The following is a 60,948-nucleotide window of genomic DNA, read 5'->3' on the forward strand; positions in this document are numbered from 1 at the left end:
TAATGTAAGTCCATCATCATGCGTTAAGTGAATGCACATTCTCCTACATTTAGATGTTGACTTCATCGTCCAGTTGTGCAACTGAAGTTGATTTGGCTGATAAGGTGAGAGATGGAAAGGATGATAAAATCATGGCTGTGTTGTTTCTACTTGGCGATAATTGGATTGCTTTACGCCATGTCTATTTGAAAGTCGAATATGGAAGTGCATCACGTATTCAGGAGGAGAGAACGTAGATGGCAGGGGTTTCCCCGTAGGGGCCCGCCGCGCAAATTGGTTAAACCAGTTACTTTTTGGTATGAACCTGTCACTCTCTTTTTAAATTTTTAAAAGATAAGGGAGGCATAAGCCGATCGAATTTATTTGAGAGTGGAAATGGATGTGTACCTATTTGCAATATGAAGTGGGAAAGTGAAAAGATGTCACATTTTAAACTTTATGGCCTACGCTTAATGGTCATACGTGCTATAGCAAGCCTGGGGATGGGGAAAAGTGATAGAGAGAGAGCATACAGTATTTAACATCCATGTGTGCTATGATCCTTAATCAGAAGAAAATGTCCATAGAATATACTTACCGTAACATTGAGGTGGCTCCATATTAGCACCAATCGTAAGGTTGACAGAGGTTTCGAGCTCCAATTGGGAAGCATGTTTCGTTGATGTTGCTGATTGATAACGCCAAGTTTTCAGCCTCTAGAGTTTGAAGGTTGGTCCCATGAATTTTTCCCCGAATATTTTGGGGTATGTTTGGATATTTCTATAGGTCAAGCTTGTTGACCTATCTAGCTCTCATCTTCTAAGGGCTTGCCCGAAATTTAGATCAAATCAAGCCTTTGAATTGCGAAAAGAAAAAAAAAATTAGAATTTATTTGGATATTCCTATAAGCTTAAACTAAAAATTTTATAGAAATCGGACATGCTGGCTCATCTAACTTGTACTTTTTAAAAGCGTATCCGAACTTAGCCCACATTCTAGTCTTTTTTTTCTTTCTTTCTTTCTTTCTTTCTATAGGATTTGGCTGGGTGGAGTTTGGTTCATTTAAGATCATGCTTAAATGAACAGTTAGAATTTTTAGTTCAATTCTGTAAAAATAGTCAAATAGGCTTTCAAAGATCTTGTTTTCTTTTCACAAGATTTGAGCTTAGAGATATTTCACTCATAGAGCTATGTTTAAATGGGCAGCCTAATTCACAAATTTTACGAGATTTTGATCCAATCCTATAAAGATATCCAAACAAGCCTTTATTTGAATACATTAATATAGTTGTAGATCATAACTAAATGCAGTATTTGATTCATTCGCGCAATAGTAAATATCTCGTTGACTTTGAGTCCATGAATAGATGGCATAAGATTCACCCTGATATATTCCAAGAACGGATTAATATTCAAAATGTTTATGTTAAAAAAAACCAATCATTCGATAGTGAATTATATTATCAGGTTCTTTTTGAGAAAATTCAATGTTTTAGATGCTAGTACTAATTTTTTTCCTATAAAAATGTCACATGGGTCTATAGTCAATCCTTTGATAACATATCCAACTATTATGGTGTATTAGAGCCAATCCCCATGATGACTCCAAAAGGGCATCATTGCCTTTTTAGGGCATGCTTTGGGAGGCCAAAAATTACATAAAAATCTGTATGTACTTGGATAAATATTATCTAAGCAATATTTAGATAATAAAATAATTTATTCATATTTTTTATGCAGAAAAATCATTCTAGAATTTGTTATTACTGTAAGGGCCGGTCCATCCCAAAATACTTGCATAGGCTCAAAGTCTATTTTTTCTGACACGACTCTTAAAGCAAGGGGAATATAACACCCCACGTGCGTGGCACGTGAGATGGAAGAGGCGGACTCCTTCCAGGAGTCCGACTTCTTCCCTGACGCCGATGAGCACAAGGAGTCCACGGCTCGCCGGAGCCCTAGATTCATCTTTTAAAAGAGCTTCCCATCTCCTCTCTAACTTCTCACCCAAACCCCCGTCGATGGCGGATGAAATCCGTGGGATTTCCTTGATTTTCCAACAACTGTACCGGTGAGTCACCGTTCGTTCTCGTCGGGAAAAGGAGCAGATACCTCGCCGGAGCTGAGGTATGGCCTATAGATCTCTTCTCTTCCTCTTCCCCCGGTCTTCTAGTCGCCATCGCCGCCTTATTCGGACCCGGCGGGTCGCTGGATTTCAAGAAATCGGGCTCCCATGTTTTTCTTTTCTCCTCCTTCCCGTCCGACCGACCACCGCCACCGAGGGTCGTGGCCGTTCCTGCCTCCGGGGGGTCGGGGCTGTTGCCGTACGTCGCCGCCATTGGAGGTCGCCGGCCATGTCTCTCTCTCGCCGTCTCGCGCCCTCTTGTTTCTCTCTTGCCTTCTTTCTCTCTCTCACTCGCTCACTCCCTCCCTCACTCCGCCTTGTTTCTTTATCACGCTCACTCTAGACATTTTATGAGGGTAAACAAATCGGGTTGATTAGGTGGACCTAGGAGGGTCTCGGGTTGGCATTGTATTCCCAAGGTGGCCGGCAACGTTGAAATTTAATATTATTTTTTTCATATTTTCATACCATTGATTATAGTTGTTGTGGTATTGATACACCTGGCCACGGTTCGGTTCTAATCGAAGAACCGGACCAGAATCGAATCGGAAAGAATAGGACCAAAACAAGAACCGTGTCTCACGGTTCTTAGCCGAACCGGAACCTTGAGAAATACGATTCGGTTAAGGTTCTAGGTTTGATGGAATCGAACCGAAACCGGAACCGAAGCCTATTTTTTTCTTTTTTTCCATTTATAATAAAATAAATTAGTTCCAAATTTATTTAATGTAACTTATGATTTTTTTATAATGTTATCTAGTTGTATTATTAAAATTTACTTTGATAGTTAATAATAAAATGAGGTACAAATTATCATTTTGTATTAATTACACAATCTATTTGTATTTATAATTTTTTTCAAATTAATTACATAATCTATTTTTTTTCAAAATTTTATAATTTATATTGAAAATCGGAACCGGAACCGTCTAGAACCGGAACCGGAATTGGCGGTTCTAGAACCGGAACCGAACCGACTATTTTCGGTTACGGTTAAGGTTCTAAATTTTTGTGGAACCAGAACTGGCGGTTCCAGAACCGTGGTCAGGTCTAGGTATTAAGCATGATTTTATAGTGGGACAATCATATGAACAAGAAGGTGTCCGGTAGACTACTTTACCTCCAAATTCATAGATCGAGGAGAGAATTAGTATACCTAATGTTTAAGTCCATCATCGGTAGAGGTAAAAGTTTTGAACACAATCACCTATATGGATAATACATATTTTGTAACATGTGTCGATGATTTAGAATTTGCACCGTTTGCCATATAATTATTGATTTATTTTTGATATAGTTATATAAATATATATTTCTTTATTATATAGATATATCAAATATTGATGATTATGTTTGCTTGGATTATAGTTTTGGTTGTTAGGATATGATGGTGATTATTTTAGAATTTGATCTTAAAATATAATATAAAATTATATTTTCTAGTTTGAATAAAATTGAATGATTTGATTGATAAATAAAAAAGGATCGTGACACATTGGTTTGCCACCATAGGTTAAAGCGCGAATATCTTGGTTTGCCACTATGGGTCAAAGTGCAATTATCTTGATTTACCACCGCGAGCCGAAACACGCATATTTTGGTTTACCATTATAGGCCGAAGCGCAGTTATTTTGGTTTGCCACCACAGGCCGAAGTGCGGATATTTTGGTTTGCCATCACGAACTGAAACGTGGAATAATGGTTTGCCAGTCGTGGGTCGAAGCGTAACCATGAATAGTATACATTAGAAAAATAATAATTGATCGAAAATCTAGATAAAAATGAAAGATTAAAATATAAACCATAATATCTTACATATTTTTTTGGAATGGGTTGAATATCTAATAGCATACATTTATAGATGCATATTTACATAGATTTTATCGAGCTATGTTGGAAAATTGGCATAAAATTTTATGATTTTTGCCTATATTTTGATGTAGTTTATAGTTAATCTTTATTTTAAAATTATTATATCTATATTGATATGAGTGTGTGGAATTCTTATTAGGCTATAAAGCTCACATCATCTCTTTTATTCTTCTTTTAGAGATCTAGAATGTGTGGTTTCGGATGGGTTGGGTGTGAAAGTTCGAGCGTCGGATTCATAAGTTAGTTAGTTAGTTTATTTTTCTGATACTGATGAACATTTGAAGATCTTGTAACTGTATTAGTAGGATTATTTGAATATGATGAATTTATTTATTTGGATTATTCGGCTATTCACTATTGAGTTATTAGATATTTGTTCATCTTAGGCCTTTCATGATCTCTAGAGCATCGCTCTAGGGCTCATGCGGTTGTGTCACGTAGCCAACCTAGGTGATAGGTTTGGAGTGTGACAACTATATTTCTATATAAGTTGCTAGTATGTATCCATATTTTCTATGATACATTTTATCTATTTATCTGTTTATCTACACACACACAAAAAAAATATAACATATCATAATAATATATATTATAATCTATTATATAGCATTATAATATATTTATTATTTAATATAAATATAATATTAGGGTTAGGATATATTTTAGAAGTAAAATAAAAAATGTTATTGTGCCGAGAAAATGACTTACCCATCTTTCATGTGTGCAAGATTTTTTTTCTTATTTTATGAATAAAAAGATTTTTTTTCTTATTTTAGTGTACTGGTGATCAATTATCCCTAAATATTATCCATAAAAAAATAACTTACCCATCTAAAAAAATTAAACAAACATTCTACCATTAATTTTTTTCGCTTTTGTTCCTGTGGAAGTACCCTGCATCACAATCTTAGCAGTTAAAAGCAACATTATTGAAACATGCTGTTTGCGGAATTCATCCTCGGGCATGTGTTTTGATAATAGCCACTGCAACAATCCGGGGCATCTGATTAAGGATCATCATATTAGCACGAACAAATTGTTAAATGATGAGATTAAGGTGGGCTCCATATTAGCACCAACTCTTCCTTTGGACAAACTTTGGGTCTTGATCCTGGATCTCTTCATGAATTCACCGACAATATATAGTTTCCCATGCGAATCTTCGTCTGCATGAATTGTATATGGACCTGATCGAGATATATCTTTCTCCTTTGGCTAGTATCCTAACTAAAGTTAGGTATGGATTGATTTCGCTCCTCTTAAACAATGAGGAACCTCCTTCAAGCCACGTCGGCAATCCACATCGTAACGTGGCTGGAGTGCAAAGATCATGCGACATGAACGGGATGGCCCACACTGCATCACTAAAGTACGAAAAAAGTTTTTGCTGTTGGAGATGAGACAACTTAGCATGGCTGCACCAAAAGGTTAAGCCAATTTTTAATGTTAAGCTTGATGATAATCATCTATTATCTTACTAAATAACCTGGCCGAACGCAAGGCGATGACTCCTCCCGACGAACCTATGGGCAAGCTCTAGGGTTGCAAATTTTTTTTTTTTTCTGAAATGAATGGTTCATACAACTTTAATATGGACACATTAAAAAAAAAAAAAGAAACAATACATTCCGGAGTGCTATATGCAGCTCTTTTTCCTCTGTATACACACCAGTCCATCCAATCTGCGGCTTATTGGCTTCTCTATATACGTGTTTAGCATGCTAGGGTTGCAACTCTTCGCTGCAATATTAAAAATTACTGATAAATTTTTGAAGCTGAGTTTAGTTCTGGAGTTTTTTTTTTTGTGTTTTCTTGCGATGAAATTAAGGAAAAAGAAGCTAGTTTAAACACTTTGGCACATAATTTTTTTGCCTCGACTTCATCTCGAGAGGGGCCCAAGACGACCGACCACAGGAGCTCGCACAAAACTTTCGGCGGAAGGCCCACCATCGATTAGGCCTAGGTCCATGATCACACGGTAGACCACCTTTTGGACGGTCCTTGTCCGTGGCCTTGCTGCCCAGATCCGTCGTACACAGCAAGATGGGTCCGGATAAGAACAGTTAGAACTGACCGTGCGATAGCGATCGAACGACCCTGATTATTATCCGGCTGCCCGCATATAAGTCCCCTGCGACGCTCGGTTTGCGCGAATGCAGGCAAGAGATGCACTGGTTTATCCCAGCGGTGAGCCCCCACGAGTGGGGCTATCTTCACCGTCCATTTCACTCTATCCGGATCCAACCGTACAAACTCCAGGAGCACGTCCGAGGTCCGGAAACGGATGACCGGAAAACCTTTCGGTGGCGTGGTGTCCTTTTCTCCGCATCAGAAAACCGCAGGAAAAATGGACGGCAGCGATCTTCTCCAAAACTATTTTTTATGCTTTCTCGTGGATCCCACTTCTGCAGCCAGGTTCTTCTCGATTTAAAAATATATGACATGCATCCCAAACTTATAATTGGTAAACGCCACCCAATCGTGCACCCTCTCACCGAAGCTTGGCCCCACAACAGGTTCTTTCGTAGGTGTGGAAAACGTTGCCTGTAATAAATAGCACTCGCTTTCTCGGAACACCCGACGATCAACCCAACTTGGTGCCGTTAATCAAGAATGGGTGGTCTTGGCTGCGGGTTCCGTAGCGGGGATTCTCGTTGTTGGTGCGTGAAATTCCAACTGATTTATATAGCAGTCGCGCGCAATACGATTCCGCTGGGCAACGGCCGAGCTGGAGAACCCTCGCACGCTCCATAAATACCCCAGCGGAGCTCCGAGAACTTTTCTGTTCTCTTTTCCTGCTCCCAGTAGCCTTCCTCAGTGGGTTTTGGAGGTCGGGCGTCGAGAGAGAGGGAGAGAGGAGGAGAGGGCGGGAAGCTGGGATTGGCGTTTCTGGTTATGGGATTTGAGCGATGGCGGCGGGGATGCCATCGGTGGAGCTGTGCAGGGGCATCAATGGCCTCGACAAGGTCGTGCTGAGGGAGGCCAAGGGGTGTTCGGCCGAGGTCTGGTTTCTTCCACTCCCCTCTCTCGAATCTTTCTTCGATTTCTTGTGTTTCTTTGACTGAGTTTATTTTCTTTCTTGGGTTCGAGTTGGGAGATCTCTCTTGGATAAAGAACTTGGATTCTTGATCGTTTCTTGTGGTTTTTTGGTGGTAGAATTTGATCTGTTCTGTTCTTGCTGGATCTTATGTTGTTGTAACCATTTTGATAGATTAATTTGTTGATTCTTCTGATTGTTTGATGAATCCATGGAATTCTGCGGTAATTTAAGTGTCTTCTTGCTGCCAGTGGTTGGTTAGCGCATGTTAAGAAACCCCTCTGATTAGGTAATTTGATTCCATTTTCTTGATAGGTAATTTGATTCCTTTTCTTGATCTTGTGGTGAAACAGTTTCTGGAGAATGCTCTGCAGGCGTCGGATTCCTATAAGTTTGCAAAAAAGAAAATGTTCTTGATGAAATTGCCCTATTGGGTTTTGGACTCTTTAGTATGTGGTGAACCTTAAGGTGATTTTAAGACATCAGTTAATGATGAAATTAATCGGTCACTTGAATGCCTATAAAGTGGAGGGGAGTTTGTACATAACTGCGTCAAGCTGTCTTTATTGAAATCCTCTTCTCCGAGTTATTTCTAGATCTTCTAGTTTTCTTCTTCTTCTTCTTGTTCTTCTTATCTGGTAGCTCGCAACTATTCTGGTTGCAGCTGGTGCTTCTGTGTTTTGATGTGATGGTTCTTCGGATAGCTGCTGCTGTTTTGAAGTGGACAATTTATTCACCTTTACTGAATTAGAATCCAGCCCAGAGACCATCAGTGTTTTCTAACATGCAGATTTCTCTCCGACTAGATGCTGCTTTTCTTTTCTTGTGGTATATTGATTGAGATTTGTGGGACATCAATTTATGGTATATTGTTTGCAAGAATTCCTTATTATAGCAACAGGGAAAAGTTATAGCAGGATCGCTTAAGGTTTGTGGGACATCAGACTTAACATGTCACACATCTTGTGCGCCAACTTTCTCTTACATTAAGAAAAAATGATTAGTGTGTTGCTCACATTGGTGTTGTTTCTCTTGTTTTTTCTGGTTGTCTTAGATTGGAGATAGCTCTATGAGCTCTTCTTTAAGCACATCTCTCTTGCATTTCATGATAAGGTAGAAAGAAATGCAATATTTAGCTTATGATTCTTGTTTCTGGTGAATCAGTCTGGTTTTGGCACATCTTGTGCGCTCACTTTCTCTTACATTAAGAAAAAAAGATTAGTGCGTCGCTCACATTGGTGTTGTTTCTCTTGTTTTTTCAAGTTGTCTTAGATTGGAGATAGCTCTATGAGCTCTTCTTTAAGAACATCTCTCTTGCATTTCATGATAAGATAGAAAGAAATGCAAGATTTAGCTTATGCTTCTTGTTTCTGGTGAATCAGTCCAGTTTTCACTAATTTTGGTCACCATATTCCGTAAACACACATGCTTTGGCATAGGAATTAGCTAAGCATTTAGTTCAGTGAAGGTGCACTGCTACATTGCAGTACTTAACCCCTTGAGATGCTTTAGTCTGAAAGTCTTATCAAGCCTGACATTTGACTATGGCATTATTTTTTTTTCTATAATTATGTTATTAGCCATATGGACTTAAGCTTGATTACTTGTGAGGCATCTAGTTCAGTTGTCATGACCTATATCTTTTATTTTGCTTTTATATTTTTTTTTTTCAAAATTGCCACAACTTTTATGAGTGCCTAGATCATCATCTTGAGAGTAGTACTAGTTTTCTTTCAGTAATTTCCTCCACATATAGACTTCCTTTAGATTTTTTTTTGGCTATTTGCTTTTTTGTGCTATATGTATATGTCCTAAAATCTTTATGGAATAGATTCTTATGACATAGGAAAGTCATGTAGGACCTGAAATATTGTTTTTATCATAGCTTGTAGACTGAGAACTTTATATCCAGATAATATTTCAATATTGATGAAAACATATAATATTTCTGAGATAACTTGTTGTTGTTGTCGAATTTTCATCATTATTTTTAGTTTTGAAACAGGGTTGCTTTTTGATAAAGAGCTTTGAATCAGGGATCATAGATTTGGCAAATGTTGGTACAGGAGGAATCTTCAGAACTTCAAAGGGTTGTAAGGTTTCATGATTAGGAATTGATGCATTTGCTGTAGAAACGTAACTGGTTTTGACGGGCTCGAGGATACCATCTTAAGAGTTTATCAGAAAATTCTGAGAGATGGTAAAAGAGGGAAGGTTAGGGATGTTTGCATAGGTTAAATATGTTCTTAATGGTTCTATGTTGTTCCAAGCAGTTTTGGTGCTTCAGCTAGTCACATCATTAGACAATTTGGAAGATTATTTTCTTCCTTTTTAAAGGGCATTCCTTGTCTTTGCATTTTTATTTTGGTAGATTAGTGGTTTAGAATGTAGATGATCTTTAGAAACTATAGATAAATTATTCTATGGAACTTCAATGACAATTTTTTTATTTTTGTGATTTGAAAATTTTCTCATTGAAATGTCGAAGAGGATGCTATATTTTGATAGTAGGTTGCATCCAAGCTAGCACATGACAGATTGGCTAGTCAAAGCACTACTATTTGTTATAATTATGCCTGCAGTTTATGGTTGAAAAATTTTTACTTGAAAGGTCAGAGCAATCTATTGTCTACGATGTGGTTGAATCTGAGCGATCATAGTCCACACAGATAATGTCGATCATGTAAACGGTATATGTGTTCATTGTTCAACAGACTTTTTAGTTCAATTTTCACTGAGCTGTGGCCTAATACTATGTTCCACACAAGAAATCACTCTTCCTTGTTATATTCAATCCACATAAAAGTACTCTCATGTGTTTAGAATGTCTAAGATCTGTATCATCCTTGATTTTAAGTTCTCCAAATTTTCATAATTTAAATCCAAAAATGATGTTATTCGGTTATAGATTATTACTATAACAAGTACCTTTAACTATCTTCCGTAGTTTTGTTTTACTATAGATTGGAAAAATTGGATATGTGCAAAAGAAGGGCCCTTGCTACTTACGTCATTTTTGCTGCTAGATCTCTAAACAATTGTGTTATATTTGCCATGAGAATATTGGATGATTCACCTTGCAACCATCCCTGCTACCTAAGTGTATCCCATTTTATTTTCTCGCTTCAAGTTTACTTTATTGTTTCTGTTGGGATTAATGGGCACAAAACTCACTGTATCCGGCTTACCAATTAACAATTGGTCTCATTCAGGCATTCCATCAAACACATCACAGGCATGAACAGATAAGCACAAAGACACCAAATTTACGTGGTTCGGCAGCAAGTGCCTACATCCACGGGAAGGAGGAACAATCCACTATATCAATCTTCCCAATAGGGTACAAGCATAGATACATAAGAGCCCAAAATATGGACTGCCAAATGATCACAATAGGAGGCAATATAAAACCAAATATAAAGCAAGAAACAACCTGATCGGATCACCCTTCTGCAGCCACAATGATAGATCAAAAGTGTAGTATGCAAATCAACCTTTCTACGGCTCCAATGGTAGATCAAATGAGTATCAAAACCATACCTTCCCTTGTTGCAATTTCTGTGAACAGCAAAGAAGAAAGGGGCTCACGGAAACAGGGAAGTCACAGGAAGAAGCCACGGCTGAAGAAGGGAAGAAGGAAGAACGCCTCCAGCGAATGAAGACAGAAGGGAACCCAAGTCAGATGTTGCCAAGAGACCGAGAGCGCACGGGAGGAAGAAGATGGGAGCGGCGGCGGCTGAAAAAACCCTTTCAACCTAAAACCAAAACAAAACCCTTCATCCCACGGGAAAAGAGGTAACATGTACCTTTTATATAATGAAATGTCATTTTGCAAATAGGTCCCTCTCAAAGCCACTATTTGGAGCAAAGTCCAAAATAGTCAACAATCCTCCTCCTTGCGACAAATTATGTACCTATCATCAAATATGGATTGATAAAATAACCTCCTCCTCACCACAAGCCCGGAAGGGCATTAACAAGTGCTCACACCAATCAAGTTCAGGAAAGTCCTGAACTTAACTGCTGTGATTGGTTTAGTGAACATATCAGCCGGATTATGAGCAGTGTAGATTTTCTGAATCCGGACATCACCATTCTCCACCAAATCTCTGATGAAGTGATACCTGACATCTATATGCTTAGTGCGTTCGTGATACATCTGATCTCTGGCAAGATGCAAAGCACTTTGACTGTCACAATTAATATCCAAACGGTCCTGCTCGAGACCCAAATCCTGTACTAGTCCTCTTAACCAAATAGCTTCCTTTGCTGCCTCTGTCAACGCCATATACTCTGCTTCTATAGTAGACAAAGCAACTGTAGGCTGCAAAGTAGCCTTCCAACTGACTGCACAACCAGAGAGAGTAAATACATATCCGGTTAACGACCTCCTCCTGTCCAAATCACTAGCATAATCTGAATCAGAAAATCCTGTAATAGTGCAATTACTCTGTGCGGAGAATACCAATCCCAAATTGGAAGTGCCTTTTAGATATCTAAGTATCCATTTCACAGCTGACCAGTGAGCCTTTCCAGGCTTATCCATGTATCTGCTTACTACGCTTACTGCCTGTGAAATATCAGATCAAGTGCAGACCATTGCATACATGATGCTACCTACTGCACTTGCATATGGCACTCTGGACATATATCTCTCCTCATCCTCAGTCTGGGGACAGAGTGTGGCAGATAATTTGAAATGACTGGCAAAAGGAGTAGTGACTGGCTTGACTGTGGACATACCAAATCTATCCAAGACTTTCTTAATATATCCATGCTGAGTAAGAAAAAGTCTACCCAACTGCCTGTCACGACTGATCTCCATCCCAAGTATTTTCTTTGCCGGTCCAAGATCCTTCATCTCAAATGCAGTACTGAGCTCAGCTTTCAGATTTTGGATGATTGATATATCCTTGGCTGCTATCATCATATCATCCACATACAGTAATAAGTAACAAAAGGATCCATCTGAAAACCGCTGGTGATATACGCAACTGTCATATGGAGATCTGTTGTATCCATGGTCGACTATAAACTTATCAAATTTGCGATACCACTGTCTTGGAGACTGCTTGAGACCATATAATGATCTCTTGAGCAAACATACATGATCTTCCTTGTCTGGAACCTCAAAACCAGGTGGTTGTTGCATATAAATCTGTTCCTCTAAATCACCGTGAAGAAAAGCTGTTTTAACATCTAGCTGTTCCAGCTCTAAATTCTGAGAAACAACTAAGGCAAGCAACACACGAATAGAAGAGTGTTTAACTACAGGAGAAAATATTTCCTTATAGTCAATTCCCTCCCGTTGACAATAGCCCTTAGCTACTAACCTGGCCTTATATCTTAAATCCTGATGACTGGCTCCCTCTTTATTCTTGAAGATCCATTTGCAGCCTATTGCCTTCTTGCCCTCTGGTAATCTGACTAATTTCCAAGTCTGATTCTTCTCTAAAGATTGTAATTCTTCAACCATAGCCATGGTCCATTGTTCAGCCTGCGGACAACTAATAGCCTCCTGATATGTGGTCGGCTCATCACCAATAGTGTCTGCAATGCTCAGAGCATAATAAACTAACCCAGCACAAGCTGAATCCTCAAAACCATACCTTTGTGGTGTTCTGATCTGACGCCTGGGTCTACGAGTGGCAATGCTATCAATCTGATCCTGACCTTCCATGGTAACCTCCTCCTGAGTCTGTATCTCTGCATTTGTCTGCTGTTGCTGCTCATTCAGAATTAAAGTATCTTCATTTGCCTGCTGCTGTGATCTGATAGTCTGATCAATATTCATAACAGTCCTATTTATCTGATCCTGACCCTGATCTCTCTCAGAAGAACTTGGCTGTAGCTGCCTTAAAGGAGTAGCTATCTCATGAAATGTCACATCCCTACTGACTAAAAAACCTTGGGATCCAGGCTCTGTGCACCATAATCTGTAGCCTTTTACCCCAGATGCGTATCCTAGAAATACGCACTTCTTAGCCCTAGGGTCCAACTTTCCATCTCTTACATGTGCATAAGCTGGACACCCAAAGACTCTGAGTACTGAATAGTCTGCAGGTTTTCCTGTCCACATTTCTTCCGGAGTTTTCATGCCCAATGCTAATGCTGGAGATCGGTTTATAATGTAGCAGGCTGTGTGAGAGGCCTCTGCCCAAAAATCTCTAGTTAATCCAGAACTAGATAGCATAGATCTGACTCTCTCAATTAGTGTGCGATTCATGCGTTCTGCCACACCATTCTGTTGAGGTGTACCCACTGTGGTTCTATGTCTGACAATACCCTCTAATTTGCAAAAGTCATTAAACTCAGTAGAACAGAATTCTAATCCATTGTCAGTTCGGAAGGTTTTCAACTTCCTATCAGTATGCCTCTCGACCATAGCCTTCCACTTCTTAAATGTGTCAAATACATCACTCTTATTTCTGATAGTGTATATCCAGACTTTGCGGGAGTAGTCATCAATAAAAGTGAGTAAATACCTAGATCCACCCTTGGATGTAATTGGGGCTGGTCCCCATAGGTCAGAATGAATATAATCTAATATACCAGCTGTCCTGTGCACGCCTGTAGAAAAGCTGACCCTGTGTTGTTTTTCGAACACACAATGCTCACAGAATCCAAGTGCACCAACCTTCTGACCACTTAGCAAACCACGTTTGCTCAGCTCCTGTAAACCTTTATCTGAGATGTGGCCCAATCTCTGATGCCACAGGTGTGTCAACTGCTCAGTAGAAGACTGCACTGCTGAAGCCTGTCCAACTATTGTACTACCATCCAAATAGTAAAGGGTCCCACACAATTTTCCTTTCAATAAAGTCAATACTCCTTTATTGATAGTTATTGATCCTCTACCCCATCTGCCCTCGAAACCTGCACTATCGAAAACATGTACTGAGAGAAGGTTTCTCTTTAGTTGAGGAACATATCTGACATCGTCCAAGGTCACCACAGTGTTTGCATTAGATTTAATTTGAACTGTACCAACACCTTCCACTTTACAAATACCATCATCTCCAAAAAGAACAGTGCCCCCCTCACATGATCTAAAAGAAGAGAACCATTCCTTATGAGGTGTCATGTGGAAAGATGCTCCAGAGTCCACAATCCAAGTATCAGGATGACTGACACTGCAAGCAGCTGTAAATACTGCATCATTATCATTACTGTTGTGACCTGCTGATGAAACTGCAACCGTTGCCGAGTCTGAGACGGTTCCTTTATCCTTTTGTTCCCTCTCTTTCTTAGACTGTAGTAGTCTACATTCTGATTTCCAGTGGCCTGGTTTCTTACAATAGTGACAAACACCTGGTCTTCTAGACCTAGACTTTGATCTGATTTTGGATTTGCTTCTACCTTGTCCACCTTTCTTCTGCTCATCTCTACCTCTAACTATAAGTCCTTGAGCTGGAGTCTGAACTTGATGTTGTAGCTGTACTTTCAATCTAAGCTCATTGGATAACAAAGTAGCTTCTACCTCTTCAAGACTTATTGTCTCTTTTCCATGGAGCATAGTAGTAGTAATATGCTCAAAGGACTTAGGCAATGAGTAGATGAGGATCAAAGCCTTGTCTTCTTCATCTACTTCAACACCAATATTTGATAAATCAAGTAGGAGCTTATTATACTCATCCAAGTGATCTTTGAGTGAAGTCCCTTCTGCCATACGAAATGTGTGCAACTTTCCCCTCAAATACAATCTATTAGTAAGGGATTTTGCCATATATAGACTCTCCAATTTTTCCCATACTCCCTTAGCTGTATCAAGATCCACAACATTTCGCAGGACTTTATCACTCAAACCCGAAAACAAAGTTCCTAGTGCTCTCTCATTAATCTCTTCTTTGACAGCCTCATTATCTCCTGGGATTGCATCCATACCCTTGAGGGCTTTTGCTACACCCTCCTTAACCAACAGGTATTTCATTCTTACCTTCCATAGTGAGAAGTCCCCTGTGCCATCAAATACAGCCACTTCATGCCTTATGATAGTGGAATGTGAAACAGAAGCCGAATCGTTAGCCCTAGATGAATTTTGTTGCCCAACAGTAGCCATAGCTCTGATACCAATTGTTGGGATTAATGGGCACAAAACTCACTGTATCCGGCTTACCAATTAACAATTGGTCTCATTCAGGCATTCCATCAAACACATCACAGGCATGAACAGATAAGCACAAAGACACCAAATTTACGTGGTTCGGCAGCAAGTGCCTACATCCACGGGAAGGAGGAACAATCCACTATATCAATCTTCCCAATAGGGTACAAGCATAGATACATAAGAGCCCAAAATATGGACTGCCAAATGATCACAATAGGAGGCAATATAAAACCAAATATAAAGCAAGAAACAACCTGATCGGATCACCCTTCTGCAGCCACAATGATAGATCAAAAGTGTAGTATGCAAATCAACCTTTCTACGGCTCCAATGGTAGATCAAATGAGTATCAAAACCATACCTTCCCTTGTTGCAATTTCTGTGAACAGCAAAGAAGAAAGGGGCTCACGGAAACAGGGAAGTCACAGGAAGAAGCCACGGCTGAAGAAGGGAAGAAGGAAGAACGCCTCCAGCGAATGAAGACAGAAGGGAACCCAAGTCAGATGTTGCCAAGAGACCGAGAGCGCACGGGAGGAAGAAGATGGGAGCGGCGGCGGCTGAAAAAACCCTTTCAACCTAAAACCAAAACAAAACCCTTCATCCCACGGGAAAAGAGGTAACATGTACCTTTTATATAATGAAATGTCATTTTGCAAATAGGTCCCTCTCAAAGCCACTATTTGGAGCAAAGTCCAAAATAGTCAACAGTTTCATCCTTGTCACCATAACTATTTGAGTTGCCTCTGGTGTTATTACCGGATTTCTTGATCCTTTCTCGCAACTTCCATCCACTTTAACTTAGGATTTTTCCCTCCTTGGCTCTTTTTCTATGTCCCTTTGAAATAATTGCTGGGCCGCCTCAAAAGATCTTTATTGCACATGCCCAAACTGTTTCTGTCATTTCTGCATCACTTAATAAATGCAACTTCCGTGCCTTCTCTAATATATATGTCACCTCCCTAGATTTGCAGCTCATACTCATTAAATATGCCTAGACCCTCAACATTACCAGCACTTTTTTAATCCCATACATGTTAGGCTTTATGATCATTTTTAAAGCTTTCTTTACTTAGTCTTCCTTTAAGCTGCCAAGGAATGGTTCAATCACATGACATTCCTGGAAGTGTGTCTCCTCTTTATCTGTCTGCTATATCTATCTCTCCATTTTTTTAATCCCAAAACTGATAACCGACTCATAGTACCCTCATTTCCATTTCCATTTCCAAGTCATGTTCCATACTTTGTTTATGTTCTATACTTCAGCTGATACACAAGCCTTTATCTTCTGATCCATCCTTTGTAATTACAACCGAACATTTAATCTTGTTCTATTCTAAGACTATATTTCATTTTTGCAAATTGAACAATATCACATCTTATTGAATATTTCTAATGGTTTCATTTATGGCTTGTCTAAAGAGATAATTCTTATTGCTGATCGTTTTGGCATGGGCCAGCTAAAACTCACAAATCACTTGGCTGATGAAAACTGTACCTAATGCTTTTCACCGCCTTAATATAATTGTGTCTTCAAAAAATTCAATATACAAGAATTGCATGTCTGTATTTCTTAAAACCGGTTATACTACTTCTGATGGGAGTTTAATTGGCATTTCATGTTAATAAAGAATGTCAAGAAGTAGAAGCCCAAATATTTCATTGATTGATTGGATCATGTTCATCCATCAAATAATCTTTCTCTTGAATCGATCATGTCCACTAAATATGTGAGTTACTTATATACAGGGAGATGAAATAATATGTAAAAATTAGAATATAAGAGTTTCCATGAGTTTGTTTCACATGCCAAATTAATCTTAATCTTATATTATTATGTACACTATGTAAGTACATGTTTCTTGTCTCCATTAACTGGAACATTTAATGGCTTAGAGCTTACATTTACTTAATAAAGCCCTTGTAAAGGTGAATGTTTATATACTATAATTCAGTGTTTAATACCGATCACTTTGTTGTTGTGCAACCTATGCTAGTATTCTTTAAAACGGTGCTTGCTGGTCTCTATCCTGATTCCATTTGCCTTGTTGAGTATTTTTCATAACTTGGATGACCCCTTATTCATGCCTTTTTGCTTTGTGCTCAAATCTCTCAACTATGGGTTATTTATTTATGACTTATCTTATTTGCATGATTTAGATCCATGTCAACTTCCTGATAAAATAGCAATTCAAAAGTTGTTCATTTGTGGATGCCGGTAGCCGATGTACTGTTGTATGCATATCCATTTGTGTTTTTGCAGGTGTATCTGTATGGAGGTCAAGTAACATCATGGAAAAATATCTATGGCGAGGAGTTGCTTTTTGTCAGCAGTAAGGTACCAAAGTTGATTCTTATCTTTTCCAAGGACTGGAATATAGAAGCATGAAAGTCCTGCAAGATGACATATATACAAATGATCCTGGTCATTTATAGTATCGTCAGGATAAGGGCAAAGTTTTCAGGTTATCCTCCATATGCAAATACCGTTGCTAATTTGCTATAATAACGAACTAGTTCTTATCAAAAAATAATGCAATATTAGTTGAAATACTTTTCTCTTAAAAGGAACGCACGGTAAGCAGGAAATGTGAAAAGGTAATGGATGGCACCCACAGGATACCAGGTGCTTCCCCACTAGAATCCTTGAGTTGACTCGAGGTTTTGGGAGTTAAACTGCCCACCTAGCACATGTTCATTTCTATAATGCTGCCTACGTGGATGACTGTTATGACTGTGCTTGCTGTAAATATATTCTACTCAAACACTTCTTAAGCACTCTTGCTTGCTATGACGTTCTAGTTTCATCATTTGCTGCTTGTGTACTCGAATGTCCTAGAGTTGCTTCCATGCCCATTCATGCTTTTTACAACTATTATGGTTCAGTTTCTCTAGGGATTTATACTGCTTAACTTTATTATTTTTGAGGTTACACTTAAGTTTTATGTGGAGATGTCATCTCAAGTTCGGCATGGAGATTAAATAATATTGGTTAATAGACTCTTGTCTATTTTGGGGTGAATGTCATGGACCTTTTGGAGGCTATGTTCCATGAGCATGAGCGATATCTGTATCACTGTCTTCTATCTATTTTGGTATCTCCTTCAAGGCTTCAACTGTATGCTTTGAAGTCTTTTTTCTTTTAAATGACTGTCCTTTCTTTTCCATTCTGAACCCTGCCCTATGTATATTTTGAATCTCTTTGTTTTTGTTATGGACTTCTTATTCTCTTCTTTCATCTTTTAGATTTTTTTTTTGTAATTGCATATATCAATTTTTTACATCTTAAGCCTGAAAGGTTACTGTTTTTCCTTCTCTTTATGTCAGTATGATATCCCTATTTAGAGCCTGTCTCCTTGCAACTTCCAATTGCATGACACTATAATCCTCTGGTTTGAAGGATTTGACCATGAAACAATGAGGACGTTTCCTTTTCATTTAAATCATGTTCGAATTGTTTATGTGCTTTGTACCCTTCCCAAGATATTTTTGTGTTTCATTTGTTATCTTGCTGCCATCATGGGAACCAAGTGCATGAACTTTCATTGTACATACAATACCTTGTTATGAGGCTCATTAGCTATGGTCATTAAAGTCAGAGAGATGTAACATCTGTCTCTCAGAATGTTGGGATATTATCCTCTTTTTTTTTTTGGTACAACGGCGGCTCACACCCGACGGGTTTGAATGCAGCCAATATTATCCCTTATTCATAGTGAATTAATTCAACGAAAGTGTTTCTTGGCACAGCATGTGCTTAAGTAGATGTAAATCAATGGATGGGAGATGTTCATCTTATGTTTAGTGATTTCGTTAACTAAGTTTGACCTTAATCTTGCTCTGGTCATCTAATGTCCTTGTCTAACTTCCCCTTTTTTTATTCTTTATAGGCTACCTTCAAGCTTCCAAAAGCAATACGTGGGGGTATCCCAATATGCTTTCCTCAAGTATGACTATCTTATCATCTATTTTTTATCTAATTACACCTCATCTGTACTTTCATCATCATTGTCACCCAAAAATGCTCTGATCATGCAGTTTGGGAGCCATGGAGCTCTTGAACTACATGGGTTTGCCAGGAACAGGTTTTGGAGTATTGACACTAACCCACCAACTTTTCCAGCACACAGTGTCACTAAAACTTTTGTCGATTTAATCCTCAAGCCATCTGACAAAGACACAAAGATCTGGCCTCACAGGTTGCTATATGCAGATTGACTTCTTCAGATATTTTTCCTTAATAAGTTATATGCAAGCTATCAGTACTGTGTCTGTCTACATTTTCTTTTTGTTAGTTTCTTTTACTGCACTCCTTCTATGCTTGGCTGAACCATTACTGTGTACTTTCTATCATTGCAGTTATGAATTTCGTCTAAGAGTTGCTCTGGCTCGTGGAGGAGCTCTGATACTGACATCACGCATAAGAAACACCAATACTGATGGAAGACCATTCTCATTTACATTTGCATTTCAGACTTACTTTTCTGTCTCTGACATCAGGTTTGTCAGACAAATTTTGCTAAGTTTCTCATATGTTTTTTCATTATATTTTATAAATCTGTATCCATTAGTAGTCTAATCATATGAGCATTCACAATTCTGAGCAATACAGAATTTCTTGCATAGGGAAAAATAGAGGAAAAGGAATGAAAAATTGTAGGTTTTTTGGACTTGATATGTTTTTAATATTAATGTGTGTGTGTGTAATGGGTTGGAAAGAATGAGGTCTCAAGTGTTAGTGGCAGTTGATTACCTGCGCACATGCACATGCACACCGTGCAGCTGAATACACAAAGTTCACCAACCAACATGGACAATGGTTACACTCTAGATTTTGGATATAAATACAATATCTGTATATGTCCAGAATAATTATATGTTTCTGAAGACTAAGCACCATTAAATTTCTATTGTAACTAGTTTGCCATGTATTTTAAGAAACATTTTATGCATTGTTTGACTCTCTCTATCCTCATACCAATTTAGATATATAAATAAGATAAATATCTGGCCAGATGTTTGTTAATTTTTCTTAGATCAATCAGAATTTGTCCAGTCAAAAAAAAAAAAAAAAAATCTTTGACCATAGGTTTTTATTATTTTGTACAATTAGATATGCTTAGTCATTCTGTTATGCTTGTTTAACAACAAATAATTATCATAATTCTAACCACCAAGCCTCTTTTAAATTATGTTGGGTTGTCTTTACGAATCCTCATTAGTCAAGTAGTTCTATTTAGGGCTAGATCTGATGTCATATTTAGTTTTGGCAAGTGGCAACATACACTCCAGTCATCCTTTATTTTTTTTTCCTGCCCACTTTCCTGGACCTGAATTTCAAGTAAATGTTCCAGTGAAGTGCGGGTAGAAGGATTGGAGACACTGGATTACCTTGACAACTTGAAGGAGAAGCAGCGCTTCACAGAACAAGGAGATGCACTTACATTTGAATCTGAAGTAAGTAAATCAGCATAGTCATATAGACTGTTATAGTTGGACATTAAATATTAATGCTCTTGTTCAAAAAAGGTGGAGAAAATATATTTGAGCACGCCAATGAAGATTGCTATTCTGGATCATGAAAAGAAAAGCACATTTGTTTTGCTAAAAGACGGTCTTCCTGATGCTGGTGAGTTTGATATTAGTTTCTATTTCCTTTTTTTTCCATTATCTTCTGACTATCTTCTTTGAACCTTGGACAATTCCCATCATATTTACTGCTTGCATCAAGAATTCTAGGGAAATGAATAACTGAAATCAGAATCAGTAGAATCTTTTTTATAATGAAGTCCTTGGTGGCATATCCTTTTTCCTCCATGCAGTGGTATGGAATCCTTGGGACAAGAAAGCCAAAGCCCTGGCGGATTTTGGGTATGATGAGTATAAACATATGCTTTGCGTGGAGGCGGCAGCCATTGAGAAGCCCATCACTCTGAAGCCTGGTCAGGAATGGAAAGGAACACAAGAGCTATCTACTGTTCCTTCCAGTTACTGTAGTGGGCAGTTGGATCCTCAGAAAGTTCTTCAAGGTTGAGAGGTTGTCCTACTGTGTACATCCTATAAAGGTATGTTCCATATCCTAGTCGTAGAGTACTGTTAGATTATTGTATTTGAAGGCTCATTCACTGGTATTCCAATTTCTAGTACTTAAGCATGGATGGCCTTATGATGTATGATTGGCTTGGCACTTCACTGCACCAAGTCTTAAATCATCAAGATAAGACAATTGAAAGTATAGGAGACCATTCGCTGTTTCCATTAGACAAGTGTTTGAGAAGTTTTCATGAACCTATTTGTTTCTAACCATCGGTAAGGATTTTGGATTCTAAACCTTCCAGATAGAAGATATTTTTCTATTACATCGTTGCATGTACTTAACATAGCTGAGTTTTGAAATGACGCCAACCACAGAACCAATATGACAGGACATATTTGATTTCAACATCAATTTATAGTTGTGTTATTGTGATTTATTATTTTAGGAGAAATCTTAGTCTGAGATTCAGTTGGGCTGACTAGATTTTGTTTTCAGTGGTTTCTGGAGTTCCATGTTTGCCTTTTGGATTTTCAATCAAAAGCATGAAGAAGAAAAGGTTTAAATTAAAATTAGAAAAAGACAATAAAAAAGTCGAAACTACTTTAGAAATCATTTAAGCATATTGTGCTCTTTGAGATCTTCGGGTGTTTGCTTTTGTTGAACCTCTGATTGTATAGTTTGGATTGTTTCAGGCTATACTTACGTAGAAATTTTTAAATTAAAAATAAAATGTTAAAATGCATGTTGTGCACTAATTTAGAGTGTAATATATTGTTTCACTTGATAAAATAAATGACAATCTAAAGAAGTAAAAAATTATTAATTTATATTCTTTACGGAATAATTGCAAGACTTTCTTTTTAACTATGGTAGATGTATATGAGAATAACGCATAAAGACCATTGGTCTATGATTCTGATCGGCGAGGGTTTGGAAATATTTGGAACTTCTTGGGGTTTGAAACTTGATACCCTATGAAGGAGATTTGATCTTATTAGATCTCAAGAATCCAAGCTCAAATCTGAACCTAACTTCACAATGCTAAACTGCACAAGAAGTTCCCTTGCCACCTTCCCACCACTCCCCCCCCCCCAACAAACCTCCTCCTTTTCCTCTCCCTCTCTCCAAAAAAAATCTTAAAGCTTCCAAAAGATGTATGCTTGCACATATATGTTTAATACTTCTTTTTTAAATAATATATGTTTAATACTTCTTACAATTCGAATAAATATTTAAATAAATGATTGTGGGAACTTATCATAGTTTGTCCTTTGGACATGTAATATCAGCCTGTGGGTTGCTTCCAGCTGGAAATGAGGTGTCTTTGCTTCGGTTTCAGAATTTTGGCCTGAACTTTAAATGCATGATCTGACATATAATTTTGTGATGTCCACCTTCTGAGCTCCATCACCCCTAGAGACTTGTTTTAGTAAAAAACTGCTGAAAATGATTTATTTATTTTTCCTTTGTTTTCTTAATTATTTTTGCTTATTTAGAAAATAATTCTTTTGTTTTATAATCGATTACTTTCTGTAAGCACATTTGTTATATGCATGCTTATATATCATTTTGTTTGCAGGCATTCTCCTTCCTGTTGCATCCTCTTTATCAATGCCCTGCAGGGGTATTCTGGCTGTTTTCGTGCCCATTCACTTTTTTCCTTTTTCCCATCTTATAGGCTATGGTGTATCTAATCTAGAGGCAGAATTTTAGTGGAATAGTAGCAACTAGCAACCATGTTTTACGTGGTCCACATCTATCAAGAAGAAAAGGAATGTCAGCCCAAACCAGAGGGTACATAAATCCAAACATGTTAGACCTACTGCTTGTTTCTTGTAGCATATCATCGCAAGAAACCAAGTTTTTGAGGATGAGAGAGGCATGTAAAGGTCTACTGGCCCTTTTTCTGAATGTATTAATCTTTTATGGGGTTCTGTGCCTTCTGCTATAAAAACTTTTGGCCCGGGGTCTGAAAGTTATATAGCAGTGACGGTGCTTCTATTAAACCTCTGAGTTCTTCGGGTGGATTATCCGATGTAGTGCCATCCGAACTGATAGCGTGCAACTCTATATTATTAGTCCCACTCAGACAAGTGATGGCCAGAAAAGCTATCCCTCCAAAATTGTCAGCTGATAGCCCAATCATGAATTTAATCAATTCTTATGCACCATATCTTCAGAACTCTGAATCAATAATGGCCTCTCTTAGAGATGTTTGGATTTGAGGTTTACACTTCCCTTTAGTTGGAGATAAATACTCATTTCAGAGATAGCAGAAGCGTTCAAACTTTTGCTTTACCTAGTTAATTGAGTTGTAACACTGACCCGACACTTGCTCTGCCTACTTAATCGGGTTGTAAGTGCTTGGCTTAAAATGTTATTACATCGATCTGTGATGAAGGCATGATCCTAGGAATTATAACTCATTCGCAAACAGAATTGCTAGCCAGGGCAACTTTCTGGGTTTTTTTATGGGTAGCCAGCGCAATATTAGATGAGACTGCAGTCTGCTTTACGCTTCACTGCTGAAGGCATTTGAGTACGAGGGATAACTCATTTTGTTGGAACGAACCTCAGTTTAGTTTGCATGCCTTATCACTTTGCTGCTCTTGTACGACCTAAGGCAGTCTCATAATTGATCATGCCTTGTGGTCCGATGCTAACACTTCATGTTTCCAGCTTTGGTGGAACCGAAGTAGTCTCTTTTTACTCTTTATTAAAACATAGAAATGGCATTTAAATTAACCTATGCATGGGCGGTCTCCGGCTGATCCTACCGCAGCCGTCACGCTCCCGTTTTAGCATTTTTTGGGGGGAGTACCACCATCTGCATTATTTTTTTTTGCATAAATCAACTGACTAATTTAATCCTAAGATTACCAACCTCAGCTTTTGCACTTTCTTGATTACAAACCAAAGGCTAGGCGGGAAAAGTTTTTAGCTAATTGGTGGGGTCGTTCACACCTTTTTGGGGGGTTTGTCATAAAACTGATTCATGTCACCATGTTTAAATATATGCAATCTGTTGCTGGAAATTGGACACGGGGGCGACCACTGGCTGAGAAGGAGGGAGCTCCGGCAAGAAATGGCGGGTGGCAGTCCGTCGGCGAGCGGCGTCCTGCGGGAGACCTACAAAAAGCCGGGTTTTCGTCGCCGGCCCTCCGATGCTTAAGTCAGAGGGGGCTAATGTGTAAGGGGAGAGAGATTATCCTCTCTAGTTTTGTAGAGTCCAGCCCTTTCTAAGAAAGAGAGGTTTTCCTTTTATAGGAGGGATACAGAGTTACCTGTGATGTGACCGGACGAATTAAATGAGTTACCGTCATGATTGAGTGTGGTTATCTGAATTAATGCATTGCCGTGGAGGACGGGACTGGAGCCAATGAGTTGTTGTGGGTGACCGGACGTAGTTGAGTGAGTTGATGAGTTGCCGTGGATGGCCTGAGATTTTGAGTAACTCGGAGATCCGTGGAGACCATGCGCATTAATTATTGATAGTCGTAGCAGGGTATGGTCCCTAGTTGATGTGTCGTGGCGTGGCCGGCAAGCAAAGCAGGGTACGGTGAGACTGCTACAGGGCGTAGCCGCAGCATGTGGACGACGAGCTCGGTCTTCTGAGCTCGGCCTACATGAGCTCGGTCTTCTGAGCTCGGCTTGCATGAGCTCGGCTCGGCCTGCATGAGCCCGGCCTGCTTGAGCTCGGCCTTCTAAGCTCGGTCTTCATGAGCTCGGCTTGCTTGAGCTCGGCCTTCTGCATGAGCTCGGCCTGCATGAGGTCAGGCTTGTTGTCGGATTTGGGTGCTTTAATTATACTTGTGGGGTGGTCCATTTTTTCCTCCAACACTACCCCCCGACTTTCGAGTTCGAGCTGCTTTTTGGCTCGGGCGAAGGAAGTAGTCCAGTCGTCGATCGTCCTATAATATAGCCAAATGTCTATAAAGATGTATGTGTACCTCTCGTGTAATCGGAGCTAACGGCCTTAAGCCGAGCTATCCAAGCGGAGTTAAGCGACTTTGCTCTGAGATCGACTTCAGCAGCCTTCTTTGGCTTGTGGTCGACTCACCAGGGTGCCCCCACTTAGATCGGAGCGTGTTGTCATAGGAGGCATCGAATGGCATTGAAGGACGTCGAATAGCGTCGAATGTCGTTGAAATGGCGTCGAAGTGGCGTCGAATGTTGTTGAAGGGCGTCGAATGTCGTCGAAGTGCGTCGAATGGAGTCGAATGTCGTCGAAGGGCGTCGAATGGCGTTGAATGGTATCGAAGGACGTCGAATTGGCATCCCGAGCTTGGTCGAGGCATCATTGGAGACACATACAGGAGACGGACTTCATCCGTTGGCGGTCGTGCGCCCTTATTCGGAGCGGGGCGACGTTGGAGATAAAGATATCCGTAGACCGTTTTTTGGATTCTCCTACCTGGAAATACATAAAATATTGAAATTATTTGAAGCCAAAGTGGCGTCCTGTACCTTTTGAAGATATTTTGATGGCTCTCGAGCTTCGAAGTTCCTCAGGACTTGGCTCAGCACCGGCCTTCTGAGGTTGGCCTTTGGAGCTCGTTCTTCTGAGCTCGGTCTGCATGAGCTCGGCCTGCGTGAGCTCGGCCTCATGAGCTCGGTCTTCTGAGCTCGGCCTCATGAGCTCGGCCTGCATGAGCTCGGTCTACATGAGCTCGGCCTGCGTTAGCTCGGCCTTATGAGCTCGGTCTTCTGAGCTCGGCCTGCATAAGCTCGGTCTTCTGAGCTCGGTCTGCATGAGCTCGGCTCGGCCTGCATGAGCTCGGCCTGCTTGACCATAAGAGGATTTAACTTCATAGCACTTTCTTGGGGTGGAATCTCCTGTGAATCTAGCCAGAGGAGCGCTCATCCTTTGGAAGACATTATAGAATAAGGCATCAGCCGAGTTTTCATTATGTACTAAAATCCTTTTTAAAGCCTTGCAATGATGAAGGAAATAGCTACAGCGTCGTCATAAAATCCTTTGGTCTTCATCGGAAAAGGAGATGACTTTCGCAGTGCACGGATGCTTTAAGGAAGCTCCTTCTTCCGAGCTCGATGCTTCAGGCGCCTCTACTCGCCCGCCCTCTGATGATATTGTTGATGCCCGCGAGAGGTTAGTTGTCGTCCCGCTCCTCACGCGACATTGGGTTTTGTTCCTCAGGCTCTCTCCTGTAGGCATGATCATGGACAAAACAACTCAACCGACCTCGGCGGACAAGTGCCTCGATCTCATCACGGAGCTCGTAGCAATCCTCCGTATCATGGCCACGATCTCGGTGGAAGTGGCAATACTTTTTCGAGTGCTTCCGCGACTCTGTCGGTCGCATCCTCAATGGAGGTCGGAGGTAGCCCTGACCCTCAACTCCATGAGGATCTCTGCTCGGGTGGATATGAGGGGAGTGTATGTCTGAAACTTTTGGATGGGAGACCTCGAGTGAGCTAGGCTCTTGGGCCAAGGAGGCTCTTTCTCATGCCAGGGGGATCTGCTGCTTGGTTGGGAGCGCTCCTCGTGGCGCGTCTTCTGCATCTTGGCAGGTCGTTCGGCTGTCTCCCGCCGAGAGGCCATGGCTTCCTCAGCCTTGGCGTACTTGCGAGCTCGGACCAACATTTCAACAAAGTCGGCGGGGAAGCTCTTCTCGATGGAGAAGAGAAATTTGTAGGACCGAGTTCTAGTCTTCAATGCCGACATGACGATTGACTGGTCGAGATCGCGAACCTCCCATGTGGCCGAAGTAAAGCGACTGATGTAGTCTTTTAAGGATTCTCCCTCCTTCTGCTTGATGGCGAAGAGGGAGTCTGAGGTCCGGCGCTGACGCCGGCTAGCGGCAAAAAAGGTGGCGAGCTGCCTGCCCAGTTGTTCAAAGGAGAGAATCGAGTTGGGTTTTAGTCCGGAGAACCAATGACGAGCTGCCTTACGGAGAGTCGCTGGGAAGGCTGTGCAGAGTAGAGCGTTTGTGGCTCCTTGGAGTGTCATAAGGGCCTTGTAGCTCTCCAAATGATACAGAGGATCGGATGAACCATCATATGGCTCAATCTGTAGCATCTTGAACCTCTGGGGGATTGACTCATCTGCCAGCGTCTCGCTTTGGGTTTCGGTCTTGAAGCATCTGCATCTGCCGCTCCAAGTCCTCAACTTTTCTGCCGAGCTCGGGTGGGGCTCCTGTTGCAGCTTGGCATGGGGCAGACCCCGCCTCAGATGGGTGCTTCCGTACTCGAGGCGTCAGGCTTCGGTGCGAGTTCTCAGGATAATGGATGCGGAACAAGCCCTCCCGACTTGGGGGTCGAGCTTGGTGGGAGCTTCGGTGGTGGCGACGCTCTACAGAGAAATGACGCCGCGAGCGGCGTCCTGAGGACTCATGCTCGTGAGAAGAGAGTAGAGGTTGGTCTTCTACTTGCTGTAGGCCTTGAACGGCCACAGTGAATGCTTGGACTTGTTGAACAAGCAGGTTGAACTGCTCTGGTTAAACTTGGGGGACTGGATCCACCAGAGGCCTTGGTGTTGGATTCTGGATTGAGTGTCCAGGACTTGGTACGCGATGCCGGGAGGCGTTAGAGGCTCCCTTACTCCTTAGCTTCATGGCCACGACTCGGGCCTTTCCTCTAGCGCCAACTGTTGCTGGAAATTGGACCCGGGGGTGACCATTGGCTGAGAAGGAGGGAGCTCCGGCAAGAGATGGCGGGTGGCGGTCCGTCGGCGGGCGGCGTCCTGCGGGAGACCTGCAAAAAGTCGGTGGCCGGGGTTTCCGACGCCGGCCCTCCGATGCTTAAGTCAGAGGAGGCTAATGTGTAAGGGGAGAGAGATTATCCTCTCTAGTTTTATAAAGTCCAGCCCTTTCTAAGAGGAAGAGGTTTCCCTTTTATAGGAGGCATACAGGGTTACCTGTGATGTGACTGGGCGAATTAAATGAGTTTCCGTCATGATTGAGTGTGGTCATCTGAATTAATGCGTTGCCGTGGAGGACGGGACTAGAGCCAATGAGTTGTTGTGGGTGACCGGACGTAGTTGAGTGAGTTGATGAGTTGCCGTGGATGGCCTGAGATTTTGAGTAACCCGGAGATCCGTGGAGACCATGCGCATTAATTATTGACAGTCGTAGCAGGGTATGATCCCTAGTTGATGTGTCGTGGCATGGCCGGCAAGCAAAGCATGGTACGGTGAGACTGCAGGGCATGGCCGCAGCATGTGGACGACGAGCTCGGTCTTCTGAGCTCGGCTTGCATGAACTCGGTCTTCTGAGCTCGACCTGCATGAGCTCGGTCTACATGAGGTCAGGCTTGCTGTCGGATTTGAGTGCTTTAATTGTACTTGTAGGATGGTCCATTTTTCCCCCCAACACAATCTAAATAGACGTGCCTACTAAATCATGGTTATTTTTGATGCCTTCTGTCTCCTTGTTTCTTCATCTTTCCAAGAATATTATTACCACGACAGTGTCAAATAACATCGCCATAGGCAAACCATTTTCTTCATGGAACTTCTCCCTTTTGTATAACTGCAATGGAGATGCAAGTAACATAGCAAGTGTAGGGTTTTAGCATGTTATAATGCGCAGCGGAAGCTAGGGATTTTAAAAATTTCTTAATAAAGTCCCTATGCATGAAACCCTTTTAAGCCTAGATCACCTTAATGATTACAATCAAATGATATAAAATAAATGCAGAATTAGTAGAATACCTCAAACGCTAATCCAAAGTGTACAATCTCCACGAGGCGTCCAAGTGTCCGCCCTCCAATGGTGATCCACACGAAAACTTGATCAAGACTTTAGCTCCAAAGACTTTTGATCCTTAATGCAGAATTCTTCTAAAGAACTCTAATGGCTTGCTTTCCTTCCTTTTTATTTTTCTTTAGCCTTCTAAAATCACTTCTAATCCTTTTGTCCTAAAGAAGACCACCTTGTCTTGGCTTAGGACACACTAGAAGCAATGCTAGAAAGAAAGAAACTAATGTAAGAAAGAAAGAAGAGAGGAGTGGGGTGGAATTGGAATGATGAAACCCATGGAGTGCTAACCTATTTATAATAGGTGTAGGGATGCATCTCCAAGGGATGCATCCCATCCACACATCCTCTCATGAAAGGGCATCATCTAAAGGGCCATATCAAATAAGAGGAGGTGCAGATCAAGTGAGGAGGTGTATCAAATGATATGTCCTTTCATGTGGTGCCATATTTTGACCAAGTCAACATCACATGCTAATCACATGTCCATCACGCCTCACCTCTTGATCTTTCATGATGATGATCCAAGGGCTCCAATGCAAGGCGCCATTCACTTGACCCATTATGTCTTCATCCAATGGTGGGATTAAGATCCAATGGTCAATTATGGTAGCCATCCTCTAACCCAATCCAATTGGGTTAAACCAACTCTCCATTATGTCTTCATCCAACGGTAGATCAAGATCTAACGGTCTAGATTGAATGATTTATTAAATCTAATCCAATTAGACTCAAACCAAGCCAATTAGGTGCCAACTCTTGGCTAACCCATATTAGAATATGATCTAATCAAATTAGATCAATTAAGAATCAGATTCGAATCCAATTCGAATCAGATTCGAATCCAATTCGAATTAGGAGCTAAGGTTTGCAACACCTGCTAGGATGTTTATCTTGCAAACATGATCTAATCCAATTAGACCCTTGATAAGTTTTCTTGTGTGTGACCCATTGGGTTCCATACTTAGCCAGCAATAGGTGTGAGTGCGAGTTGACCCAACTTGATTAGAACTCTTCTAATCGATTTAAGTCCAAACTGCGCGAACCCGAACTTAACAATTAGAATCCTTTCTAATTGGTGATCGAATTAACTCTTTAATTTGATCAAACCTATAAAACAAGATTGACGTCTAGCAACGTGTCATGTCTACCCGGAAAATATGGAATTTGGTGGAAATACCAAAAATACCCTTCAGTGGCAAGTTACCATGCAATTCAATCCTTTAATCAAACTGCATCCCAAAAATGCATATGAGTATGAATATATGTCAAACTCAATTTCATATTCATATTTTTCTCAATCTTTTAATGATAATTCAAATAATGAAACATTAGAAACTCTTTCTAATTTTCATTCTACTTTGATCAAAGGTTTCCTGAATTATCATATGATTAGAATAAATAGGATGCTATCTTCTCTTACTAGAAGTGATTAATTCCTTGTTGACCTACTCATAATCTTCGTACACAATTCACCATATCCAGAAGACCTCGTACATAACTTATTGTCATGAATGAGTGTAAACCAAAATATGGGTTCATGTGCACAAGATACCATGGTGATCTCAGGTCATAGGATCAGTTGCACAACTCCCACTAAGAGAATCATCTTTTGACATGTAAGTAAGACTTCATAAGATTTCTCTTCGTAGGTCAATTCAGTGAACTCATTCCTCTAATGAGCACCCACATCTTTGTATTAGTGTCTCCACACAAATGATTGTGAGATCAATCATCCTCTGCGTCGAGCATACATAAGACATGCCAGTCTTTCCGGTAATCATTGATCTCCGACTCAATGTACCAATGACTGGGAATATTTAAGATTAGGATTTTAGGATTTTAAGTCTCACTAGTATGATCTCATCATAGTCTTAAAACCATTGCCCTAAACTAAGGAGTTTATCATAAATATAATCAACAGCATATGATAAAACATAACGCCTTTATTCATATTTAAATGTCATGTACATGATTTGGACAAATCAAAAGAAAAAACCTTTCGCAATACATATTGCGATTGGCTTGTAGGGCATCTACTCTTTCAATCTCCCACTTGCACTAAAGCCAATCGCTTTTATATTTTATCCCCATACAATCGAGGTGGCGATCGAACTGCTGTTGTGGTAGAGCTTTAGTGAACGGGTCTGCTAAGTTGTTCTTTGTGTCTACTCGTTCAATGACTATGTCTTGTCTCTCGACGATCTCTCGAACGAGGTGGAAGCGTCTTAGAATGTGCTTGGATTTGTGATGAGATCTTGGTTCCTTTGCTTGAGCAACAGCTCCAGTGTTGTCACAATAAACTGAAACTGGTCCAGCAATCTCAGGAACTACTCCCAACTCAGCGATGAACTTCTTCATCCAGACAGCTTCCTTAGCGGCTTCACTTACAGCGATGTATTCTGCCTCAGTAGTTGAGTCAGCTACAGTTTGCTGCTTGGAACTCTTCCAGCTCACTGCACCACCATTTAGGGTAAAGACATACCCTGAAGTGGACTTGCTATCATCTGGATCTGATTGAAAACTAGAATCAGAAAATCCTTCTAGTTTCAACTCAGATCCTCCATAAACTAGAAAAATATCTTTAGTCCTTCTTAAGTACTTAAGAATATTTTTCACAGCTATCCAATGATTTTCTCCTGGATCAGCCTGGAATCTGCTTGTTATGCCTAAGGCATAAGCAACATCAAGCCTAGTACATAGCATAGCATACATAATTGATCCTACTGCCGAAGCATAGGGAATAGAATTCATTCTATTCCTCTCTTCAGATGTCTTAGGAGACATCTTCTTAGAGAGACGTATGCCATGACTCATAGGTAAGTAACCTCTTTTATTTCCTTCCATGCTGAATCTTTTTAGCACACGATCTATGTACTTAGACTGGGACAAGCGTAGCATCCTTTTAGATCTATCCCTATAGATCTTTATACCAAGTATATAGGATGCTTCTCCCAAGTCTTTCATGGAAAAGCTTTTTGATAGCCAAGTCTTGACCGATTGTAACATTGGAATATCATTTCCAATGATTAGTATGTCATCTACATACAATATTAAGAAGACAACGGCACTCCCACTAGTCTTCTTGTACACACATGGTTCATCCACATTTTTGATAAAACCAAACTCTTTGACTGTTGTATCAAAACGGATGTTCCAACTCCTCGATGCTTGCTTTAATCCATAAATGGATCTCTTAAGCTTGCATACTTGATTTGCTCTCCCACTTGAGACAAATCCTTCTGGCTGTGTCATGTAAACCTCTTCCTCAAGATAACCATTAAAGAAGGCGGTTTTGACATCCATCTGCCAAATTTCATAATCATAGTATGCAGCTATTGCAAGCAAAATCCGAATAGATTTAAGCATGGCAACTGGTGAAAAAGTTTCATCATAGTCAATTCCTTGCTTTTGCCTGAAACCTTTTGCCATCAATCTAGCCTTGTAGGTTTCTACTTGGCCATCTGCTCCAATCTTCTTCTTATAGACCCATTTGCAACCTATAGGGTTAACACCTTCTGGTGCATCAACCAAAGTCCATACTTGGTTGGTATACATAGAGTCTATTTCGGATTTCATAGCTTCTAACCATTTGTTAGAGTCATTACTCATGATAGCTTCCGAATAGGTCAGAGGATCATCATTTTCGATGATGTGGGCTTCATCATTCTCAATGATAAACCCATACCTCTTAGGTGCATTTCGCACTCTATCTGACCTTTGGAGAGGAGATGTGTGTTGTGGTTGTACTTCATCAATGGGTACATTTGGTTGAAGAATTTCTTGTGTTTCTATTTGTAGGTCTTGAACTTCATTAAGTTCAATTCTTCTTTCACTGCCCTTTTCTAAGATAAACTCTTTTTCTAAGAAAGTGGCATGCCTACTAACAAATACCTTTTGTTCAGTAGGGTGATAGAAGAGATATCCAATACTTTCTTTGGAATAACCTATAAATGTACATTTATCTGATCTAGCACTTAGCTTATGTCCAAAATTTCTTTTGACATATGCTTGGCAGCCCCATATTTTAAAATATTTAAGATTGGGCTTTCTACCTCTCCATATCTCATATGGAGTACTAGATACAGATTTTGAAGGTATCCTGTTTAGCACATATGTAGCAGTTTCTAAGGCATAACCCCAGAAGGAAATAGGAAGATCTGTAAAGCACATCATGGACCTTACCATATCTAATAGAGTACGATTCCTCCGTTCAGCTACACCATTTAGTTGTGGCGTATACGGAGGTGTCCATTCAGAGAGAATGCCCTTTTCTTTAAGATGATTTAAAAATTCACTAGAAAGGTATTCACCTCCTCGATCAGATCGAAGGATTTTAATACACTTTCCGGTTTGTTTTTCAACCATACTTTGATACTCTTTAAACTTATCAAAGGCCGAATATTTATGTTTCATAAGATACACAAATCCGAACCTTGATAAATCATCAGTGAATGTGATGAAGTAAGAGTATCCACCTCTAGCTGGAGTTGTCATAGGACCACATACATCTGTATGTATAAGTCCTAATAACTCACTTGCCCTTTCTCCATGTCCAGTGAATGGAGACTTGGTCATTTTTCCCATAAGACAAGATTCACAAGTTCCTAATGATTCATAATCATAAGGATCAAAGAACTCTTCTTTGTATAACTTGTTAATTCTTGATTCACTTATGTGACCAAGTCGGCAATGCCAAAGGAGGGTATTATTCACTTCCTCTCTCTTTCTTTTATTGCTTTTATTAATATGAAAGACATTGTCATTAAGTAATAAAACTAGAAGACCATTTTCCATAATGCCATTGCAAAGATGCTTATTAGAAAAATAAATAGAGCAACCATTGCCCTTTCCATTAATTTCAAAACCTTTCTTTAACAACAAAGGAATGGAAATTACATTTCTAATAATTTTGGGCATATAATAACAATCTTCTAATTGTAGGAGCTTTCCCGAAGGCAATTCCAAGTTGTAGGTTCCAACAGCTTCAGCCTGGATGGACTCTCCTCCAGCGCCATACAGCTCGAAGTCACCTTTCTTCAAAATTTTAATTTTCTGTAGTCCATGCAAAGATTTGCAAATGTGAAAACCACAGCCGGTATCCAATACCCATGAATTTGAATTTGAAGAACTTAATGACAAGTTGGCATGTAACATAAACATACCTTTTGATGCAACTCTTGCATCGGTCTTCATACTTGCAAGAAAACTCTTGCAATTCCTTTTCCAGTGGCCAACTTTGCCGCAATGAAAACAGGTACTTGATCCGGAGTTTTTCTTTCCTTTTTTCTTTTTGATGCTACTCTTGGGGTTCAATCGTTTCTTAGAACCTTTATTTCCCGATTTCCTCATAGAGGTGCTATTTATAAGAAGGAGTGGACCTTTATCCTTCTTAATATGCCCTTCAGCTGTTTTGAGCATATTTAACAACTCGGGCAGGGAGGTGTTCAGCTTGTTCATGTGAAAGTTCACAACAAACTGAGAGAATGAATCAGGCAGTGATTGCAGGATCAAATCCTGACTGAGCTCACTATCCATAGCAAAACCTAATTGACTTAATCTGGTGATCAAGTCTATAACCATAAGAACATGGTTTTGCACTGAAGTTCCTTCATTCATTCTAGCACGGAACAACTGCTTAGATATCTCATACCTAGCAGTCCTGCTTTGTTCTCCATACAACTCTTTTAAATTGAGAAGTATGGATTGAGTGTCCATGCCTTCATGTTGCCTCTGTAATTCATTGTTCATAGAGGCAAGTATGATACATTTGACAGTCACACTGTCATTTTTCCACATCTTATGTGTGGCAACCTCCTCTTCTATAGCATCATCCCCTAGATCTCCAAGATCAGGGGTTTCAAGTATATAGGAAATTTTCTCCTGAGTGAGTACTATCTTTAAATTCCTCAACCAGTCCACATAGTTTGGTCCGGTCAACTTGTTGGCATCTAAGATGCCTCTTAGTGAAAGTGAAGAAGCCATTTAATAATTCTACATATGCAAGAACAAAACTAATATAAGCAGACCAATCATGATGACATGTTTGCAACTAGATAAGGACTTTAATCTAATTTGTCTCCTACTATTTTTATCGAATATCATAGCCCTCCCCTATGATAAACGTGAAAATATAATTTTTCTTAGTAGGGTTGAGATCCTAATTCATCATAAAAAGCCTTGTGTTTACACAACAAACTCTTATGAGTTCAAAGGTAGGAAACTCTTTCCAATTGCATCTCATGCAATTCTCAACTTTATCTTGTCCTCTTAAAATACTTATTGCCTTGTGTTAGCACAACAAACAATAATATTTTAGTTAAGTCAAACCCTTCATTTCCATATAGTCATATTCGAATAATATTGCCCTTGTGGTTGCACAACAAGGCAATATATTAAAATATGCCATAAGCATCTTAATGCACCAAGACAGTATAACATCAGTCCCCATTGCAAGTCTTGTGTTAGCACAACAAACTAGCATGGATCTTGACATAATAATATCGAGGCATGAAGGAAGGCTATCAATAGTGTTATATCAATATTAAGCGTATCCATAATAGGCAATCAAACAATTGGCCAGGTAAGCAGGTGGGAGGCTCCCCTTACTCAGAGAGTAAGGTCCTAATTAAGTAACCACCTTTAGTGCTTTCCTTAGACACCAATTAGATTAATTGTTCTAGAATGGGTTAGCTCAAAGTTTTTCAACACTATGACTTAATATAATTTTTATTGAGGGCTTACTAGTCTCTAGCACATTCTTTAATTGTAACATACATTTAACATGTCTAAAATAAACTATTATGCATCATAGCTATCTCATAGCATGTATAAATCATAAGCAATTAATTAACATGCTTCAACATATTTTCATATGGAAAATTTCATATCATGATATTTTATTACATAAAATATCATATATTAATCATAATTATTTGATTGAACCAATTAAGGATGGCTCTGATACCACTGTAGGGTTTTAGCATGTTATAATGCGCAGCGGAAGCTAGGAATTTTAAAAATTTCTTAATAAAGTCCCTATGCATGAAACCCTTTTAAGCCTAGATCACCTTAATGATTACAATCTAATGATATAAAATAAATGCAGAATTAGTAGAATACCTCAAACGCTAATCCAAAGTGTACAATCTCCACGAGGCGTCTAAGTGTCCGCCCTCCAATGGTGATCCACATGAAAACTTGATCAAGACTTTAGCTCCAAAGACTTTTGATCCTTAATGCAGAATTCTTCTAAAGAACTCTAATGGCTTGCTTTCCTTCCTTTTTATTTTTCTTTAGCCTTCTAAAATCACTTCTAATCCTTTTGTCCTAAAGAAGACCACCTTGTCTTGGCTTAGGACACACTAGAAGCAATGCTAGAAAGAAAGAAACTAATGTAAGAAAGAAAGAAGAGAGGAGTGGGGTGGAATTGGAATGATGAAACCCATGGAGTGCTAACCTATTTATAATAGGTGTAGGGATGCATCTCCAAGGGATGCATCCCATCCACACATCCTCTCATGAAAGGGCATCATCTAAAGGGCCATATCAAATAAGAGGAGGTGCAGATCAAGTGAGGAGGTGTATCAAATGATATGTCCTTTCATGTGGTGCCATATTTTGACCAAGTCAACATCACATGCTAATCACATGTCCATCACGCCTCACCTCTTGATCTTTCATGATGATGATCCAAGGGCTCCAATGCAAGGCGCCATTCACTTGACCCATTATGTCTTCATCCAATGGTGGGATTAAGATCCAATGGTCAATTATGGTAGCCATCCTCTAACCCAATCCAATTGGGTTAAACCAACTCTCCATTATGTCTTCATCCAACGGTAGATCAAGATCTAACGGTCTAGATTGAATGATTTATTAAATCTAATCCAATTAGACTCAAACCAAGCCAATTAGGTGCCAACTCTTGGCTAACCCATATTAGAATATGATCTAATCAAATTAGATCAATTAAGAATCAGATTCGAATCCAATTCGAATCAGATTCGAATCCAATTCGAATTAGGAGCTAAGGTTTGCAACACCTGCTAGGATGTTTATCTTGCAAACATGATCTAATCCAATTAGACCCTTGATAAGTTTTCTTGTGTGTGACCCATTGGGTTCCATACTTAGCCAGCAATAGGTGTGAGTGCGAGTTGACCCAACTTGATTAGAACTCTTCTAATCGATTTAAGTCCAAACTGCGCGAACCCGAACTTAACAATTAGAATCCTTTCTAATTGGTGATCGAATTAACTCTTTAATTTGATCAAACCTATAAAACAAGATTGACGTCTAGCAACGTGTCATGTCTACCCGGAAAATATGGAATTTGGTGGAAATACCAAAAATACCCTTCAGTGGCAAGTTACCATGCAATTCAATCCTTTAATCAAACTGCATCCCAAAAATGCATATGAGTATGAATATATGTCAAACTCAATTTCATATTCATATTTTTCTCAATCTTTTAATGATAATTCAAATAATGAAACATTAGAAACTCTTTCTAATTTTCATTCTACTTTGATCAAAGGTTTCCTGAATTATCATATGATTAGAATAAATAGGATGCTATCTTCTCTTACTAGAAGTGATTAATTCCTTGTTGACCTACTCATAATCTTCGTACACAATTCACCATATCCAGAAGACCTCGTACATAACTTATTGTCATGAATGAGTGTAAACCAAAATATGGGTTCATGTGCACAAGATACCATGGTGATCTCAGGTCATAGGATCAGTTGCACAACTCCCACTAAGAGAATCATCTTTTGACATGTAAGTAAGACTTCATAAGATTTCTCTTCGTAGGTCAATTCAGTGAACTCATTCCTCTAATGAGCACCCACATCTTTGTATTAGTGTCTCCACACAAATGATTGTGAGATCAATCATCCTCTGCGTCGAGCATACATAAGACATGCCAGTCTTTCCGGTAATCATTGATCCCCGACTCAATGTACCAATGACTGGGAATATTTAAGATTAGGATTTTAGGATTTTAAGTCTCACTAGTATGATCTCATCATAGTCTTAAAACCATTGCCCTAAACTAAGGAGTTTATCATAAATATAATCAACAGCATATGATAAAACATAACGCCTTTATTCATATTTAAATGTCATGTACATGATTTGGACAAATCAAAAGAAAAAACCTTTCGCAATACATATTGCGATTGGCTTGTAGGGCATCTACTCTTTCAGCAAGTACATTCCTTTAAAGTTACTGTGCATCTAGTAGACTTGTATAAATGCAATTCAAACCCTTGCTCATGCTGGTTGCACTCACTAAAAGCTGTTGGTTACATTTGGTAACCCTTAGTCTTGCTTCCCATCCTCACCGCCCCTCCCCATACAATGATCTCTTATAGTAAAGCCTACTTCCCGTTCCATGCAGAAAGAAAATATATTGCCGTGATGTACACGGTACACCCTTTCTCATATCATATGAGCATAATGAACTCATTAAGACTGGTTTCATTTATTTCTTTCAAAAATTATTTTAAGTATTAATGCTATAATTATCATAATTATCTTTATTATATTTATGATCATCATTTCCATCCGTCATAGAACTCAACGGGAAAATTTAACTCCAACAAACATTTTAACCTTCAATGTCAGTAGGCCCCAAATTTAGGTGAATTCGGGAAACAAATTGTAGAACTTAGCATAAAAACGAAAAAAAATAAAAAACACACAGGGGTACACAAAATAAAAAATTGAAAACAAAAGGCCGAGAGAGAAGAGGGGGGAAAACGAAAGAGGGAGGGAGAGAGCGGACGTATTCTCTTTTTGGCTCTTCAGCGATCGATAGAGAGAGCACGAGAACGAGAGCTCAATCCAATCCTCCAGGCTACAGCCTTCCACTAGCGAGGAAGAGAGTCGACGTAGCGAAGAGGGACCGAGGAGAGCCCAAAGCGAAGCAGAAGCAAAGACAAGAGAGAGATACAGAGAATTCGAGCTTCTCTCTGTGCTCGGTGATGCACTTCGAATCCCTGTCTCCCTCCCCAGTTCGAGCTCCCAAAGGTCAGCTCCACCCCTCCCTCCCCCTCCTCTCTTCCAAAGATTGGGTCTTTCCCCGCTATTCTCTTACGCTTTGATTCCTCCAATCCCGCTCCCCGGCCGCGGCCGCCGCCGCGATCCGACCCGTTCGAGCGGATTCCCGATCGCAGAGTACGGAATCGATCTATGGAAGCTCCTTCACGACCAATTCGTCAGTAAAATGAGAGCTTTTTCGAGCTCTGGCCCGCCAAGTTGGGTGCTCCTCTAGCTGGTCCCGTTCCCGTTAGGGTTTGGATCCCGCCGGATCGGAATTCGGTTATCCGGCCAGGGTTTTTGGAGAAGTTCGAATTTGAGATCTTTGTTCGTGGGCCTTCCTATCCCGGCTTAACCTAGGGTTTATGCCCCAGAGATGAGATTTTTGCCTGCATTGTTCTGGTCGAGCAGTAGGGAATTGGTTTGAGCTCATTTACTTGTAGAAGGAAAAGCAAAACCCTAACTTTGAATTGGGATAGAGGATAGAGAGAACCAGAGGAGAACCCTAATTCTGTTGATCTGGTGAATTATATGGCTGCCCTGCATTGAGAGATGCTGCCACCACCGTCACCACCCGCCGCCCGGATCAATCTCAGCAGCCTCAAGTTGCAGATAGCCAACAAGCTCGGCCCTGAGCGAGCCCAGCAGTATTTTGGTTACCTGAATCAGTGGCTGTCCCAGAAGCTGAGCAAGCTTGAGTTCAACAAGCTCTGCCTTTTGATCCTCGGACGGGAGAACATCCCATTGCACAACCAGCTCATCCGCTCGATCCTTAAGAATGCCTTTAATGCCAGGACCCCACCCCATGTTAAGGCCACCACGAAGCCCATTGGAAGTACAGGGAAGATATCCCCTCAAGGAGATGATAGAATTAATAGGAAACGTGCTTCTTCAACTCCACAGCCGACTATTTGGTCCAACGGGGACATCTTGCCACCATCACCTCGCAAGGTCAGGTCTGGCATTCGAGACCGGAGAATCAAAGACCGCCCAAGTCCTCTTGGACCCAGCGGGAGGGCAGATGTTGCTGCCCACCAATCTGTATTACCTTCTGATGAAGAAGCTGTGAGGGAGAATGGCATTTTGGGTCCTTGCGATTTGAAGAGACCCATGCAGCATCAAAGTGGGCCTGCAGAGCGGCAAGCAAAGAGACTTCGGGTGGAGAATTTGTCACCGCATGATCGGGCCTCTGTACATAGCAAGGGTCAGGTTGAAGTGGGTGTTGTGGAAGATGGGGAGGAGGTCGAACAGAGTAATGATTTGAACTCCAAGAGAGGTCCTCTTCAGGCTCCACTTGGGATACCATTCTGTCCTGCTAGTGTTGGTGGGCCATGGAGATCTGTACCATTGGTAACTAGCACTAGCACTGATAGCTCTAGGAGCAACCGTGATGATGGTGAGCTATGTCATACTGAGGCCTTGAAGAAATGGATGGAAAAAATAGCAGAGTCACAGGCCTTGGGAGGGGTGACGATGGAATGTGCTAATTTATTGAATAAGGGGTTAGATGCTTACTTGAAGAACCTGATTAGATCATGTGTTGAGCTAGTAGGAGCAAGGTCAGGACATGAATCAATGAAGCATCTGGTCTACATGCAGCAACATGTAGTGAAGTCTATTAATGGTTTTTGGGCAGGAAATCACATGCATGTACAGAGTAATGGTGGGTCTTCAGCGGGTACACATGCTATGAGAAACTTGTCTCCAATATCTCTACAGGATTTTAGGGTGGCGATGGAGCTAAATCCACGACATCTTGGTGAAGACTGGCCATTGCTGCTTGAGAAAATATGCTTCCATCCATTTGAAGAATAAGGCAGTTCCATATCAAGTTTTTTGGATCAATGAAATTGTTGTTGGGTGGATGTCTAACAGCCTCAAGGGGTGGCCTTTGGGCCAGTCTGAACGTAACTGAACTCAGATTATTGGATCTCCGCTCTGGTGAAAGTCATCAGAGGTTAGAACCAAAATTTTTGTAAAGTCATGGGCTTGCTTGAAGATCATATTCCTTAAATCAGTCCATCTGAAGGACAGTTTTTTTTTTAATCCCCCTGTTTGGTGCATTTGTTGTACGTCTTAGCATCCATGATGGGGATATCTTCCACCACATCCAGTGATCTCAAGCCTTTACATAACAGCAAATGTGGAGGAAATCAGTTTTGCAGGAATATTGATATGTTACTTGGTATAGGTATAATCATGTCATGTAGGTCTTTCGGGGTCTTGGTCTTTATATTATTAATTGCATAAATTGCTTGGGTGGTTTTAATAGTGGTAGCCTCTTACCATTTCATGGATTGTTTCAGAAGATTACATTTGAATTATCTAATCAAGTGATACATAAGAAGTCAAGTATGTGGAAGAATGCTATGTATGTTCTCAGCTTCCAATTTTATATAATTGCCTTCTTTTTTACATTCTTCTAGGCTCTTCTGTCATACTTCTGTAGTATTTATTGAGATATTTTTGATGTGTAGCATCTTTAGGGGAAATATGATTTCTTAAATAAAATTACTCACTATTTCATACTTTGACTTCATCTCTGCTGATTTGTATTATGTATTAAGAATCATAACATGCTTCTTGGGTTTGTGTTGTTATATGTTTATGGAGACTTTTATATTGTCATATAGTTTTCAGCATTTGGGAGCATTTAAAGAAGTTAGCTCACAAAATTCATCTTGGTGGCAATACCAATCCATGGAAGTGCCTTACCAAGAGTATAGCTTTAATAATGATGAAGACACATTTTTTTGTACAGATAATCCTCTTCTTTGGCTTACCTAAATAATCTTATATCATCCACAACATGCATAGCTGTATGGACATTAAACTACATGATGAATTGGAAAACCCTGATATACTAATTTGACTGCCCAACTTTAAACATTATTATACAATGTTACAGATAGCTGTGTGTATCATCCAAGTAATGGTGTATGTTTATCATTTTAGGGTTGTAATCTGGTACATATCTATACAATCAATACCCAAAACGATACTCTAACCATAATCGTTGCTTATATAGTGAACTATAATATGCAAGATGCAGAAAACCTTTCAAAGATGCTCTATATCAGAACTAGGTAGAGTATGAATTTTCTGTTGTAACCCTCATATACAATATTTACTCAAACAAGAAATCATATGTTATATGAACTGTTAAAAACTTAGATAAATACATATACATGCACACACACATATATACGAACCAGGGTTAACAATAAATTTTAGATGCATTTTATATAATCAAATTAAAATCGTGCATCATACATAATCAAATGAAGGTCAAAAATAAATTTAATGATAATTTCTTCATTTTTTATTTTATGTACTATTTCTTGAAAATTTTAATTTCTTTTGCTCAAGAATAACATTGCTCACTGAATTTGCAATATTGCTTTGCTTATTGTATCAAATATCAAATCACAAAGTGATATGGAGCAATTTTGTGAGTTATAATTCACATTATTGCTTTCTTTTTTAAAAAAATAAAGCATTTTTTCATGGCATATTGGTTATATGCATTTTATTATATAAACTATATATATGTCAAACCTAAACATCTCAAACTGATACATTGCTATATAAGATCTTAGGGCGCATTTGGTTCATAATCGGAATTGAAATCGGAATCAGAATGGATTAGAATGGGAATCGGAATGGGCTATATTCTCTGATGCATGGTATGCTGAACCGACCGGAATCGGTCGGTTCAGCCTGTACCGAATCGGTGCCTATTGGCACCGGTCTGGTACGGCGTATAATTTTGGTTCCGACCCAAGGCACCGATCCGGTACGAAAGGGGTCGGAACCAAATGGTTCCGTGTCTACCGGTGAGAACCGGCTCGGTTCGCACCGGTACATACTCATACGGGTGCGAACCGGCCTAGTTCGCATGGTACAAACTGGTATTGGTGCGAACCAGGCCGGTGCGATCGCACCGGCCCAAGCGCGGGCGCCCGCGCGGTTCCCCACACGCGGGGCAACGCGCCCGAGTGGGCGCATAGCACGGGATATTCAATTAATGCCACTCTATGGCATTTAATGCGGATGCGCGCACGTCCGCGCGGTTTTTTTTTCCGTCGATACAGTACCGGTTCGGTTCGGTACTATACCGGTACTGACGCCCACCGCTATGTCGGTACGGTGGATCTTGTTCTAACGTGTTTGGTTTGTGTCCAGAATCAGAATCGGAATTGAATTTGAATACTAGGAAAGAGTAGGGATTGAGTTTTGGAGGATTGGAGCATTCTCATTTCCTCCTGGAATCAAAATGGGATGGGACTCTCCTCAACCAAATAGTTCAAATGGGAGTCGCTCATTTTCCATTTTCGTTCTAGAGTTCAACTTTCCCCAACCAAACATGCCCTTAATGTTTAACCTTAAACAAGACCTTTGAGATTGAGAAAAGTTTCACAACTAGCTTTCAAACAGAAAGAAAGGTGCTAAACTTTTACTAGGTCATCCTTTGAAAAGTGACGAACCTGCCACAAAATATAAGGTCCCTTTAGGTGGGTGTGGATATTCATCTTGCCATTGTGAAGTTTGGGATGATATGATCAAGAGAAAAAACCTTCCAGGTCTCCTAGACTTGGAAAGAATCTAGAAAATGAAAGAAGGCAAGGATCAGTAGTGGAAATTGCATTCATTACAGGGCAAGAATTATTGGCCAAATTCCAATTAGGAATGCACTTTAAGTAATAATAGGGTTTCTGCACACATAATTCTAGCAGTTTATATCATTATATGTATTTTATTTTATGTATATGTATATATATGTTATGTATCGGTATTGATGTATTTTTGTATGCATATCTCCATCTGTTTGTGTATGTATACACCATCTTTCTATATATGTAAATATATAAAATTAAAGGTAGACACATACATCATACTAAACATAGGAAGATGGATAGATACTAACATATGTATATATATCTATGTACCTATGAATATTCGACACATTATCCATATTGTATGCCTCTGCATGTATGCATCACAATATATAATGTATGCTTATATACATAATCACATCCATATGGGTCTTATTAACCAACTTAAAAGGTGGCTTCCTTGTTCAGAGCATATTTTCGAGCTTAGATGGTTTATATTTTCAGCAAGGTTGGCAAAGTTAGTTTTAGTTTTGTTCTCCTTTAGATCAAATGAGTTTTGCTTCAGCAACTTTAGTGGATTTGGTTGCTATTTAAGTTCTGGCTCCAATTTTGACCATTTTATCTAAAAATCTAAAGAGGCAATTACAACTAGGAAAAATTGATAAAGAAACAAAATACGTAAACAATAACATTTAAAATATATTATATCGTCCGGACCTTTGGATTTCTCATATTGAGGGTTTAACACTATGACAGACAATTTTTTCCTGAAAAATACAATTTTGGACATGTCTAGGGTATAATATGTCATTTCCCAATTGATGGCTATATAAGAAATGAAATAGAAGTGGCTATGAGTTACAAGCTCTAGCATAGTCGAACCTTTTATAAAAAAATCCTTTAAATCTCTTTAGAGCCTAATGTTCTAAGTATGGTTGTCCGAACTATCTCGAATCGGGCAGTTTGGGCCGTAGTAAACCGAACCGGTCAAGAATCGAAACAGTTTGGGCGGTCTGGATGGTTTGGGCCTTAGTAAAAACCACGATTTCCTCTTGTGGTCCAGATTTTGCAATCTCTCTCCCTCTCCCACCATCTCTATCTCTCTCCTCTCCCCTCGTCTATTGTTCTGATCTTTGCCTCTCGTCAGCACACTACGTCTCCATCTCTTGATGAAGGTCCTCTCGCACCAAAGGAGTGCAAGGGTTCCACCCTTCAAAACCCTCACTCAATCCTTATAAGCACCAGCTGTTGTGAATCTCCAAGGAGAACGTTGACCATAGCCCCACCCCATCGGAATCCTCCCCCTTCTGGTCGCCTTCCATTTCCAGAAAGCCCCTTGCCGCAAAGAACCGAAACCTACCCCCCTCCCCACATGGTCGCCACTCTCCTTAAACCACGGAGGCAACCCTCTCAAGTGGATTAACGCTAAGAGATGCTAGAACAGGCAAGGAATACAGGTGGGAAGGTAAGGAAGTCTTTAACTTCTGGGGTATATCCATTCGCTGAGCTCAGGATGAAAATTATACATGATGTCAAGTTCAGCTCAAGACGATCGCTCAATTGCACCTTCGCGCACCATTTTTCTGAGCTGCTTAGCTAGTGTAGCATCTATTCATCATTGATAATTTTTTCTGTTCTAGACTGACCCATTGACCTGGAAGCTAATCTTGAAAACCTTACCTACCTGAATGGGGTTCCAACCTCCGGGCCTTAGATTTTGGTGTTTAGGTACGTCATTATTATGTTAGAAAACGTATCCCTCTTTCTCCCCTTCTTTCCGACCTCCTAGGGTTTAGGGTTAGGATTTTCTCTCCCTCCCTCTCCATCTCTCTCTCTCTTTCTCTCTCTCTCCCCTCCCCCTCCCTATTTTGGTACGCCTCATCAAGTACCCGACCCAACCTAACCCTAATGGGGTAGATTTTACTTGATCCGCATCGGATACGGAGCATGTATAGATAATGGTAAAACCCGCCCCAAACTCGACCTGAGTATATATAACTCTTCACAAATTTCTTCCTTGAGGCAAAAAAATTTTTGATTTGTATGCAAAAAAATGATTTTTGTAGGTTACCTTGGTTCCTAGGCTTCCAGAAAATCTAAGTTCAATCTAAAGAAAATGCTACCCAATATTCAGAGAAACAAAGAAATCACAGAACATTGGCTTAAATAGACTATATACACAATAAATGTGGTTCTATAAGTCCAATCCTGAAACTGAACATAGTTTTGGATCAATTCGCTGAAACCAAAATATTCTGGTTCAACTGTGGAGCTTCAGGTGCAACATCAAATCATGCTTTGCAGGGTTTGCTTTGTTTTCTCGTACATTTATTTTAATTTATTCTCCTAATTGTTGTCAAAGTTCTATTGATCTATTGCTGAATGATTAAGAATGCAAAATTGAGTGAAATATAAACCTGAAGAGGAAATCACATTTTGTCTTTCGACTTATGATTTAGTTTGCTACAAAGGTCTCCTGTTGCTATCTTTTTTTGATGGAAGATCTCCTGTTATTATTAATCTTCAAGTCAATCAGAAGCTCTCGTAAGACAAAATTCTGTTACCATATAGTCTATTGTGCAAAAGTTTCATGCAAAGTAGGGCAATGTGTCACAGAAGTTGAAATGTTATTTATATGCAAAAAGGAAGAAGCATATGGTAATCGTAATAAATAGTTGTAAAGGTACGTTGATGATACATGCATGTGTATACTCTATGATTTCTTAGTGAAAAAAATGGCCCTTTATGATGCTATATGGCATTTAGAAGATTTAATCCAAACTTGATAAAGTAATTGGGTTCAAGTTCATATACATCCAGTGCTCATTTCTCTTTAGGTTTTTGGATTCTAATCCATTATCAAATACAAAGCGGCTCTTCAATGTATCTTCTAGAAATATTGTTTCCTGTGATTATTTTTCCCCAACATCTTCAATAGTTTATTTAAGCATTACTTTCGTTATAAATTTTATTATGGGGGTATACTTGAACTCCCTAACTAGGAGGTTGACATTCATTTTTTTGTCCATACTATTTGATGCAGCTTCAACTGAATAGGATTTCAAACTTGATTACTTTTAATTTAGTGCATTTTATCTTAATTTAATGCATGATTATGTATAACACTTAGAGTTTGTATGGGTTACACATGCAGAATATTTGTTAATGCATAAGTAATACATGTACATACATATTTTGCGCATTATATAATAGATATGTACATATGTATGTATATGTGCATATAATTGCACAACCACACACATGAGAGAGAGAGAGAGAGAGAGAAAGATCCGCTAGGTTATAATGAGGTTTTAGGTAAACAAAGCTGTTAAATATGATCAGCTGAAGTTGAAATCAAGCCTGAATTTTGGTTGAACTGAACAAGAAGTGTAATTTTCTATGAATTCTAATATCATTTTTTTTAAACTGAGAATAGGGAATATAAAACTAGGCTCTAAATGGGTTGTAGTAGAGATTACAGAGGACAATAAGCTACGAAATTTTGAAAAGAGTGGACAGACTTGGGAGGTCAGGAAAAAGTCGAGGACTAGAGATAAAGGGATTTTGAAGATGTTCGGAGGCTTTTCATGAATGGTCCTAAGGGCTTAGAGAGAGATAACATCGAGGTGGAGAGAGTACAGGCTAGGAAAAACCTGAAAGAGATAGAAAAAGGATGGTCATTTGGCAGCATTAAAGAACCTAGTCATTGCACTTAGACTTGAAGTATTTGCACCTTAAAAGCATGGAACCACACGACGTAGAAAAGAGATAAAACCCTCATTTTATTGCTTAAACTTTGAAGTGTATTACGATGGAGGAGTGTTTCTTATATCAGCAGCCATCATAGGCTCCTTTTAGTTTTACAGTACAACATACATAAAAGGTTTCCTTTTGAAGAAACAAGCAATGGTTTATGTGAAAAAGAAATAATAAAACTTTCTATAGAAGACAATTAAGGGCTCCTACAACGAAAAAAACAAAGTTAGCTGGTGGATTCTGAAGGGACTTACACAAGAAAAGAAGATTTTGAAGCAAGCAACTTACATATTTTGAAACCTTTTGAAATAAAATATATTGAGCATTGAATACAAACAAACTTTTCTAGGCAAAAGCCTAGTGGTTTAAGACTTTCCTAACTCATGTCCAAAATAGACTTATAGACGATAATCTTACCTTAATAAGGACTCATAGCCCATAATATAATCCATAAGCTCAGATGAGAATCATCACAATATGAACTAAAATTCTGCTATTAAAATATGACCAAATGTGAAAAGAATGTATTCAGTCAGTATAATGATTCTTCATAGGTAGGTAGGTACGTTGGAACTAGATCAATATCATTTCAGAGTTGTTCTTGGGATACCAGTTGAGATATACCCATATCCAAACTGAAGACAATCAGGAATCCAGATCCGGTTATTCTGTGTCAGGTTTCTGGGTGCCTTGACACTACTAGCTGGATACTGCATAATGGAAATTTTGTTGCTTTCTGACAACTGTGTGGAAAAGGTGTGCTAATTTTCAATTGAAAACCAGGATATTGATATTAAGTACATCAAAGATTGCACGGTAGGTAATGAGCTTGCTGACAATGGAGCTGTGGGTGGACCAATCACGTTATTCAATATTTACCACCTAGCGTTTCCCATCTGGTGGACTTACCAATTGGGAATATTGCTTTGACTTAGCCCTGTTCTTATAATTAAACTCTTTTATTATTTTATTGCAAGAAAGTTATGCATTCTAAGCTTCCAATTTTATTTGAAACATGCTTTTCTTTTTGTTGAATTGAAACTCAAAAAGGGATGGAACATTATTGATACTTTAAGTATTCTAGGAAATTCATTCTTATGGTTTCTATTATTTTTCTTAGGTGCCATATTCTTGATGGTACTTGTGCAATCAGAGGCATGCTGATAGATATCAAAGAATACCTATCTTTTGAGCATGAGTATCTGTTGAAATATGTAATAATTGATTACAATTATCTATGATGTTGGTCTCTAACTTACCTTCTTTTGGACTAGTCACGTGTCAGGGACCTGCTTATGATCGTGGATAGAAATTGATATTAATTTGAATGTTCATTTAAAACCATATATTTATCTTTTCTTTCTAATATAAAGTAAGAACTGGAACCTTGTCCGATGCCTAAGTTGTATTTGATTCTACCAAAAAACAAAAGAACTTGTATTTAATTGAGAGCACTCCTAGCCATGTTTCAATTGGAAAAGGCAAAAGAAATTTTTTCTCTGCCATATGACTTTTAGGTTAATATCTTCAAAGGCTGTTCTGGTTTGTCACAAGGGATGTGCCCATGAGTACGATTTAGTTTGGCTAAATATGTTGGCTGTGGTTTGAACCTTGTCATCCTTTGATTGGCATTCTTTTCTTCTATTGATCTCTCTTCCTTGTATTTCGGTTTATTATCCATTCTAGTTATCTTTTCTAATGAAGTAGAGAATTTGCATTATTTTTTTGTGTGTTTCCCTAATCAAGGGTGTCGGTTATAGTATTTTTCTTCACATATCAAATCTTCAGATTCATTGAGTCTGTTGACTTTATTTGCTTCAAGTACATTTTTTGGCTAAGTTTTCTTTTATTATCTTTAAATTTTTATATTTCTTCTGTCTTTTATTTTCTTATGTGGCAGAGGGTGTTGGCGAGGAAGACCTTGAATACCACAGTTTTTCCCAATGCAATTGTTTGCTCTTTTGGAATTTTTTGCTATGTTGGGAAAATAGAAGAAACTTTTCTTCCTTCAAAGGCTTTTTTCCCCTTTGCTGTTCCTGATCTGTTTTTCCTTCCCTGTGTTGCCGGCTTCTATCATGTCACTAAATTCTAACAGCAGAATGGAAGCAAGGGCCATGCAGATTAGTCTTTCTATACACCAGGTTGACTGTGAAAATATTGACATTTGTCTTTAAGCTGATCAACATTTCTTTTTCCAGGAGCTAATCACATATGAGAACTTATGCCAGTGGCTTCTCAGGAAAATATCTAATTTTTGCCTTTGTCCTAATTTTAACTTCTTTTCAATGCAGATATGCTCTTTCTTCACCTCATCATTTCGTCTAAACCTTACTCCTTTTCTGGAATGAAAATCTTGGAACAGAACTATTTTTAGAGAGAGAGAGAGAGTGATAGTTATTAGTTTATTAAGCATGATGGACCTTCTCTTTGGACAATAGTTGTTCCATTTGGGACATGGAAGATTACAACTGCTAGTTCGGAATAGGAGGGAAACAATCTAGGTCTATAAGAGTGATGGTTTCAAGGCCAAAGATTCATGGTGCTTTGGCTTATAAGAGGCAACAAGGGCTTCAAGAGCTGGATGACAGACAAAAAGGTATTGCTTTAATTTTTCGCATATTTGCTATCGTCTTATTTTGATTAGCTAGAAATATTACCACCTAGTTATTGCATATCTGTAGTAACTTCATATCCCCTACTATTCTCCCCTTTAAACATTGTTGCAGGATTCTTCTCCCAAGTTTTGTTATTAGGTGAAATATAATCATAGCATAAACTACCATGCTATGGAGAACCATACCATGTATAATATATAAATTGACTTCTAATTCTGCGAATGCCTCTGTTTCATCAAGATACTAAATATAGTGGCGATGAGTATGTTTTTATGAAAAGATTTAAAATATGTGCATGGTATCAATCTCTTTCACCTGCCAATAGTTAGAAGTATTAGATGGAGTGAAAATGGTTTGATTTTTCTTTTCTTAAAGCAGCACTGAATACCAAATACTCAATAATTTCCGAGATCTAGACTTTTTGAATGTTAGCTCTATTTGGCAAATATTTTTTAAAAAAATAAAAGTACATGTGAACAGCTACTGCATTCTATGTTTTGGGGTCTACTTCATTCTTAGTTACTTGGAATTGCTGCTCTTTCCTAGCATCAATTGGCCATTTTTTTCAGGCAAGCCAAGAAAAGAAAAAAAAATCCTTGGTCATGCACCTTCCCATCTCATCACTGGATGGCAAGAAATAGCATAAAAGATCCTAACCAATTTTATGAACATCAACTGCACTGCCATCTTAATTGCCTGAGATCATATGGGCACCTGTTTGCTAAATTCTAACATTTCCTATATGTTCATCACATGCCATATTCTTGATTAACATTAGTTAGAATGTTTCTATTCTGCAAAAGATTTATTGACCTAAATGCTTTACGAATTCTGACTGACTTCTAATTTAACAGATTAAGAGAGGTTCCTTTCTGCTGCATTACATAATAATGCGGTTACTTGAATGAACTGCACATCATAGTAGAGTAAATTATAATGCATCTTATGATGAAACTCAAATAATTTTAGATGTAAGAAGCTCGTCCAAGACAATACTAATAGCGGACCACTTTCCCAGTGTCCCTGTGCCACAGCATTTAAGCTTGCAGCCAATTGGCTGACGTCTCTTCCAGTCATGGTCTTCCTCATATCTCCACATGTTTCACTTTGATCTCAGTTGTTAAGAACTGCTAATTCATCTTCTTTTTTAGGAGCAATAATATTTAACTTGCATACAGATAATTCCTGCCTACAAACATTGATTTAGGTTTATGCTTGTGAGCATTGTCTATGGGATGGTTGCTCATGCTTCAACAGGGTTTTCAACCTGGTAAGAGGCCTAGGACGACAGCAAGATGCAATGATGAGCCAAGACTTGTCAGACCCCATAGCAGAAAAAAGGCTAGGGTGAAAGGGCACCCAGGCCAATACAACTCCGAATAAAGACCGGACTCTGCCCGCAAGTGGCCAAGATCTGTTAGCTGCAACTGACAGAATGACTTGTATGGAATTGAGTTTAGTTTGGCCACAGGAGCAAAGATCTCGAGATAATCGATGCCATAGGTTTGTGTGAAACTTTCCCACAATACGAGTCCTCTCGATAGAGCCATCCGCCGATTTCATAGAGAAAATCACGCTCGATAAAGAAGTGAAGTGAGGTCATGTCCAAAGCTTATATATCTCAGTTATGTGCAGACAAATTTGTAAGTTACTGCATGAACTTGAATACCATAGTTAAGCTGAAAATCGAAGTAACTATGGTTGTTTCACTTGCTTAAATATTTAAAGCAGAATGAAGAAAATAAATTTAAGAGACCCATACATCAACTCTCTGCTCCACTGGTTTTTAAACTCTCCATAACCCAAATGTAAATGCTATATCCATGCATTCCTTCCGTTATGCTTTCTTGATGTTATTCATCGGATATAAAATGCTTACATGTAGCATAGATTGGAAATCATTTGAAAGTCATGCAATTCTTAGCAGTATTAAACAGTCCTAAGAAAAAATAATTGTTCGCATATTGATTGTCAACTGAGATTTTGTAGTTGGTCTTTGAAGACTTTTATTAACTGCTCAGTGGAAGAATAACAGATGACACCATCAAAAGAGGACAAAAAAAAGAAAGGGATCACATATATATCAGGATCAACAGGGAAACAGCAGAGATTGTCTCCAACAATATTAAGCGTATATGTTAATGTTCATGCTGTGATATGCTATATATATTTAATTTGTCATACTTCCAGTTCTTACTTGGATTCATCTGAGAATTTTGGCAAATCTTGCCTTATACCAGACAGGAAGGTCCATTGAACTCCAGATGAGCTTGTGCTATGCTGGTGCATCAGCACACATTTCAGTCGAAGGTGCCGACTAGAGTGGTTTATGCTGTTCCCCGGACAGGGTTTGTCAAATTTGATACAAATTAAGGAAGGATTCACCAGCAAGAACCACTGTTCTCTCCAGAAATTTTGGCAGGAAACTTGGGTTTCTTGAGTGGAGCACAAAGCTGCCACCTGCATTTCTTCTGGATTGTTGAGTAGAATTTTGACCTTAAAATGCAATTCTCATAGTCGAACTCTTGTTTGAGAGCTCTGTCCTTTGTTCAGATCGTGCAATCCTAAAAAAGAATTAGGATACTACATTCCTTCTGGGTGATTTGCGTTCTACCAGATTGCATGAATGAATCAAAATTTCCCATATTTGTAAAACTTCCTCCCCATTGTGCAACTCAAAAAGCTCAATGTGTGAGCCATATATGGATTTATTCTGCCGGCAAGCTATCCAAGAATCCAAACAGGGCCTATAAGTTTGTGCTGTCTTTCACCTAAAAGCTGTTGTTTGGATTGATGGATGGGGAATGCTCTTTCAAGGGCTCTAGACTAATATTGCTAAGAATGAGCAGCAGGAACCATATCACATGAAACCAATAATAAATAGCAAGTTAAAGCTAACGATTTGATACTCAAGGAACCAAGGACCTGAAATTTCCCTTGTCAATGCTCTTCTTCGGAGAAAGGCAGGTTCTGTGAGGCAGGAAGCTGCCATGCATCACACAGAAGAAATTCCTGCTACTTAAATTCAGAACCAACAAAAAGTTCTTCCACTTCAAAAAAAAAAAAAAAATCACAATTCCTTACCAGTTGAAACACAAAGGCAGGCCCTTGGCAGGGATGATGGAACAACTGATTCACAGAGGCATGAATTTTAATTTCTTTTATGGGTGATGTTTAATGCCCATACAAGAAGACTTCCAATGGACAGTCTTTTAATGTTTTAAATAAAATGCAGAATTTTCTGTTGACAATTGAGACAAGAAAAATAATTTGGAGAAATCCCTATGATCCATACACATTATTCCATAAGAACGGTGAAAGATAATGCTATTTACAGAGACAGGAGAGAGCAGTGTACAGTTAAGTTCAGATATCCTTGTTTTAGTGGGTAAGCTATGAGGGTTTCAGGAGACTGGACACGCAGAGGCTTTGCAGATAGGGCACCAGTTCTTCTGCCGAAGCCACTGATGGATGCAGGTTACATGGAAACGATGCTCGCATGTCAACTTGCCCACCTCATCTCTGACAAGATACTCTTCCTGGAAAAAGAAAGGGAGAAAGCAAACAGAAGAGGAAGACAAAAATATTAGGCATGTTGTCCCAAAAAGAGAACCATATCAAACTATTTTAGGAGCAATTAGCCCATTTTTCGCAGCAATGCCAGCCATTATGAGCATTTGCCACAGACACAAGAACATGGTCATCAAACAGACTGATGGTAAGGACTCTATCATCACCATGTTAGGCAGTCATACACCATATGTCCTCTACAACCCAGTGCACGAGGCTTCTGCCACTGCAGAGTGTCAGATGTATACACGCACAGCCTTACCCCTGCATGCAGAGGTAATACTTCCATGTTTCAAATCCGTGACAACCAGGTCATAACAGAGCACACTAAAGCCTGCCTCTGTATGATATGTCCTTTGTGATGATACAAAAACCAGATTAGCAACAGCTCTCTCTCTCTCTCTCGGATTCAAAATCCATCAAGCGACTTCTTCATACAGGGTTCATTTTCTGTTGCGTTTAATTGATCAATTTGGAAAAGGAACTATTTAATTTTTCCCCTTGAATACAAGCACAGGTTTTGTCCAACAGTTATAGTCACTGCACCAGCTAAAGGCTTCCTGATAGGCAAAAAAAGATGCAACATATCTGAGAAGTCAAGCTACTATGAAACAATGCAAATATTGCACTCATATATAGACATGGATACATACTGGAAAAGCCAATTCCATGTTAGATGAAGGTACGCATTGGAAATGCAATATGACATTTTCTAACAAGTTCTGCAATGTGGGTGTTAGATTACCTGGCATATGCTGCATTTGATATCCTCCTCACAGCCAGTGGAAGCAGGCATATATATGCTTCTTTTAAGACATTTTGATAATGCTTCTTCTGTGAGGGCTGTACTGACAGTGCCCATTTTCTCCTCCAAGGCTAACAACTCCTGCTTGTGAAAAACATGCTTGGGTAAGTTAATGAAATCCTACAAGCAATAGATAATCTTAAAGAATTCAGAAAGCTGAAGCTCGAATGGATACATAACCAACCAAAAAACATGAACAATAAATAGTGACATTTGAGACCTCAGTCATCTTGGTTATAAATAAGTTATTTGAATTTCCATTTTATAGACTAGAGAAGTCATAATGATCTTTGATCAATTGAAGGAGGAGAAAAAATTTAAGGAACACAACAGAGGGATAGCTCCATGGTTAGCAATGTTTGAGAGGATGAAGACCATTTCCAACAGTTTGAATCAAATTGGTGTCATATGCAATAGCGAGTGCCCACAGCAGAGATGACATTTCTGGTAGAGCCAGAAGCAGTTCTTGTTCTTCTTTAACCAGAAGTTTTTGTACTTTATTACTTTGAACTACAAACAAGAAAATAAAAAAGATGGAAGGCTAAGAAACAAAAACTTTATGAAGATGAAATTGTGATCGATCAGTCTAATGACAATATACACAATCCAATGATAGAATGGACCTCATATGACATATTATCGATGTCCATCCTCATGCCTCTATGTTGATCATGGAAGTTCAGGCCATCCAAAAACAAGTCCGTCCCTAGCGCCAATAGTTGCTGCAAGACATATAGCAACCTTGCTATTAATACCATGACTTCAAACCCAACAGTCAGGGATTGATTTTAAAAATTCATTTTTCGCCAATCCATTATTGGAGTTATGAAACTGTTCTCAACATTAATAGGTAAATAAAATGGATAGGAGAAAAAGCAAAAAAAAAAAAAAGAGAGATTAAAAACCTCAAAAGTTAGTTCTTCATCATGTTCAATCCTTTCCAGTGCCAACAAAACCTGCAAGTCGGAAAGCAGCTCTTTCATTTTCTAGTGCCTAGTTCAATCAGTATGAGCACTAGCAATAGTAAGAGACAAGAAGATAAAGACAAGAACACTGAACGATTTAAATGAAAGAACATGATAGCCATTACGTTACTGATTCCTGGTCTTTGTGAATTTCTCTTTCCTTTGCATATTAATTACAAGAGTCTACGATTATGGGAGTAGAGGATATGCATACCTCTGCAATTCCTTCTATGTTAAAGTGCTGGTAGCCATTTCTGTCTCCCATAGAGACATTGAACATTTGTGTGCTGCTATCTTCAGGACGAGATGATCTTGATAAACATCGAGGAACAACTTCTGGTACAGAAAAATCAGTCTGAGGCATTTGAGCAATTGTCACAGGCTCCGGTGTTGAAAGAGAATAATCTCTTTGTTCTGATAACCTTGTTCTAGTCACCCCACTAGGAGCCAGGCATGTTCTTACCGACACTGCACCTGTCCTTCTTAAAGCTCGTTGAGGCGTCAAATGCTCTCGAAGAGAAAAGCCAAGGCCAGAAGAACCTCTTCTTGGAGAACCTGAATTTGCCCCACTTAAGGATGCACTCATGCTTTTGCCTCTGGCAGACAAAGTCCCTCCCTTTGAGGATCCCTTTCTCAGGGTGTTAACCCTTCTGTCAAGACCAGAATTGGAGGAACAACCTGATGGAAGGACATCTGATACTGATGTGTGACTAAGATGTTTGAGACCAGACTTCTTTGACTCAGCTCCCCCACCCTTTGTAGCGCGCTTAGCAGCCTGGCTGGTGTTTCTGGATGTCGAAGAATGCCTGGTGGAGGAACTTGAAGAGGTTCCCTGATCACCATATCTGTGTCGTCGGCTGACTTGCTTACACGCTCTTGAACTCAATCTGGTGCTGCAGCTTCCCAATGCTTCAGTTGCACTTTCAGAAAACGCTTGAAGATTTACAGGTTCAAATTCATCAGGACCAGAAAATACAATATGATTGCCTCTAGTTATGGGAATGGATTCAGAATCTTCTGGCTCCCCCTGTCTGCCATCATATTCCAAGTTGTTTATCTCCCATCTTTTGTTTTCACGGTCCAAATCTTCAATCTTGCTCTGCCTATCACTGCTTTCTGCAGTAGCTCTCCCTTGCAAAGATGTTTGTCTACGCCGCTCCTGACGAGTCTTTCTAAAGTCACAAGAATGAAATGATTCATAAGAGCTTCCATTTGTCATTTTTCTGTTCGTAGAGTGGACAGAACCCCTCGAATATTTGACCTTTTCTTGGTTGCCAGTCTGGATGTCATTCATGGAGTAAATCCTAGTGCTGCATCCTAATCGATTACAATATTTAATGCTTCTGTCCTCAAAATTTTGTTCTCTAAAAGTGAGGCTCAAGCCTCCTCTAGACAAAACAAGCCCGATAGCAGTTTTTCTACCCATGTACCCATCCATTTCGGGATGGAGATGCGTATGAGAAAGATGCAACCTTCAACCTAAAGATATAGGGCTTCTTCAGTTCTGCAACAAGTGAACACGTATCTATATCAGGAATGCAATTGCTTAAGAACAATGGTCAGGCGTAAACAAGGAGCCTGAGTGTGAAAAGGAAATTGTGCAGTACAATTCACAGATGTCAGGATGGCAACACTAAGGTAAAGCTTCGAATCAACAATAAGACTTGAGTGATCTTTAATGCAAAATATTACAAGATCAATAGTCAACAGACAGAAGGTGCCGAGAAAAGAGTGAGACTGATTTCTGCAGCGTAGCAAACAACATGAGAATGATTCAAATGCAGTAATTGCCAATAGCTGCAATTTTATTATTTTTTGTAAATGAGAAATTCAGTGCCTAAGCAAGATCAAGCAAGCATACAGCATCAGCCTTTCAAGCCAACGACTCTGTTCTATTACACAGTCCGAGTAGCAAGATTGTGGGCCACTTTCACATCCTTTCACCTTTAGAATGACAGAAAAGCCATGGAGCATCCACCAGATTGTGCAATCTGATGTGCTGCTGGTTCACCATAGGCAAAATAGGAAATTTACCCCAAAGAAGATCACCTACACCCTGTGAATCGCACCAATCCCTTCATGCCACATCAGACAGGTAATTGGCAGGCTACCAGCAGCGCTTTATAGTGTTCTCTTAGAACGTTCATGACTCTAGTAGACTTAGCTGCTAACTAAAGTGAATTATGTAATCCATAATCTAAGAACACAGCCAAGAGAAAACACTAAAGGGAAAATTTAGCATTTTAAGCACAAACTCAAGGATACACCACTTTCCAACATCTATTATAGACTTGAAGATCCCTCAATTCCCTCAATGGATGAAAATATCTGTCACAAAATATAATCGATCCTGAGATGAGAGACGGATGCTGCATGAACAAATGTGCATATCTAATGACTTCATTGGAGGTATCTTATAGCACAAAGAGTAAATTCATTTGCAGAAGATTCTTTCGGCACAGCAGTTTCCATGATCTCATTCAATCCAGAGGATCAGTTCTAGCATGTTTCTGGGCCGACAACAAAGTTTAATCTCAAAGCTTATAGATGGTAAACTCCAAATCAAGGCAAATACTTGCATCACAAGATTGTTAAGGAAAAAGAAAATGAAACACCCATAGGTGGACGCTATAAAATTCTCGTGAAGATGAGTCATAGATAGCAAACAAGTCGCTAAGCCATGCGCAGAGCAACCATACTGATATGGATACTAGATACAGGTGGGAGCATATAATAATCATCACTTACAGAACTCAATTCCAACATCAACAACATATCCAGCAATTTGCCGCCTATGGCATCAAGCCCGAAATAAGTAGATTAAAACCGTATCCAAAAACAAAAGAAAATTAAAAGAAGAAAAAATAAAACTGGGACTACAAAGTAACAGAAACTAAGAAGGAACAAAGGCATAGCGGTTCGATTTCCTAGCTTCCCAGATTGTTCATGGATGACAGACCAAGAAGAAAAACAAGGGGGGAAAATCCAGTTTTGAACAACAACCAGCAAAAAACTTCCAAGAGGCATTTAATTACCAGCGAGGGATTGCTAATTACGATGCAGATCCACATCAATTAGCATAAAAAACATAAAACAAGACACGAATCGTTAAAACTACATCCCGTATAGAGAGAAATAGATTTCTATACCATCAAGAACATGTCCAAAAATCCATTCACCCACAGAGGAGAAGTTATTCCACTAAAGACGGAACAAGAGAGCAAAGAGAAGAAGGTGACTTAGAACCCCGTATCCGTTCTAAAAAGGCCAAATTTCCAAACTTAGACGAGCTTGGAGCCATTTCAGCTACCTTCAGAACCACACGTCATGGCATGCAAACAAACCGGAATAAACCTCGCCATTTCTGGCGGAGAAAACGCTCAAATTCCTCATAAATTCGACACCGCGACCCAAAAAAGCCGAAAGACCGACACGTCACACACCAAGACGAGAGCCATGGAATTCCAGAACCTTAAAAAAGGCGGAAGAGAAAAATGATCTTTTGATTCTCGAACCTTAGAAAGGAGAGGCCGAAGGGATCGTTCCACGGGAGGGAGAAGGAGCCGAAGGATTCGGGCTTTAATACACGATTCCAGAAGACGATCCCAGAAGAGTCCGACGCCGGGTGTGACGCTTCGCGGTCATAACCGAATGCCTCGCCTCCGAGACCAGATCACAGCCGTCGGATTCGACGAGAAGATAGGATCGAACGTGGGAAGTGGGGCCGTGCCGCTTCTCCGTGGGCCGCTCACCAGGGCAGCGAGCCGACCATCCACCGAAAAGGAGGCATTTTTATTCCCCAAAAAATCCCCTTTTATTCCAGCCGCTAAAAAGCAGAATTAATCCCTCTTTCCCTCTTCGCTTCCCTTTTTATTAACAACTCCTTCTCCACCTTCCCCTTTTCCTTCCTTCCCCTTCCATCGATTTCGTCCCTGGAAACCCTGAACCGACCCCCCCGATTTGAAGCACAGATCAAATTTTTAATTCTCACTTCAGCTCCAAAGGAAGCAAAGATTTCTTCTTGAAGGTGGAATTAGTTTTTTTTTTTCCTTTTTTCCTTTTTTTTACGATTCTCTCTTTCTTTTCCCAATTCCAACATGAGGAATGGATGATGGAGAAAAAAATAAAATAACCAGATGTATCCGTAACCTAATTTCTATCCACTAAATTAACGGTTAGGATGACAAGAAACTTCGTGAAGATGTCCCTTTTTTTTTTTTCTCCTCCTTTCTTCCTCCTCCAAGTAATGTGTTACAGGTCCACATCACAGATGACGTGTAACTCACTCAAGAAAGAGCGAGAGAGAGAGAGAGATGGCGTGCATGTTGTTCTTTGGCCAAGTTCGGAATAAAGGGGGTATCAAGTAGTTATAAGCAATGGTCGCAGTCTCGCACGGCCTTTTTTTTATTATTATTATTACCTTCCGTTCCTTTCGGTGGAGCCAAAATTTGAGGTGTAATGGCCTGCACAAGCTATTCGAACAATTTCCAACCACCAAGCCCAATTCAAAATTAGGTTCTATGGGCTTCACATTATTCATGTATTTTTGCCATAAGGGGAAAAAAATGTATTGCTCAAAACACATGGATATATCGCCGGCACGTAATGACGAGCACAACGGCGGCAATCCTCAAGGCGCCCGACCTCAATGCGCCCGACCTCAGAGCTCGCAGCCTTGCAGCCTTAATCTCAGTTAAGCTGAGCCCATGACCTCAAGCCCAAAAGAGACCCAGTCAAAAGACGAAGCAAAACCCTCCACTCCACCGGAAATCAAGTCTCTCTCCTCCTCATCCGGGATCCAATCCTGCGATCTCCGCCCAGCGACTGTCAACGATTAAATGCGCATGGTCTCAACGGACCTCCAACCAGCCTAAAATTTCGGGCCATCCACGGTAACTCATTAATTCACACGATCACGTCCAATCATGACGGTAACTCATTAATTCGCACAGTCACGTCACAGGTAATCCATACACCTCTCGTATAAAAAGGAGGGACTTCTTCCTTCTAGAGAGAGATCCTTTTTCCTTTTACGTAACTTCGCTTCACCAAAAAAATCTCTCTGACTTAAACATCGGAGGCTGGCGACGGAACCTCTGGCCACCAGCTTCTTGCAGGTCCTCCGAAGAACGCACCCCGTCGTATCTCCTGCCGGAGCTCCTCCTCCTTGGTCCGTGTCACTTCCGGGTCCAATTTCGAGCAACAAATATAATCCATCTTATAGTCAAGATTTGGATGTAACATTACATGTAGGAATTATTTCAGTTTTTCATTTTTCTAAGATTAAAAAAAAAATTGCCTATGAGAAGTTGCACACTATTACATGACTTGATTCATACGATAAATATTGTATCCTGCAGCTTTTAGGTTGTGCGTCCTGTTCATATCTCACGGGCAGGCGTATGTTGCATTAAAAGCAACACAGCTTAATTCCAGCAAAGGCCAAACCACTGCCATCTTTTTATATTCTAATTCTTTCAGCTAATGGAATAGTGATGATATGGTCTGAGAGCTTTCCTTTAGATTAAAAAGGTTTATATATATATTATATAATATATATAAAGAAATAACAGGGAGAGTGAAAAAGAAGGGGAAAAAAAAGCGAGGAGAACTCAATTAGTACTAATATAACCTCAATTTGATCAACGTCATGTACGATGTGTCACAACAAACAAGTTGGTGATCAAATTGAATTGTGA

At 39.6% G+C, this 60,948-nt stretch overlaps 4 protein-coding genes across 10 annotated transcripts; 2 read left to right on the forward strand and 2 right to left on the reverse strand.

The window, feature by feature from the left end:
- Positions 1 to 6,705: 6,705 nt before the first annotated feature.
- On the forward strand, positions 6,706 to 23,331 carry LOC103701526 (putative glucose-6-phosphate 1-epimerase). The gene is made up of 9 exons (XM_008783606.4): positions 6,706 to 6,978; positions 17,381 to 17,455; positions 19,008 to 19,064; positions 19,156 to 19,316; positions 19,477 to 19,617; positions 20,472 to 20,574; positions 20,647 to 20,746; positions 20,940 to 21,182; positions 22,734 to 23,331. The coding sequence occupies exons 1-8, from the start codon at positions 6,886 to 6,888 to the stop codon at positions 21,149 to 21,151; spliced, it is 942 nt and encodes a 313-aa protein (XP_008781828.1). The 5' UTR covers positions 6,706 to 6,885; the 3' UTR covers positions 21,152 to 21,182; positions 22,734 to 23,331.
- Positions 23,332 to 26,480: 3,149 nt separating this feature from the next.
- On the reverse strand, positions 26,481 to 27,194 carry LOC120110599. The gene has a single exon (XM_039126089.1). The coding sequence runs from the start codon at positions 27,192 to 27,194 to the stop codon at positions 26,481 to 26,483; it is 714 nt and encodes a 237-aa protein (XP_038982017.1).
- A 10,829-nt stretch (positions 27,195 to 38,023) lies between these two features.
- LOC103701524 lies at positions 38,024 to 51,891 on the forward strand. Of its 4 annotated transcripts, none has more exons than XR_005512829.1 (4): positions 38,024 to 41,113; positions 49,195 to 49,435; positions 49,586 to 49,890; positions 51,167 to 51,891. XR_005512829.1 is itself a non-coding variant. In XM_039129016.1 (2 exons), exon 2 carries the CDS (start codon positions 39,475 to 39,477, stop codon positions 40,735 to 40,737), a length of 1,263 nt encoding a protein of 420 aa, XP_038984944.1. In that variant the 5' UTR covers positions 38,024 to 38,913; positions 39,060 to 39,474; the 3' UTR covers positions 40,738 to 48,802. The 4 variants fall into 4 exon arrangements, 1 of the variants encoding a protein (XP_038984944.1); XR_005512830.1 differs by having other exon boundaries at positions 38,024 to 40,879; XR_005512831.1 differs by having other exon boundaries at positions 38,036 to 38,913.
- A 1,151-nt stretch (positions 51,892 to 53,042) lies between these two features.
- Positions 53,043 to 59,360, reverse strand: LOC103701523. 4 transcript variants are annotated; one of them, XM_008783603.4, is made up of 6 exons: positions 58,560 to 59,328; positions 55,464 to 56,753; positions 55,190 to 55,240; positions 54,908 to 55,006; positions 54,225 to 54,365; positions 53,043 to 53,448 (listed from the first exon to the last, which is right to left on the reverse strand). In XM_008783603.4, exons 2-6 carry the CDS (start codon positions 56,685 to 56,687, stop codon positions 53,314 to 53,316), a joined length of 1,650 nt encoding a protein of 549 aa, XP_008781825.1. In that variant the 5' UTR covers positions 56,688 to 56,753; positions 58,560 to 59,328; the 3' UTR covers positions 53,043 to 53,313. The 4 variants fall into 4 exon arrangements, with proteins under 4 accessions (XP_008781825.1, XP_008781823.1, XP_008781824.1 ...); XM_008783601.4 differs by having other exon boundaries at positions 58,399 to 59,328; XM_008783602.4 differs by having other exon boundaries at positions 58,765 to 59,326.
- Between the last annotated feature and the right edge of the window lie 1,588 nt (positions 59,361 to 60,948).

The sequence above is a fragment of the Phoenix dactylifera genome, chromosome 1 (genome assembly GCF_009389715.1).
Source record: "Phoenix dactylifera cultivar Barhee BC4 chromosome 1, palm_55x_up_171113_PBpolish2nd_filt_p, whole genome shotgun sequence".
In the NCBI taxonomy this organism is placed as follows: Eukaryota; Viridiplantae; Streptophyta; class Magnoliopsida; order Arecales; family Arecaceae; genus Phoenix; species Phoenix dactylifera.

Excerpts from the sequence above, each read along its gene's own strand:
- LOC103701526 (XM_008783606.4), top strand. The coding sequence starts at position 6,886 with ATGGCGGCGGGGATGCCATCGGTGGAGCTGTGCAGGGGCATCAATGGC. Across the intron at positions 19,065-19,155 it reads TCCCAATATGCTTTCCTCAA|TTTGGGAGCCATGGAGCTCT; the intron begins GTATGACTATCT and ends CTGATCATGCAG. Across the intron at positions 19,618-20,471 it reads TTTTCTGTCTCTGACATCAG|TGAAGTGCGGGTAGAAGGAT; the intron begins GTTTGTCAGACA and ends TAAATGTTCCAG.
- LOC120110599 (XM_039126089.1), bottom strand. The coding sequence starts at position 27,194 with ATGCTACAGATTGAGCCATATGATGGTTCATCCGATCCTCTGTATCAT.
- LOC103701524 (XM_039129016.1), top strand. The coding sequence starts at position 39,475 with ATGCTGCCACCACCGTCACCACCCGCCGCCCGGATCAATCTCAGCAGC.
- LOC103701523 (XM_008783603.4), bottom strand. The coding sequence starts at position 56,687 with ATGGATGGGTACATGGGTAGAAAAACTGCTATCGGGCTTGTTTTGTCT. Across the intron at positions 55,007-55,189 it reads ATGAAGAACTAACTTTTGAG|CAACTATTGGCGCTAGGGAC; the intron begins GTTTTTAATCTC and ends TATGTCTTGCAG. Across the intron at positions 54,366-54,907 it reads TCGATAATATGTCATATGAG|GAGTTGTTAGCCTTGGAGGA; the intron begins GTCCATTCTATC and ends TTTCACAAGCAG.